This window comes from Gymnoscopelus braueri (genome assembly GCF_963280865.1).
Source record: "Gymnoscopelus braueri genome assembly, chromosome: 8".
NCBI lineage: Eukaryota > Metazoa > Chordata > Actinopteri > Myctophiformes > Myctophidae > Gymnoscopelus > Gymnoscopelus braueri.
The window spans coordinates 20,962,421-21,034,509 of NC_137609.1; the positions used below are offsets into that span (position 1 = coordinate 20,962,421).

General features: G+C 39.7%; 3 protein-coding genes across 8 annotated transcripts in view; 2 read left to right on the top strand and 1 right to left on the bottom strand.

Annotated features, from left to right (window-relative positions):
- Positions 1-13,565: 13,565 nt before the first annotated feature.
- On the bottom strand, positions 13,566-40,336 carry gdpd5a (glycerophosphodiester phosphodiesterase domain containing 5a). Of its 5 annotated transcripts, none has more exons than XM_080435522.1 (16): positions 40,003-40,336; positions 32,135-32,312; positions 22,990-23,093; positions 22,086-22,179; positions 21,917-21,976; positions 21,723-21,821; positions 21,396-21,489; positions 20,461-20,606; positions 19,228-19,310; positions 18,572-18,722; positions 18,080-18,301; positions 17,365-17,510; positions 16,953-17,100; positions 16,460-16,542; positions 14,462-14,574; positions 13,566-14,360 (listed from the first exon to the last, which is right to left on the bottom strand). In XM_080435522.1, exons 2-16 carry the CDS (start codon positions 32,252-32,254, stop codon positions 14,269-14,271), a joined length of 1,755 nt encoding a protein of 584 aa, XP_080291648.1. In that variant the 5' UTR covers positions 32,255-32,312; positions 40,003-40,336; the 3' UTR covers positions 13,566-14,268. The 5 variants fall into 5 exon arrangements, with proteins under 5 accessions (XP_080291648.1, XP_080291647.1, XP_080291646.1 ...); XM_080435521.1 differs by having other exon boundaries at positions 18,071-18,301; XM_080435520.1 differs by lacking the exons at positions 13,566-14,360; positions 14,462-14,574 and adding an exon at positions 14,640-16,009.
- Positions 40,337-45,376: 5,040 nt separating this feature from the next.
- On the top strand, positions 45,377-50,005 carry serpinh1a (serpin peptidase inhibitor, clade H (heat shock protein 47), member 1a). The gene is made up of 5 exons (XM_080435637.1): positions 45,377-45,554; positions 46,822-47,444; positions 47,990-48,088; positions 48,296-48,528; positions 48,734-50,005. Exons 2-5 carry the CDS (start codon positions 46,832-46,834, stop codon positions 49,034-49,036), a joined length of 1,248 nt encoding a protein of 415 aa, XP_080291763.1. The 5' UTR covers positions 45,377-45,554; positions 46,822-46,831; the 3' UTR covers positions 49,037-50,005.
- Positions 50,006-56,740: 6,735 nt separating this feature from the next.
- Positions 56,741-72,089, top strand: part of acer3 (alkaline ceramidase 3) — a 90,390-nt gene continuing 75,041 nt past the window's right edge. The window contains exons 1-11 of one of the 2 annotated variants that reach the window (XR_013933572.1): positions 56,741-56,875; positions 61,608-61,718; positions 61,966-62,018; positions 62,357-62,409; positions 62,801-62,882; positions 62,982-63,017; positions 64,575-64,633; positions 65,364-65,465; positions 66,451-66,555; positions 66,765-66,810; positions 66,936-67,548. Coding sequence is in view for 1 of the 2 variants with exons in the window: in XM_080434855.1 (XP_080290981.1) it covers positions 56,767-56,875; positions 61,608-61,718; positions 61,966-62,018; positions 62,357-62,409; positions 62,801-62,882; positions 62,982-63,017; positions 64,575-64,633; positions 65,364-65,465; positions 66,451-66,555; positions 66,765-66,810; positions 66,936-66,989 (810 nt within the window). In the remaining variant the exon portion in view is untranslated. Of the gene's footprint in view, positions 56,876-61,607; positions 61,719-61,965; positions 62,019-62,356; positions 62,410-62,800; positions 62,883-62,981; positions 63,018-64,574; positions 64,634-65,363; positions 65,466-66,450; positions 66,556-66,764; positions 66,811-66,935; positions 68,683-72,089 lie in introns of those variants that run through there. The other variant, XM_080434855.1, reaches the window with a different exon arrangement.

The following is a 72,089-nucleotide window of genomic DNA, read 5'->3' on the forward strand; positions in this document are numbered from 1 at the left end:
CTGTAGTTTGTTTAAAGCAGATGACAGTGACATTTTTGCACTTCCCAGTTTCAGCTTTGTAGCCTTTTTGGCGCAAATCACTTTTGTAACAACACAAATGATAACATGTTTGTAATGTAGTGCAAATGGCAGAACATTGCCTTAGTAATCCCTTACCCACATGGCCGGTCAGTGTCTCGCAGGCTTGACCCCATAAGTACCTGGACCTTTGTGCACACGGTTTTGCACGTGAGGAAAACTGCAGTTTCCCTTCCATCCTGCATTCCTCCTGTAAAAGGGAAAGTGTGGCATTAAATACTTCTACTAATAGAATGCATTATTACTTAGTTCAGTTTCTCCAAGTAAGTAGATTTACAGTTAGTCAAATCAAATGTTTTTAGTAACAACAAATGTTGACAATCATTCTGTCCAATGAAGACAATCCATTACGTGAGAACAAAGTCATTAATCCAATGTTTGCATTTAATTTAACACGTTTTATTAAAGTTTGTGTATACAAACCCACATGGGCTTAAATGCGAGTCCCCTGTTCAATTCCTGGCCGGCTGGCCATGTGCATGCGCTGATTGATCCCCTGCTATGTCTTCATGTTTCCTATCTCTCTCCACTGGTACTATCAATAAATGCTCAGAAGAGCCCAAAACAATACTAAGACATTTTAATATAATATCCAGCATCCCTAAAATATCGATAACCCAATGTGTAAATGGGTTATAATTTTTTTGTCACCTTTGTACCTTCAAAGTATGCTCTTTTTATCTCCCTGGCAATTACCTAAGCATGGCTGTCACAGTGAGTGACACTTGCTTTGGCAGTGTAAACTTATGTTTTCTCATGCCAATAATGCTCCTTTGAATTGAAGTAATTCGTTTTGGAAACAAAACTTCTTCCATGCAGTATTCCTGTTCCTCCATCATTTCAACAGATGTAGGATCTGTAATCATTGTTTGGTCGAACAGAATGTGGTCAGTTACATGTCATCATTTGACTCAAGTGGAATGGCTTTAAGATAGACAATGGTAGACAAGAAGAAAAAAGTGTCGCACACCCTGGCTCTATATGAAGTTCTTAAAAGCAGAGACACTAGTGAATTTAATCTCCTTCATGCCTCATCTGTGCTGCCTAGGACAAAGGGACTTGGTGATAGCAATTAGCGAAGACACTACAGCACACACACACACACACACACACATGTGCATGCACGCACGCACGCACGCACGCACGCACGCACGCACGCACGCACGCACGCACAGGGGTTCTGGCTCTGTTGAGTGGCGGCAAGTGCTTCAGAGTGTTGGGTTAGAACAATATTTTGATGTTCAGGCGAGTTTAGTCAATGCAGTCAATAGATTCTTTCTAGGCTGTTGGCATTAGGTCAGTGTTTCCCAAACATAAGGTTGGTGACCAATTTTGGGTCACAGATCTGTTGTTATGTTTTATGTTTATATTAACTAAAACATTTTTACCTTTCCTACTAAATAAATGTTTCGTTGTTCTTTTTTGTAAAAGTAAAGATTTCAGAACTTTTCAGAATTAGGGACAATAGCAGATGTTCAAGGCCACAACGCGTCACATTGAATTGTATTTTTTTATAAGGCTCAATTTATCATATATTTTTGTAATTTGGGGTCCTGGGGAAGACACCAAAATGTCTCTTTTGGGTTTCGAGCTGAAAAAGTTTGGGAACCCCTGGTATATAAACTAGTATGGCCTGGTATATAAACTAGTCTGGTCAGGTCGATTTCTGCGTACAAATGGGGTCAACAAAAAGGATTCACACCAGCAGTGTCGATGCTATGTTCACAGTGTGAACATTGCGTAAAATGCAATAAATTGTGCGTGTCCAAGGTTATGAGTGACACCCTCGTAAATAAGCGAGTTGTGCTCCAGTGAGAGCTCCGGTGGAGCGAGGGGATCAAAGCCAGCAGGAGCGCCAGGCTGGGGAGCTGACATGCAGGCAGGAGAAGTGCAGACACTCGACGCACGTCTCTGGCAGATTATTTGGATTTAAATATTTTAGGTACGAAATAGGCCATATAATGGCTCAATCTTGATTTGTTTCACACCCACAACTACAAGTTTAAAACCTCTTCATCAATTTCCGCTACTCCCGTACAAGTAGTCTTTTTCTGTGGTGTCTAGTCTATATGCCTACTCCATGCAGTACTTCAGAGCACAGCGCGCTTCTGAATGGCTTGACGCTCTGTCTCAAAGCATCAAAGTTGAGCTTTTCTCAACTTATTCACTTTTTGCTGGCTCGACCCTGCAATGCAGTGGGGAAAGCGGCAGTCGCCCCTCTACAGACTTTGCATTGAACCTGGCCACATTCCCAGAATGTGACGGCAAACAGTTGAATTCAGCATTAGGCAAAACTGGATGAAATTACTTGTGGGCTATATGAAATATCATTCATTACTAGGTGACTGTGTTTGACTCTGCCCAGGTTTGCTCTTAAATAGGTTATATCTTCAAGAATATGGGGTGCAGGAAAACGAATAGGTAACCAAAAACACGGGGGGAAATGGATTGTCTCCTTATGTACACACACACACACACACACACGCACACACACACACGCAGGGAATATTAGCTAACAGGTCCCAATCAACATACTTTGGTGTTAGTTTTCTGTTCAAGCACAACTCTTGGATCTCTCACTCTTTCTCTACAGACAGACAGACATACAGTATACTTATAAGATGTGTAATATAAACTGTATTAAAAAGATGAGATGTTATGACTCAACAACTGCTGATTCATAGAAGAGTGAATGACAGAAAGTGAGAATGAAAAAAAACTTGCACACCTCACTTTGACTTTTAATAAATAGTGTCTCAGAGCCTGGCAGACAGTTTAATGTGCGCAGAGCACTCCAGTGCATGTAACATAGTGGCTCTGTTCCAGAGAGCTGAGACAACGCCCCAAGGGACGCTGAAGAGGCTTCAGAGGCTGGTGCATGTCAAGAAGAGAGGGAATGCCAACAGCGTATGGGAGAATAATGGTGAGTTACTGAGCATGATGTTTCTCAACGGCCTGTTATAAAGGTGTATACTGTGTACCGTGTACTTTAAGGCAGTAGCTCTCAAACTTTTTTGACCCTCAAATTGATTATGTATTTTGCCGCGGACCCACATCTGAAAACAATTTGTGCCAGGGACCCCCAAAAGAGAAGATTTATGTTTAAAAAAGTAAACATTTTGATATTTTAAGCAAAAAAATAGCAATGTACAAGCTTGCAGCGTGGCACGAAGTGACAGTCTGTGAGCTTTTATTTTTTGGCTATTACTTTTTAATAGCCAACATATAAATGGATAAAGTGGTTGTGATGCTACATTAACAGCTTTTGCTGGGGGCCCCCTGGAACCCCTCCAGGACCCCACTTAGAGAACCACTGTACCGTGTGCTTTAAGGAGCATACATACCACTGATCTGGCATGTTTTTAGACCATATGAGTATGAGTACATCTGATCATTTTCCAAAGCATGTTGTGGTTCGTCTGATGTTCAAGGAAGCCACTGGATTCTGTTAATTTCAGTAAGGTATGAAATTTTACTACAGATTTACATTACACGTACCTGCTATATGATATTATTATTCTATACAGGACTGCATATAAAATTGTACAGTTATCTTTTGTCATAGCTTATTTATCGCTGTGCTTTTATCGATTTTAAAGAATGGGTCAATTTGAAAAGTCCAACCAAGAAAAAAAAGAGACAATTTTAATGTGAGATGATTCATTAAAGGTATCATGACATTCATTTTCACTTTTTTTATTTTCAATGTTTTATTTGGGGTTTTATGACCTCAATTACACCCAAAAAAACTGAACTTAGAACATTCAGTGGATTTTCTGTGGTCTGGGGTTTTCTGAATAATTAGGCTGAAAAGTAATCTGAGCTTGGCCCTTCGACAGTGAGGTCACAGTCGATTAATCCCGCCCACTCTCCTCCTCGCCCCTCCCCTCCCCTATCCTTTCCTTTGGGGGGGGGGCGGAGCAGAGGCGATGATTGACAGGCAAAATCCCTCACCAGCGACACCCGCAGGCAAAGATTTCTTTTTTCATTGCAGTTGAAAAGGCTTTAGAAATGTGAGAGAAAAACACCTGCCATGGATCACTGGAATGGAATTTTCACTTTTTTCATCTTAACTTTTTGTACACTTTTGAAGGACCAGGACAAAGACTTTGAGTGTGGTGTAAAAGTGAATGTCATTAAACCTTTAAGAGCACAAATATTTTACATTGTTTATGGATGATAATATCATATGGTATCGTATATGGCTGAAGCTGTATTGACACAGTCACTGCATGGTATGGCCCTTTAACCACTTCAGTCTCTATTTTGGTCATGTCATTTTCCCTTTTTTTCTCCTTCACAACAGGCAAAGATTTTCAAAGATTTCAGATGAGCTGTTCTCGCTATACAACAAAGTATATACTGTAGTGCTTAACCACTTAAACCCCATATGGTTGAGCGCAGTCCCTCAGGGCTCTATACTAGTGTCTTTACTGTTTTCTGTTATTGTGGGGAAAGCTTTTGCTGAAAATAGCTGATTGACAAGCTCACAACGCAACGCCGATCGGATATTTTCAGCGAAAGCTTTCCCCACAATACGGATGCTCGGGTTTAAGTGGTTAAATGGTTAATAATATAGCCATTATTCATGCTCATTTTCATGTCACTTGGCTGGCAGACGCTGTGTTCAGTGAAGACAACAAGCCATCATTAACTTGCATGGGGCTGCGTAGATCTGCAGAGAAGCCATCCAACAGTCCCCTGGCACACAAGCAACAGCAGGATAAAGAACTCAGTCAACTCACTGACATAGAAAAGCTAGGATGGAATCCTGAACATGTGCAGTATCATTGGAGCCCTTCAGAAAGCCCCCAGAATTCACCATACCACACGTGTCATCTGCCCCCAAATGAGCCGTGGGCCTGTGACTATGACTTCACCCTTCTTCCAAGGACCACAAAATGGGATAAATTTGAAAGCTTGGAACAAGAACTGGATGCCAAACAGCGTGACCACCCCTCACCACCAATTCGCTCCATCACAGATCTAGACTTCTCAACATCTACAGTAAGCTATGCTATATGCTAATCACCATTCCGTATTGCAAAAGACAAAAAAACGTACAGGAAAAACCTCCCCTGGTGGACTAATCCGTGGAAAGAATACGTCTTATATTTGACACCAAAATGTCAGTCCCTGTTCATTAGAGTAAAGCCTGAATGTAAGAACAATTTAGTTGCTATGCTGTGTTCCAACATTTCTTTCCATAGATTTGCCCACCACTGGAATTTTTTTGTCTTTCACATTTTGCCTACGAGCAACCCCCACATGCAGGCGTGCACATGCACACGTGCACGCGCACACACACACATTATAGTAGTATATGTTTGTCAATATCAATAACTCTCCCCAAAATGAAAATGAAATTTTACAAGGTTTAGCTTGAGCTTTCAAAATTTAAAACCACTTTCCTCAGTTTCCTGTCAAATGGATACTGAGAAAGTGTCCACAAAATTCAACCATTTAAATCTCACAGTATTAGGCTTATTATAGTATCAATGCTTAGAGTATTAAAAGGGGTTCCCAACAATGAAGTGGGTAACAGGCGGATAGTTGGGCCAAGGTTCACTAACGGTCGGTCAGATGGTCAACGCTGGCAAATGAGCCAAGAGTTAATGTAGCACATGTTCTGTAAGAACCCCTGAATGACCGCTAAAATGAATCTAATGGCCCACCAGTAAAGAATGGTTCATTGGTTTTATGCAGCTTTGCCTTTAATGATGCTTACACAGTTTATTATCTTATGCAATGATAATTGTTCTGAACTTCTGATCAGTAAAGACAAGTTAAATCGATAATATAGAGGGTGGGATGATATATCCGTAATAAAAGTCCATACTAAATCTACAGTACATTATTAAGCAATGATAAAATAAGAGGCAAACATTATACATCCTATGATGTCTCTCTCAGGGTTATGAAGATGCACGTCTTGATTATTAATTTATACCATAAAGAAAGCTAGTTAACCAACTTTCATAGCACACATCAGATAACAGAACACAGACGAGACATGTTTGTGTTTTGTTGCTATGCGATGAATATAAACATGGTTGTAAACAGATAATGTACCCATCTGTCACGGTACAACACACATTTTAATCTCTCAATGTCCCCAGTGGTCACCCAGATTAGGGAGATTTGATGCACTGAAACACCACCACTCTCTCATGGAACCACAGGATAACGGAAGGCCTCTGGTAAGAAAAACATCCCTTGCACTCTGTTGATGTAACCAACTAGGAACATAGTCCTCTCGAACATATGACAGCATGCTGGATGTGCATTCACAAGGCCTGTATTTTGAGCTAATATAACATACTGTATAATATAATAACATATCGTATGCTTGTGTGTCAGTGGTTTGCTGCTGCCAAGAGGGCAGCCTACTTATAATGTGCTTCGTTTCACAGGGATTTCAAATGGAGAGAGGTCACCCCATCAAATCAAGTGTATTTTTAGGGAAGGAGATGATCTCCACACAGATGACGTGCACCAGAGCAGGCATGAACCATGTCGAGGTGCTGCCAAAAGAACTGGTGAGAATCGGACTCCTCTGGTGTCATACAGGCACAGACATCATGTAATGCAGCTATTCTCAACTAAAGGAATTTAAAGTATACGGATCCAAGCTAGAACAAAATCAATTGATTGGTCATAAAAATAAACATGCGTGCGGCCCACCCATCTGACCACTTAACACGTTAAGTGGTCAGATGGATGGGCCGCGATTTTCAAGTGGGCCCTCAGGGTTGAGCTGAAGGGGGTGCTACGGGGGGTCGTCGACCCCTTAGTTCCCAGGCTGGGGGCTCGCGCGTGCTCCACATGCACGAGCTCCACATGCACGCGCGAGCACTCACTGTCAGCCGCCCGCGAGCCGTCAATCATTAACACAACAACGCACCGTCAGGGGCGAGCTATATTATACCTCTATGGGGGCGAGCCGTCTTTAACACCTTTAACAATGGCCTCAACCTGGCTGCTTTGCATAACATTAAAGCCATGGAGTGTGAAAGGGTTAATCGCTTAGCAGAGGACAAGAGCTAGTAGCCTGCCAGACACTCACAAACTTATCCCTGTCTAGCTCTGGTCCATAGCGTTAGAAGGAGTTCTCCTTAACGTTATGGTACTTTCGATTCTTCCCCTCGCACCGCGGTAGCACAGCCTCTCGTCTGTAGTAAAAATAAAAAATACACTTTTGGTACTCACCAAAACAAAGACGGTTTAATGGAGTTGAAAGCCTATTCTACTAAGTGGGAACACTGTGAGCCCCCACCTCACGTCTAAAATACACTTTTTGGCCAGAAAAGAAAATATTTCACCGGAAGGAAGAATCTGGTCTAATAGGAAAATTCCATTGACCAGATCTGTAGAGGGCACTGTGGAGTAACGAAAAACAGGTTTTAATTCCGGTGAAATATTTTATTTTCTGGCCAAAAAGTGTATTTTAGACGTGAGGTGGGGGCTCACAGTGTTCCCATTTAGTAAAGTAGGCTTTCAACTCCATAAAACCGTCTTTGTTTTGGTGAGTAGCAAAAGGGTATTTTTTTTATTTTTTACTTGTTTTAAAAAACACTGTTTTAAAAGCAATGTAAGTCTTTAAAAAAAAGTTATTCAAGTAAAGACAAGTTGATTGATTATTTTAAGTACTTATGTGTGGGTGAATATATGTAAAGGGCTTTTATATAAAAAAAGGAAAATAATGTTGCTATGTTGGATATGCAGGCATGTTGCTATGTGCACATGCCTGCGTGCACGTGCGCGCGCGACGTCATAAAATATAGCCCCCTTAGTTAAAAAATCCACAGCTCACCACTGTGGGCCCTGATCTAGAAAAGGTTGAGAAGCACTGATGTTTTAAGAGTTCTTGTCACTCATCATTTCCTGTGGTTCACACCAGATAAAACATTTACTATTGCCCACAGGAAGTAGCTACAAGTCCCAAACCTGTCCCAATAACCCCAAGCCTATGAAGCATGTTCTATTGCTACTGTGGACATAGAAAAACTCACTGCACTAAAGGGATAATCCAGGATGACAGACCTGTACTCAAGGGATATTTCGGTAGCAACAGTAAATGACATCAAGTGTCAGTGTGTCACGACTTCATAACATTGCTATGACACTTCATTGTGATAGATAGTGACACTGAGAGCATAAATAGGAATTCTGTTTCTTTAACTTTTTTAAAACTCTTTTTCTTTTCATATTTGTGTATGTGCAATACCCATTTAGATGGATCCAGCACATGCCCCATCTGCATCACATTTCATCAGAGTACTCATCTATGCCCAGTTATTTCATCCTAAAAGTAAAAGATAGTTGCAGGTTTATATACAGACGTACAGGTGCATTCCAGAAAGTGAAAATCCCTTTACAGAAACAACAACTCCAAAGCTGAGAGCAGGTATAGGGGGATTATGTAGACCACACTCTATACTGTAGGTCTTGGCTATAAAAAGCAAGGCAACTCTTCCTGGATTAAGTTCTTTGCTTGACAGAGGAGCTCTGTGTCCTTGCATCAACTAGGATACTGAGTCGTTTCATCACACAAGACCTCAGCATAAGCCTAGGGGCCCAGCTGACACAGGTTTCTGGTTGGCTTGCTTTTTCCTTTTGTTCCTCCTCCATGCCTGTGGTAGATGATGGAGATAGGTTGTGACAGAGGAAGAAGATGGTGACTAGCATATAGGCTAATCCTCAGCGTTGTAAGTGTAATTTAAGTGTAAAATAATTGACCCAAATGAACCTCATTTGGGTCCATTTTTACACTTTTGCTGTGATTTTGCTGCATGGCAGATTATTATTTTGTTCCACTCCACAGAGTGAAGAGACAGAGAAAGATGAAGCCAACAACAGTTGTGGATGTTCATTTACTGAAGGACATAGAAGGAGCAGTAACTCCCTGGAAAGCCTTTACAGTCTCAGCAGTGGACAAAGCTCCTCAAGTAAGCACGGTTTGGCACGGAGCCAACAACAAGTGCCTTCCACATCCTTGCACTCTGAGTTATGCAATCCTTAGTTATCCATATGGAGTACTTTGGGGATCACCTTCAGTCTTTATTATTTAAGATGTGTCTTCACCATTTAACGTGTTTACTGATTTCTTTTTTTATGTTACTCTCAGGGCTCATTTTACTGTTTACTTAAGACTAGTTATATTCTTATTGACCTGAACAATCCACGCAGAATGTGGCAGAAGTCAACAAACTCAGTCATTCACCCTTCACTGAACCGTATTGTTTATGCGCTACTCCCCAGGTGGAGTCACCAGTGGGTCAGGCTGCTCCAGTAACAGAGGCAGCCTAAGGCTGATGGAGAACATCACGTTTACAACACAGCAGTTTTGTGGCAGAGCAAGGGTTCACACAGACCTTGTACCTAGTCCGTATGATACAGAATCCCTTACGCTCAAGGTAAACAAGTTTGAATACCGAATGGGATTGAGCTATCAATCTATAGTGTGTTAGTGTTATGCTTAATATCTGTAGGTTATATGAACAAAATATTTAACAAAAATCCTATTATTCATTCAGGTGGGAGACATTATTGACATTATAGCCAAGCCCCCGATGGGAATATGGACAGGCATGCTGAACAACAAAATAGGAATCTTCAAATTCATCTATGTTGATGTTTTGCGAGACAAAGGAGCTGAGCCATGTGAGAAAAAGCAAAAACATAGAATGAGCGAGAGATCTACCTCAAAATCTCATCAGGAACCATTAGAGCACCCAGGTTTACAGGTATTATTAATGTTATAACATCCAATGACAAAACCACACTCAATTTATCAAGTAAAATCTTAGTTATGGGTTGACTGTGTGTATCCTTATCAAGTGTTGCTTCTCTTGGTTTGGCAGAGGTGTGCCTCCGCTGTACAGCTGAGTCGTTACCAAACAGTAGATGACCTGATGAGGCTGCTGAGAGAGATGAATGTGACGCATCTAGAGCACATGCAATGCATGCCATCGGCTGTCGAGTCCCTCCGCGTACTGCGATGTGAGTAAAGATGATCCTAGGACACCGACATGCACGCTGCGAAATCTTGAGCGTTAGCTTAACTCTGAGAGGGTAAAAAAATAGCTATTTTTGCACTTTCAGTTCAACTAAAACTCAGGATTTTGCAGTGTGATGGACATTCTGCAGTGCGTGTTGTAAGCTAGAATTCATATTTGAGTAAGATGCATGAGTATCCGAGACCACTGGTTTTACATCTCAAGCAGATAAGGTTGTGAAGGGATGAAGGAAGTTTTGTGGTATCGGGGGCCACAGATAAAAAGGTTAGGGATAACAGGATAATGCCAGAGAGTGCCTCTGAGAATAGTGCAGGATGAGGGGACACACAAGGACATCTGCAACAGATACAGCCAGGTCATTCTTAACACCAAGGAGTAATAGCTCAACATGATTCATCTATGTCACTGCAATATGGTATGCATGACTGACTGACTCAACTTTACTTTTGTGCATTACAGCTGGATGTCCATGGGAGAATGTGACTAAACTGAACCCCGACAGCCCCACTGAGCCCATCAAGGCCAACACGAACAACCGCTCCAGAGACTCTGGCTGCCACGTACCATCTGACTGCTCTGATAATGGCAAAGAAGACCCAGAGTTCCACTTTCCTTCTAGCCAATTTGCCCTGGCTGAGACAGGAGCAACTTGATAACAATCAATTCTCTCTAGACTTTGCATTGCATTGCTCTCGTTGAACAGCAGCTGTTTTACATGCAACTTGTACACTGGAGGTAGACAGCTTATTTCCTGCACCAGTGAGATCTCTAACGATGTAGGGTAAAGACCCTACTCTAAGCCTTTAATCCCATTGTTCCTTGTACCTTCACTGATTTGGATTTCAGCAGATACTGCAGCAGAATACAAGTGAATGTGTATGTGTATGTGTCTTCAGAACAGAAACTCAGAAAAGTTAACTAATTTACTTAAGGAAATGATATTGTGTCTGTTTAATACATTTACATTTTCCCTACAATTACCTTATGATCATTGCCAGTAAAAGGCAATTAAAAAGTCATAGCAATGTTGTCACAGGTCTACTCTACATAACTACAGCAGCAACAAGTCAACAAAAAACGAAGTACTGGTAGGCCTATTTGAATGCTTTGACTGACCAGACCAGACAGAGATCTTACCTCATTCATAAACTCTAATACTAATGTATTGTGCTGTCCTGATTGTGTTCCTCTAAAGCCCAATGTGGAATTGTTTTGAACAGAATATAAATTAGGGGATATATTCACATTCTACAGTTGAAGGCTACATTCTTAAAGAGCTTGATTTGTAGATGGAATTTTTGCTATTTAGAACTTTCTTGCCCCATCATATAATCAAAATATAGGTCTGTTTTACTCCAACATACAGCAAATACAGTTTAAAATAATTTGTTGTCTTGTGTTGTTAGTCACATAGAGAACAGATGGGGGAGCTACACATGTGTTACATTTGCATCACTGATTGATCCTTTAATGAAAATGTGCAATATTGCAGACCAATTAAACCATAGCCTACTTGGATCTAGCCCTGATACGTGGCTAACTTGAATCGTAACACACCAATATCAAATTGTCTTGGCTCAGGCTGCTAATATTAGCATTAGCTTTGCAAGGAAAATTCGATGAACATTTATATGAGCTGTAGCTTTTAAATGTCAGGCTTTCAGGCCCAACATAAGGTTCCTTCAAGCCTGTTTCAAATCAAATTGAATGCTTCAAAGAACAAATTACCTTTCCCAATATACAACTATGTATAACCAATTGTAGGCATACACTGAAGCATTGAAATTGAACATTTTGTTCTAATCTTACCTTTAGGCTGGACGCATTCATCACGTTTTCATCATGGCAGCTGTGGTCGCTTCGTTCGGGCGTACCATCTTTAAAAACAATCTATTTGCACTGATGGAAGCGGTCATCTTTAATTGTAAAGCTGATTGGCTGTCCACTACACTATACCTAATTTCATTTCGTAGAGTTGAGTCAACAAGTGGATTCTAGCATTTAATTACATATGCTTACAACCAATGCAACAGATTTATTGGAGAGAACAAAAAAGTTCAAACCCATTATTAAATTAAATAATTGCTTACTAGATTAGTTTTTTTTAGTATGGTGCTATTTTTTGTCATAAATAGTTTTGCACCCTAAAAAACTAAATAGCACCTTTCTCCGAAACACATTGCCTATTAATTCTTGGCCGAGCAGCATGCTACAAAGAACTCGAAGAGACTTGATACAGTAAATTGAAATCAGAAAGAAAAAACACCTGAAGAACCATTCATTCAAAAGTTTTACCACATACTGTATATACTATGACAAATTAGGGAATACAAAGTATGTAAATGTAATTTATACTGTAGGCTATACTAAATTATTTTGAATTTGATTGAGGATTTATTTTATATTGACCAAATATCAAACAAGCCCACACATTTTTCAAAGGATATACCAGTTTTATTTCAAACTTTCTCAGTACTAAAATAGGACTTCTAAATTGTACTTTATTATTTAACTAAATGACACACCTTTTAATATCCTCAGAATCCTTGTGCTGTACTAAAAAGGCAGCCACGTGAAAGTTGTAGTATATCTAACCAATGGTGGACAAAGTACTCAACCCCAGTACTCCTGGTCAAATATTACTCAGCTACAATTGAAAGTTGTTATGTAAAATTTGTACTCGAGTTTCAAAAGTATAAATTACAAAGTGCATTTTCTCTTTAATATCAATCACTGCTGTATTGAAATTTAGACATGTAAAAAATATATATATACGTCCAGAAAGTTTAAAAACATATCAAGGGAAAATAGCAGATATACTGTGTCACATCATAACATGTTGTGTGCTTGTAGATCGTCTATTTTCACTATATTTGAAATTGGACTTCAAATGTACTTTTTCCCTTCCTAGAAATGTAGTGGAGTCAAAAATACAATATTTGTCTTTGAAATGTAGTGGAGTGAATGTATCCATAAGTATCCAAACATCCAAATACTCAAGTAAAGTACAGATACAGAATTCTGTTTTACTTAAGTACAGTACTCAAGTAAATGTGCTTTGTTACAGTCCACCACTGTAGCTAACATTGACTAAAAAGGTACACATCATGGCATAACAGAGAAGAGGCAGAAATACACAAGACTGGAATGCGGACCACAATGTCATCATGACTATCAAATATGAAACCATATGAAAACCATGAAACCATAATTCAAGACAATAGGAAACTACTTCCCCCTGTGTTCAAATCTGGCTTCACACAGTTGATGGCATTTCTCAAGAGAATAAATGCAACCATAAAATATCAAACAAGTCCATACCATGAAATTCCTCTCAGAGGGAACAATATATGTAAAACAACTTATATAAACATAATTATATATATATATATATATATATATATATATATATATATATATATATATATATATATATATATATATATATATATATATATACATATATATATACACACACACACACACACACACACACACACACACACACACACACACACACACACACACACACACACACACACACACACACACACACACACACACACACACACACACACAGAGAGTAGGGCACCACACTTGTCCTCATTTATAAAACAATAGCAAAGTATCAAAGGAAAAATGTCAAATCTAGAAAAGGACACAGCAGGCTAAAGGGTTAGTGTAATCTTGCAATATTTAGAAGGATATTTAGCCTGGTCTGACTTCTTGTCAAACACTGCATCATCAAAATATATCGACATAATGCCTTATGAATAAGTATCATAGGGCTAACCATGGCAAGTTTCAAAAGTCTTTTCAAATTTATTTAATATGAAACATCTTGGTCCTTGAGATATGACGCGCATACAGAGATCTGTAGAAGTAGACAGATTTGATGGATGATGTTGTGGATGCGCACAACTACTCCTGTTCCATTTAGCATTAGCTACAATTTGCCGGTGGCAAATACAGTACCAGAAAAGCAAACATTGCACAGTAAAATCCTGAGTGTTAATCCAGAGTGTACAAATGTAACCAAATGGACCAGATTTGTACACTTTCCGAGTTATTTTAACATTCAGGATTTCACCTGGTCAAGACTTTACTTGATTTGATGTAGCTTTATTTATATTATTTATACATATTTTCCAAACTCGTGCTACTGTAGAATTCAGTGGCTGAGGCTGCAGTGGTAAGTAGCATAACCATTCTCTGGATAGAGAGACAGCTCTTCTGAACTGCAGCACTGCCCGTTGTCAATTTCTGTGACGAAGGCAAATAGAAAGGGACATTTCATTAACACTCAAAAACTTTTATTTGATAAAGACCCAATTATTCAAAAAAAAAAGTCTCTTCTGTCACACCTGAGAATATGAGCTTTTCCTTCATGATGTTGATGTCCCGGCTGGGCCTGCGCACCACCGTGCTCAGCATGATCTGCTCCGGGTTGTAGCTCTGTATGTCGCTCATTTTCCACCTGTCAAGAGCGTGCACATGAACAAGGACAAACACACACCATCAAAAGCACATACTGTACATGCCAACGATTACGTCAAGCTGCACAGTAAAATTCTCAGTTTTCATGTCATTCTATTTGAACGCTCTTAAAACCAGGGGGGAAAAAACACAAAGGATTTGACTGTGTGTCATTTAACTATGCCATTCAATTGTTAGCAACAACACAAAGATTCCAATATGGTAGAAAGCCAGATACTGAAAACTAACATGGAATACACAACACAGTGTGACCCAGTGCCAAAAAGAATGGCACCACAAGAAAACATATGAGGGAACTGTGCACGTTGACACTGGGGCGTTCGGGCAGAATGAGCACAAGGAGGACGAACAAGGAGGCAGCAAACCAAGGCCAAGGCCAGTCCCACCAGTTACCTGATCATATGATAGCTGACAGATGCCAGGGGCAGCAGAAAGAGGTTGCATGCAGATCAGGCAGAGCAGAGGACAAAGTAGGATGAAAGGAGAGAAGGGCGTGTGAGAAAGAGAGAGAGAGAGAGAGACAGCGAGAGAGAGGAAGAGAGTGAGAGCGTATACAGCATGGAGCAAAAAAAAGAAAAGAGGGGAAAAAATAGAAAGAATGAGAGGACAAAAGGCAGTAAGGTCAAGAAAGAGAAATGTGGGGTAGTGACTAGTGAGAGAGAAACCGCAAAGAAAGCATGACAGTCAGTATAGAGAGACAGCAGACTGCACAAGGCTTTACTAATATTATGTCATACGGCCAAAAATACAGAAAAAAAACACAATGTAATTGACGCGGCCATACGATGAGGTAAAATGTGTCTTAACCGTCTGATCGTCTTCATAAAGCATGACAGAGCAGACAAACAGTATGTCCTTGCTGCAAGGTCAGACTGGCTTTCAGCAAATTCAACTTATGGCATTGCAAATTTGGAGAATATCTATGAAAAATAGCATTTTGTCAGACTTTCACTTCTGCTACGATGGAGTAGACACAATGTGTGAAAAGCTCCATCTAACTTGAATTACTTAATCACATTCATCTAGACCAAATCAATTATTTTAAGGACCATCCTAAATGTTATACAACTTGAGTCAGCCAATGCGCAGAGGTAAATCACAGCCTCTTGAACAAGCCTGTGACTGAATATCCTAACATGGTGGGCAACAAAGAACAAGCTATCTCTTTTTCTATACTGAGACCAGAGCTGCAGTTGTCGCGTGAGGCGGTGCTTAGTGACATTAAAACTGAAATAGCCACCATGCGCCAAGAAATGTTTAAAGATATCTCAACTTTCAATGAAGAAGCCAAGGCAGCCATCTGCTCGGAGCTAGCAAAGGAACTATCCTCACTCCATGCCAAACACACAGAATTATCTGATGAAGATCTGGAGATGGTCACATCTCTGAGTGACCCCATAGATTGAGCTGCAGCCCTGGAACAATTATAGAACTCAATGGCAAAGGAGAACAAAAAAGGTTGTCTCTTTTGAAGAACTAACATAACATATCTTAAATTCTGAATGTTAATATTCGTTACTGTATGTGGCTTGTGTGCATTATAGCCTACCTAAAATGAAATCACTAAATTGAGGGAACATGAGTTTGAATATGAGGTTCACTAGTTTAACAGGTTTTAGTTTGTGCCTCAGGGTGAGTTCCGTTCCTGTTTTTACAGGTGAAAATGGCACTGTATAAAGTGATTACTCATTTAATTGTGAATGTAGTCTCACACAAACACAGTTACACAGCTTGTAGACAACAACTAGCTATCCTACCTTTTCTCCTTTTAAAAAACTGTGCTAATAATTGCACATGTACCATAGATGCACATCTTTATGTCTGCAAACATCAACACTCACTGTCCCAACAAAACTACGACTTACTTTTGAAAAGTGAATATTGCAAGGACTATGGCGATGGAGACGAGGTCTGATGCAATCCAGATAAAGCTGTATGCTTGCTGGCTCTGCAACATAGAGAGGGAGAGAGGGAGAGAGAAAGGTTGAGTACCACCATACACACCACTAGAGGACACTATCACCACGTCCTGTACGTTGTGAGCCCAGCACAAGGCACTACAGACTATGAATGAGGATGTGGGACAGCTGCTTTCTAGCCTGAGTTGTGTGTCCTTGTCCCATGCTGTGAATTGTGTGTGACTGTGTCCCAGTGTCCCGTTGCACTCCTTCAGCACCACGCTGCGCTCCAGCCTGCCGCTGGGCTGCCTCACATCTTTCTGTGCCCTCGCCCTCGAGTCTCGCTGTGCCCTCGTCACTCTCTGTCCTCTCTCCTGCTGTACTGTACGCTGTCTTTCTGCGTGCCCTTGTCTTTATTACGGCGGTGTCAGAGGAAAAGAAAGAGAGAGGCAGTGTTTACCATGAGCCAGCTGGGGTAAGGCACCTTTCGGAGGACTTGAGGGGCATCGGAGGAGACGGAAGGCACCCCACTGCACCACAGAATGGAGTAGAGCCAGGGTTCATTCACTGGGTACACTGTCACGCTCACGTTATTGGCCAGATACGCCCTGAGGGAAGAAAAATAAACGCAGTGTAACATCATGTCTGTCCCATCAGCATTTATAATAATAGCTTTGTAGTTTAAAATGTGCACCTAACCAAATCTGTACAGTATCTCTGTTGTGTAGCTTCAAACCGTGATCAACCCATGCATTCTTACTATGATAAAGCTACAACACACATCATACAGCCTTTTAATCCTTTTTTTCTTCTTAAATTTTTTTTCACATTGAAGCAGAAGAAGACAATGACACTTAACAGCTGGTGCTTACTGTATGTCTTTGTGGCTGATTTTGCTGTAGTGAAGGGTGAGGCTAGTGATGCCCCTCTGTTTTATCTCCTCCATTGAGAGCTTTTCATTGCTGGTCTGCTGCAGCCCACGCACTCTCCCCCTAGCCGTGTCAGGGGTCCAAGTTGCCTAGGAGATCAAATATGCTGTTACTCTTTACAATGGCATGTTCTTTTTTAGCAATTGAACCATAAAACTGAACAAATTATGAAACAATGGAAATGTTTTTCGTTTTTTTATAAGTTATTGACCATATTCATATGGTGGGACATTTTACGCTTACTTTGTACTCAGGAGGCTGGGGGGGACGCTCATCCCACCAACCGAGATTCAAGTAAAAGCAAAATGCCCATCGTGTGAATATGGTCAATTAAAGCAGTGGTTCTCAAACATTTTCCTCTCAAGGACCCCCAAATTGACCCCCATCTGAAAACATGTTTTACCAGGGACCCCATAAGAGACAATTTGTGTTCCTTTTTTTTATTATTCCAATTCTTTTTGAAATGCAGAGCTTGTAGATCGGCTATTTTCAAATAACCGATGTATATAGGATTACAATTCTTTTAATAGGATTTTGATGCTAAATAAACTAAACAAAAGCTGGGGAGACTCCCTGGAACCCCATCAAGGACCCCATTTTGAGAACCACAGAATCAAAAGGATGTGAATGCATCATCGGAGAGACCTACAGTTCTCACCCTCTTCGGGGAGATGCCTGCCCTCTGGACGGCCCACAGTGTGTCCATGAACCAGTTGCGATGGCGCGGGTGCTCAACGGGGGGGCTGCGGATGGTGAGAAGAGCAGAGCGGTTGGCCCTGGATGCCACACGCAGCATCTCCACCAGACTGCACACAGATTGGTTCCCTATTCTGTTTCGATCCCTCTCTGTCAGGGAACGGACTGTCCAGTAGGGGTCACTCTGAACGCAGGAAGGGATACAGACTGTGAGACAGAGGAGTGTGTGTGTGTGTGTGTGTGTGTGTGTGTGTGTGTGTGTGTGTGTGTGTGTGTGTGTGTGTGTGTGTGTGTGTGTGTATGAGGGCAAAGACAGACTCACAGACATGAGCCATGGAAAATTAGACGCAGACATGAAAGGGCCCCTTCAGCAACTACAGCTAATGATGAAGTGCTGCCATTCATTATGATAATACTATTTGTAATCGGGGAAAGGTGAGCTAAGTTGAAATACCTCCAAAAACCACTGGCCCGCATTTAGAGACCGTATCTCAGTCCAGTTGAAGAGCGAAGCGTCGTCATACTGCCTGTCTGGAAACACCTTTCTGACATCAGTGGTTCTCCTCAAGGTACGGTCCCGCATCAGGAAGGGAATCCCGTCCACACTGGGAGAAGGAAACAAACTTATTACAACATTTAGACAAATTGATAGTAATTACTGTAGGTATCTCAATTGTTGTTTAATAGGGTCTCCTTTTATTGAGTAATATAATGTAAGAAGCAATGAATTGACTTATAATGTGTTTACTTATTTGAATATTTGGATCACCATTAGTAGCTACTAAAAGTGGTAGCAAAAAAAGGGGGGGGGGGGGGTCTATTCTTACTGGGGTCCATTTAAAAACTAAAAAATGCAGAAACACTAACAACATGAAACAATTGAAAATGTTTGCGTACTTATATCAAAGCAAAGAGAATCAAACCTTTGTATGGTGGTTTGGATAGTCAACTTTTACATGTTAAGAACATTATGACTTTCCTTGAGACCCTCTATCAAAACAGCCAGACAAACTCAACTAAGTGTTAAATATTACAAGATTGTTATATTATTTATGTATAGTTAATAACCTGATATGTATAGTTAATAACTTGATATGTATAGTTAATAACCTGATAGCGACATCTGCCTCGAGGGAGCTTGCCCCCTGCTGTAGAGCTCTGTTGAAAGACAAGATAGTATTCTCTGGAGCCAGCTGCAGCAGACATACAGAGACAAGAGTGGAAGTCACAGGTGAGACATATTGGCTATTTGGCATAATTTTTGTTTTTGTTATGTTAAAACAAAAGCTTTTCTGTTAAAAGGTTTAAGCTCTATGCTCTGATGCTCAGTGCTATGGAGTGTTTATCCAGTAAGAGGGGTATCCCCATCTCTCCAGCTCTTTAATAAACAGAAAATAAATGTTTCCAATTTCATCCAATCAGTACAGAGAATGCATTTATCTCATTATCTTAATTTCAGTTCTAATTTGGTCTGCTCAATACTTTGTTTCATTAATTCCAATTTCACATGTTTATGCTGTATTCTGGATGAGTGCTCTCTCCAAATTGTATGAAATTGGTATCCTGACCTGAAAATGTACTTTCTGTTTAATAATGTGCTGGAAAGACTAATGTACTGAACAAACACTCTATAGCAATGATGATCAGAATATAGAGCTGTTTTAATACTTATTTTACACCACCGTCAAATACACTGGCCAGAACTACCCAACAGACATGTTAATCCTAAAAATGCCATTGTGGATGTACTGAAAAGCATTTTCTATTGAACCTGTCAGCTTTTAAAACCACAAAATTAGTCATTGTTTTGGTCTACGTATAATCATATAAAAAGAAAAGAAAATCATATTTCTCATCATGATGAAAAGCCGGTTGTGTCTGTGTGTATGTGTGTGTGTGAGAGAGAGAGAGAGAGAGAGAGAGAGAGAGAGAGAGAGAGAGAGAGAGAGAGAGAGAGAGAGAGAGAGAGAGAGAGAGAGAGAGTCAGACGGAGAGGAAGAGAGAGCGAGAGAGACAGAGAGAGTGTTTGTTTGTCTACAGTACATGTAGTGATCTGGAACAGTAATTGCTTGTCTGGCTGGATGGCTGTGAAGCAGCAGTTCAGTGTGTTTACTTTCTAATCTTTACAAATCCTAACACAGTAGTGTTATGCGGCCGGTCTGATGGCATAATTATACATGTATACATACTGTACAGCAAGTGATACAGCATACACCATTTTAACTCCTCGACAAACACTTCCTACAAGGCCATCTACAGAATAATATTGTTTTGATACATTTTGATTGACCTTTTCCCCATTTATTTCAACATTTTAAAACTAAACAGGGAGTCAGAGCTCACCATGGGTGCTCCCCGTCTTCCAATGACCTCAGGCTGAGGTTTAAGGTTGTCACGATCCATGATGCAGGGGCAGTTGAAAGTGAGCGGTGCTAAACAGACCACCAGGAGGATGGCTACGTACACCAGCAACACCGCCACTTGAAAATCTAACAGGGAGGAGGACCTCACAGTTAGATCCACACCAAAACTTGGTTATATTATGCAACCCAGTTTTGGGGCAATATTTTTGGGGTCGTTTTAATCTGACAGAAGAGTATTAGACAGGTTTGGTTTGCCAATGCATTCTCCCTCCCAACTCATCATATTTCAATGCTTCGTCAGGGACCTTTCGTGTCCGATGCTGCCATATCCCTATCGGTATGCAACTTGGACTGCGTTGAGTCAGCAGTAGCGGCTTCACCCTTGTGATGTACAAAAACGAATTTCACCCACTTTTTTACCTTGTAAACCTGTGATGTGACAATAAAACTGATTCTGATTCTGATTCTGATTCTGAACGCCTACTTTTCAATGTTTTAACTTGTTTTCTGTGTTTTTAATGGCAACATTGCCCTGTTCTGAAATCAGGTCTGCATCAGACTACCCTGAAAGCTGAATAATGACCCAGTACCCAGTGCATTAAAATGTGCGGCCAATGGGTCCTGACCAAGCATTGTTATGTGATGAGTTGGGAGTGAGCAGATGAAACCATTGAAAGCCGGCTATTTTGTTCTGTGATAAACAATTTATCAAAAAATAAATTTCAATTGTTTTGACGTAGTAAAAACCAGCCATCTGGTACTCCCGGAAAACACATCAGTCTTAAGAATTGGTTTCAAGCATTATTTCAACCTGAACTGGGGGACCCTGTTCAACGAAGTATACAGGGATTAAGCTGTTAACTTCTCAGTGATGATGCCAGCTTTTGGTTTGAGATAGACTTGAAATACACTTACTGGAGCTCCTCTTATGGACCACATATCCAGCCAACAACCAGCCCATAGCTGTGACAGCTACTAGGGCTCCTATGTGCAGGAAAGGTGCGGTGAACTGCACATAAAAAAACAAACACATGAAATGAAGGAGGAAAATTGTAATTAAGAAATGTAGTAAGAGCTTGATGAAGTTTGAGAAATTCTAATTTAACAAGCATGGGTCTTCCCATGCTGGCACCTACAACAATGGAAAAACAGTTTTCTCGCAAGTATATATACAAGTTATACAGTCACATTTTTACAGGTAAATGTTTACACTCCCTCGGATTTGACTATTTTAAGACGAACCTGTAGAGATATAAGGATGATGTCCCACTCATCATCCCAAATATAATCGATGGACACCACACCAGAGATAGTGGTTAGCAGAGTGGCCAGCACTCCAATCTGCAGTGGCAAAACACAAATGCTTTGTTACCTGATGTCCGAATTGTTTTGCGGAGCAAAATCATAGCAAGGAAGGGAGATATAATTGAATGTACCTTGTGAACCCAATAGAGGTTTAGCTGCTGCCCCAGTGAAATATGAAAAAGTGCTAAAATCTGCAATGTTAAGAACAAACAGAATAGTTTATTTCATCGATAAAAAAAAGCACACACTCACACACAAAACATTTGCAAAACATATTTAGGAGAATGAAAACCCAGCTACCATTAAGAATGTAATGTAACTGAATCCAACAGCGGTGGATACGACGAGGGGGACAGTCTCATCCCTCCATTCTCCAGACCGGTTGTACAATGACCTGCAATATCAGACAGGTGATGATTTGATGAATGGTAAAGCAAGCCAATATGTCATGAGATGCTAGTTTTACCTCAACAATGAGGCCTGATTTAAAGGGACACACCATGCTGTTGATGTGCATTTCAGTTAATTGTTGATGTGTTCCACCGTTCCAACAAGTCCCCATACCCATATAGTCTATGGACGTCTATGGACAGCATCAACCTCATCATGTCATCATCAACATCATATAAAGTAGAACGCTGTCGGGTGGAAACCTTGTATGTCCAAAACTGCTACTTTTCAGGAATTGGAAAAAATAACCTGGGTTCCAGGGGTCCTATGTAGTTATTATTTAATCACAAGCTTTTATTAACAACTTTCATTGGTTCCATATTTATACCAACCCCACAGACACACTTAACCACCTGAGTTTGTAGATTTTTTTCGCTAGTGTTGCGCGATGTATAAGAAGTAGGCAAAACGTAAAAAGTTGAAATATGAAGATACAAGGTTTCTGCCCGACAGCGGCTAAAACCCAGAAAGTAAGGTTTGTAGTTTTCCCAACTACAGTGAACTTTTCAACTTAACCTCCATGGCATTTCAGAGACACATGGAACACTGCTCAGTGTTATGGCTATGCTAATCAAACATTAGCCCTACAACAGCAAATACATAGGAAATTGCGATTGCGTCCCTTTTAAACAATGATGAATTCAGACTCAATGTTTTCTAAAAAAGATACATCTATTTAAATGAACTGGTCAATTTAATTTGCAATAAATCCCCTTCTCCTTTTGTAAAATATGTAGTTAGATGACTGACTTACCAGGTGAACTCATTGTAATCGTTTTGAGCCGCCAACCAGAAGTAGACCCAGAACAGCAGCAGGAGGAAAGAGCTGCACAGGATAGAGAACCATGCACACTCCCACTGTGGAGCAAAACAAACACAACACAACACACCATTTGTACATGCTAGGCTAGGCAATGGGCATTTAGCTTTTGAATGCACTCACAATGAGTGAGCAGTTTCTTCTGGACAACTACAAAGCCAAAGTGCAGTAACTATATTTTGGGACATATTGACTTTATTTGTCTCAAAGGTCATATCAGCCTTCATGATTTTGGCGGATAAATCCATTTGGCTGGCCAATAAGAATTAAAAGCCTGTTTTTAATCAGTTTGATTCGTAGTTACTGCTCTTTGGCTTTGAAGGGCATTACTGTACAGTAGAAGTATTTGATTGATCCAAAAAGCGGAAATTAATTACTCCGTCACTAACACAGCCACACGCAACGGAAACCACACATTGAATGAGGACCAATGTCCAACATCTATGCGAACACAATTGGCCCGTGTTTGGGGGAGGGAAGCTGGGCGGGGAGGATGATATTGGTCATTGCATGTACTCCTACGAGCTGGGGCGGCACCTATCAGCGGGGAGTTTTGGGCGGGAGGAGTAAGACAATAGGCTCTACGTCCTCCCGGACAACATATGTGACCACACAGAAATGTGTGTGGGGAGGAATCAATTTTGGCATAACAACTAAATTGGGGAGAAAAATGGGCTAAAAATATTTTAAAGAAAGCGCTGAAATTCGCTCAAAATGAGAAATGACTTCCACAAAAATGAACCCTGCTCAAATATACATAAACTCTCTTGCACTAATGTACACAGTAAAATCCAGAGTGTTAACTTACGCTACGAGTGTTGACGCTATTGGTATCTCAAATAGATGACTTAAGAGTTTCTCTTCGCTTTGCTCATTAACTAAGCCTTTTAACCCCTCATCTGTCCTCTGACATGACATGTGGGGCAAAGGTTTTGAGGAGAGAGTGTGCACTGTACAGGGATACTTTGCCTTCAGTAATTAACAGGATTAGAGGTTAACGCCACATGGTGAGGTGGGGACCAGTGAGAGCCAGGCTGGCTAAAAGCTCCGTTGAGCTCTGATCAGCTTTGCGCCACGCCACACCTCAGGCTAATATTAGAGGCAGGACGATAATGACCGAAGGACCCAACAGGACTGCTCGTAGCGGAAAGGTTTCGTAAAAGGGAGGTATTGTAAAGTATTCAGAAAAGAAACTGTGTGAGGCTGTGGACATCATCTAAAACAGTGACTCAATCTTTTTAATTTCAAAGACCCCCTTTTTGTCTGGAGCGGCAGTGGCTCAGGAGGTAGAGCGGCTGCTTAGCAATATGAAGGTTCCTGGTTCAATCCCTGGCTTTGTGTCAAAGAGTCCTTGAGCAAGACAATTAACTCCTCGTCCTAACTGCTCCCGATGAGCAGGTTGGTGCCTACGTGTGAATGGGTGAATGAAATGCACATTGTAAATCACAATCACAAAAAGGTGCTATATTAATTAACTTACATACATTTATCTCTGGGACCCCAATCTACACTGTAATAAATGTGTTATTTTAACTCTGAGAGTGTACAAATGGAACCAAATGGACCAGAGGCCGGACACCCATAAGGGCCTATTTGCTTCCTAACTATCAATCATTTAGTTGAGGGCGTTCCATAATATCCCCCAAAAAAGTGGTTCCCTGGAATCACGTTGAGAACCAGTGATCTGTAATTAATGCAGCTACTGAAAATAGTACATACTGTGCTAACAGATACTATAATCTCTATGACAACAAATCAGGGGGGTGGGGGGTAAATGGTTTAGATAAGGTCAGGTGAATCTATGAGGCAACTGGCTAGAGTCACATTGTGAATCTCATCTCACTAAACTGAAATCACTGGGCCTGCTGAGAAACCTATGTATCTAACTATTTATCTAAGTTCATGTTACTAATTATCACATTGCGGATTAGGAACCTTGAGGTGGGGGTCGCAAATGTTTACTGAAGAGTTTATAGTACAAGGTGGAGGGATGGTCACCGAGGAAAAATAAAAGACTGTGGGTTTTCTATGCTCATTATAAAATTAAGACTTGATAGTTATTGTATGTAAAACCAATGTTAAAACTTTTTCCCCAACTGCTCCCCTACTCAGAGCAAAACAAACAATACACTGTAAAATTCTGTGTTCATTTAACTATGAGTGTAAAAATATACAATGTTTACATTCTCAGAGTTACGTACACAAACAGATTTGCTCTGCTTTCTGTGCTCCATGTGACCAGTGAAAATGATGACATTACATAAAAATCTCAAATGAACAAAGTGGTTATCAATGTAATATTTATTACTGGTGTGTAGTAGCTCTATGTACTATGTATGTGTGTACGCCAACATTCCTAAATCTGCACTACCAACTACAAACATTTGAATGTTAATGTGTACAGGAGAAGTTGGAACTTCTTCTACACAATTCTGCAACATGGTCTCTACTTCTAAATCAGACGTGTGCTTGGAGTCAATCGTCAGAGTGGTGATAAATCTAGACCTATCAGCTGCCTCTGACCCTCTCCTGATGAAGGCTGTACATTTTCTGTAAAGAACAAGGTCTGTGACAATTCAGCCTTATCACACTGATAGAAAATGAGTAGTGGTACAGTACATTCAAGATTCACACCTGTCTGTCTAGTTTCACATTTTACCAATACAATGAGAATCATGCTTTTGTGCCTTTGCTGCCGTCTCAGAGCCATGACATTCCCCCAAAAAGTTTCCCCCAAGAGTTTAGTTCAGCGATATGCAGATACTGTACACACGCAATACAGTAGTGTTCCAGTTCCAGGTTTTTCCGCTAATATCTTTGTGTCCTCACTTCCAATTTCACTTGTTTAATCTGTATCCTGACTGAGTTCTCTATCACGATTGGATAAAATTGGTATCCTGACCTTAAAATGCATTTTCTGTTTAATAAAGAGCTGGAGAGACATGGAGACCACAGTTACTGAACAAACACTCAGAATATAGATACACTTATTTTAACCAAAGAAAATCACTTACCCTACCTTTAAAGGGATATTAGTTCAGATTTTTTGAGTATTTTCTGTAGGAAATACTTACCATTAATGTAGTGGTTGCAAAGGTATTAATTGATTGCCCGGTCCCGAGTTATGGTCAGGTTCTGATGAATATGAAGTAGTAGCCCCCACCAGATTTGGTGGGGCTCATTAAAAATAAATTAATTTAAAAAACTAGCGTCGTTTGTATTGTTGACCTATTTCTACCATATAGTGCAGGTTTCGTTCAACTTCGACCCCTCTGTCACATAGACACACACGACCGGAAGCGGAAGGCCTACAAATTCACCCCCACTTTTGACACAGCGCCGCTACTCTGGGTCCGTTAGAACGATGAACTGCAGCTGCCAATGCAATCCCTATGAGAGGATATGAGAATTAGCCTACTTTTAAAATATTCCTACATTAACTGGAGACGATATTGATTTAAATAAAAATATGTTTCCAAATGTATGGAGTGTCTTTGTCAACATATCTTCTTGTTTTCTTAATAGTTGATGTGTTTCACATTTAATTTGCCACTTTAACGAGTTACCCATAATGTTAACACAGCAGAGGCGAGACGGCAGACAGACAAGTTGTCGCATTTCAGTGACATCGCTGTCTTTACGAGCGCCGAGCGGCGACCAGTGGCGTACCCACTGTAAAGGCAGGACAAGCGGTCGCCTGCCCAACTAAGATCTCGCCTCCCCTAAAAAAAAACAAATAACCCGAAAAGGTGTCAATGCGTGCTAATGTCCTCAAAGTCACGCATCCAACAAGCTTTGAACTGAGCAGATTGGACCTTATGTTCCAGAGATAACATCTTGATAACGGCCACTTTCGCCAGTTTTCTGGGTATTGAAAACCTCAAGGGATGCGTCCGTGACGTATATACCATGCAACCACTTAAACTCTAGATCTCCGATGCTAGCGGTTTTGACACACTGATGGAGTATATTATAGTATATTGTGGGTAGTATATCGAGATGACATATATGGGACATTAAAAAGGACAAATTAAACAAATGGGACAGTTTATTAGAACACAAAAAAAATCGCTACAGCCTCAGTAGTTAACCAGTGAAATTACGGTATTTTACAATGCCTCTCATAGAGATTGGATTGAGAGCTGCAGTTCATCGTTCTAACGGACCCCGAGTAGCGGCGCTGTGTCAAAAGTGGGCGTGAATTTGTAGGCCTTCCGCTTCCGGTCGTGTGTCTATGGTACTAATGTTTGTGTCCAGAATCACTGTGCCGCGGCAGCCTACTCACGCACAAAATATATGACACAAAAAATAGTACCATGTGACAGAGGGGTCGAAATTGAACGAAACCTGCGCTATATGGTAGAAATAGGTCAACAATACAAATGACGCAGGTTTTTTTTAATGAATTTACTTTTAATAAGCGGCCCCCACCAACTCTACTAATCTACCGGAACTACTTCATATTCATCAGAACCGGGCTAGAACCGGACCAGAACTCTGACCACAGGACTCGGGCAATCAATTAATACCTTTGCAACCACTACATTAATGGTAAGTATTTCCTACAGAAAATACTCAAAAAATCTGAACTAACCCTTTAATGCCTAAATTGAAAATTTGTATCACATTTCTGAAATTTGATCCCCAAATTGGATAGCTTTCTATGGCACCCAGCACCATCACAGTTGCCCATCCTTACAAAAACCCATGAGCTACACAGAGGCCTGACTACTGTTCTGATAGTCTGCTCCTGAGAAGACATTAAGCCCTTGTCAACAAGAACAGGGAAGCACTGAGTGTAAACATGACCGGTTCGGAAAGAAAGGATTGTTGTCCTCAATAACGAGATGAGTCAATAGGCTGCTTAAGTTATGACAAATAGAACTTCGGTTCCACAAACAACATTTCAGTACATGATTACTAGCTTCTATGTCAAGTGGCCAACTACATAATGCTTTGTAAATAGGGAAAGAAGGGGAGAGACGCAGCTTTGTGCTTGTATTTTTTCCCTTGGTAAGAACATCATTCGCAGTTCACACATTCCGTAAATGGACTAATTTATGGTTGGCCCACTCTTTGTACTAACAGGACTGATCTGGCTGGCTCTGGGCTCACAGTTTGTGTCAAACACAGCTGGGTGTCTGGCTGAACTGGCTCTGAGCAAAGGATCTCAACACCACACTGACTCTATCACTAGCTTTTTACGGTGTAGCTCTGTAGGAGATGGTCAGTGTCCATTTTTAGACCCCAGATTTACCATAGTATAGGGTCAAGTCAAAATAATTCTTTGGGGTTCAGGTTACAACTTTAAGGATAACATTTAAATCTGTCATGTTTCACTTTGGAACCAGTTATTTGGTTTTCTATTTGGTAGTATTACAGAACAGCTCAGTCTTTTTTTTAATACTTTGTTTTTATTATTTTTGTTTTAGAAGAAGCAGAAGCATGTCATCTTGGGCAGTACAGTACAATGTTTATGCTGCGGGCTATACAGTCCAAACGAGAGGGATCCCAAATAGAGCAACATCAGTCATTTACAAAGTTCTCAGTCCGTTTCTCCACTGTGAAGTCTATGGCAGTTTGCCAACAGATATCCCACAGATTCACTCATAATCCTAACAGTACGATGAACGGGCCTAAAAAGAACAACCCAGTCTTAACTCTGAGAGTATAGGACAGGGGTCAGATAAGTAAGTTTGGCCTCTAGAATTTTTTTCTGTCATTAGATGGCAGACCGGTACATAATTAATTTCTAATTCAATGAATTGATTGATAAAGAAATGTTGCTCATGTGATTGGTGGAGCCATCCTGGAGTGTGTGGTAGAATAGTGATAGTCAGACGATGTGCAGTAAGGAATAAAGGATCCATCTGGAACTTGCAAGAGACATCCTTATAAAACACTCATGTGATTGCACTATGAGGGGGTCAGTGCACCCCACTGCCTGTCATTGACTCAATACAATTATTCAAGTGGGGCTCAATTTAGACATTAACTCATTAACCGCCAGAGTAAAACGTCGTCTACAGCCGAGCCGACCTTGGCAGCGATTCAGAGCGTTTTCACTAACGCTTGAAAAATCATATATATTATTATAGAATATTATTCTTCACAACGATCCATCCACCGATCGCTTTAAAAGACGTCGCCGAGTCTCGTCGAATCGGGGGGGAAAGCGTTTCGTCGCGATAATCCGTTCCATAGTTATTGGCAGTTAATTGTGTTAAAGCATATGGCAGGGGTATTCAACAAGATTAGGCAGAGGCCCACAATTGTAAAATTACTTGAAGTCGGGGGCCACAAGACAAACAAAAAAGTTCATGGTTTAACCGGAAACCGTTAAGAAATGTGTAACTGGTTGGTTATTATGTTATTATTTTATTTATTTTGTGGTGCAAAGGTACTTCCCTCCTAAAGTGACGCCTGGAGGTAGCCGTCCAGCAGCCATGTAACAAAGCTGCAACTGCTCCATGACTGCTGCCAAATTCTGCCTTGCAAGTTATACATAGATAAATAAACTGTGGTTTATATACAGTGGTAAAACTGTGGTAAATATATTTTTACTTTAGTAAAAGGTAAATTCACCCTTAAGAAAATCACTTGGGTCAAAGTGTCTTAAGAAAAGTATCTGGTGTTAAAGGGATATTTCACTTTCAAAAAAACGTTGGGTCATTTTATCGTCTACTCAGGCTTTTGTGAGCCCCCCAGACCGTTTTTAAGTTGCTTGATTTAGTATTTAGATATTTGATAATCATTTTATCAGACACGCCCCCTTCCTATACAAACCCATTATAACTTCAAACTCCATTTTTAACCTGTTAGATTCATCAAAAACACCTGTCCTTGGTTCTGGTGACTCACCCTGCCCTCCTAATACGTGAGGGGGCCGTGTTTTTTTGATTATTTTTTGTATTGTATTTTATTTTTTACATTTTCCCAAAAAAATATTAAAAATAAATGAAAAAAGTAGGCCTAATTGAAAAAACACGGCCCCCTCGCGTATTAGGGGGGTGGTATGAGTCAACAGAACCAAGGACGGGTGTTTTTGATGAATCTAACATGGTTAAAATGGAGTTTGAAGTTACAATGGGTTTGTATAGGAAGGGGGCATGTCTGATAAAATGAATATCAAATATCTAAATACTGAATAAAGCAACTTAAAAACTGTCTGGGGGGCTCACAAAGGCCTGAGTAGACGATAAAATTACCAAAAGTTTTTTTGAAAGTGAAACATCCCTTTAACTTTTAGAAAATGTTAAAGCAATAAAGAGACTGGATAATTTGTCCCAGTACCATTCTTTCAGGTGAATGATCTCACACGTCAGTGTGTCTAGCTTACATTTCCAAGAAGCTTGTGACTAGATTCAATACTTTCAGAATGATTAACCTTTTTCACCATGTAGCTGGGAAGCTTGACAAAAGCTAAATCCCTACATTTTCAGTGGCACGTCAGAAGGGAAGAGCACAACATGAGTTTTGAGTGCAGTTCGTCTATTACATGCCATCTCCCTAAATTTGTATAGCTACCTATTTTTGAGTTGAGTGGACTCCAAACACTCAATAGCGTCCAAGGCTGAATGTCATGATGCTCTAATGCTCAACAAATGGTTCATGAAACGCATCATGAGAGCTTGTGTTCTCTCTCTCTCTCTGCAAATAGACAGAAATGGTCCAATCTTATAATGAGCGTATTGAGGACCAAAATGAAGATGGGCTGAAAATCGGTGAAGTGGTCCTTTAACACGCCATCTCCATCAATTTGTAACTATTTCTGAGTTGTGGGTGGATTTTGACCATCACATCAAAGAAAGAATTCTCTATGTACATCCATTAGCTTTTACAGTCGTATGTTTCATTCAATCCAGATTGCTCATGAAACACATCATACTGTAAGAGCCTGTGCCCTGTGCCTGAGCCATGTACTCAAATATAAACAAAAACCAAAAACCAAGAAGCAGTATGTCACCAAAATGGACATAATATGTCATAATAAGACATCATGTTGTACTATAGCACACAATGGCCCCTTAGGGACTACACCATGAATTTTTACTTTTTCTTATTTTTTGTGTATTTTTGGTCTCCCCTACCTCTCTTCTATCCCAAAAAATACCCCAGTTTGAACACTCAGGCTTTCACAGCATATCTGGGGTTTTATGTAAATTGGTCTCAAAACAGGCCAAACTGATTTGCCCCCGAAAGTGACGTCACTAGCGGTACAATCCCTCCCGTTTTTCAGATCCAACATTAAAATATAAAAAAATATATATTTTTTTTAACTTTTCCCACACAGAACCAGGAGATACAATGCATACCAACTGGCTCAATAGCGCCACGTGCCAAATCAGGACAATGTGGTATTGCAGGTAAAAGTGCTTTATAAGCCAGAGAGAAGTTAGTTGGAATGAGTATATCTGAGGCTTGATTTAGGCTCAAACCTTTTGAAAAACGGGGACATAAACAATATGATATTAAATATTAGATATATTTTTTTAAATTCATGGTGTAGATCCTTTAATTATTAACCATTAATGAGTTTTGGTTAACGGAATATGTTCAAAATGGTCATCTGTACAAACAACCATCCAAGATTATAATCATTTTTAGGGAGTATGGAATGTGTTCCAGGGCCACAATAAAACTCCCCACGGGCTGAATTTGGCCCGCGGGCCGCCAGTTGAATATCACTGACATATGGGACTGTCAGTGTGATGTTGTAAAACGAAAAAAGAAAATAAAAAGATTTTTCAGATCATCAAAATCTATGAACCAAACAAACTAATCGATTTAATAGATTATCGATAATAGTTCATTTAACAAAATAATAAATTAGTATTCGCCTCACAGCTCCTCACGATGCGACGCGTTGTGAGATTGTAAACCTATTTTCTAAACTTTTGCACGACACCATTGTGCGACAAAGGAAAATAAAGTTGCCGCTAATTGACTACTAGAATAAATGGCAGATTGATCTCCAAAAAAGCATTTTGCTGCCTCAATCCCCCAGTACAAACACTCATTCTTATCATACATACACGTGCATGCATTTGGTTGCAAGTTGCAACAATTACTTTCTTACCATACAGCTGTCATCATGGGAACGTTGGTAGCGTTTCCAGCGGCAACCATAGATCCCAGTGACAAAGGACACAAACACCTGCTTCTCATAGACCTGCTGCAAGGGTTGGTGTTTCACCATGCTCCTACAGCCTCAACGCGCCACCAGTCTGTTAACATCCCACACACAACAGGGAACCCTAGGCAAGGCAAGGCAAGACAAGTTTATTTGTACAGCACATTTCATACATACAGGCAATTCAAACTCTCTACGTATAAGGCATTTAATTAATAGGAATTTAAAGAATAAAGTTAAATATTATATAATAAAAAGTATAAAACATGTGAAAGAAATGAGCAGAGGTAGATCAGTCCATCAGACGGCTTGACTCCTGCAGAGCCATGTGATAAAAACATATTATTAATAATAATACCAAATAATTAGTCATGGTTATTCCTCAGGAGCATCATATTGTGTAAGAGAGCATTACATTCGGAGCATGGTGCTTTAACCCACCCACCTATGGGGACTCTAACCCTCTTGATCAAGCACTAAGACAATGGCCCTGACAGGTATGAACCTCTGTTGTTCAGTACACACACACACACACACACACACACACACACACACACACACACACACACACACACACACACACACACACACACACACACACACACACACACACACACACACACACACACACACACACACACACACACACACACACACACACACACACACACACACACACACACACACACACAGTACGTCTGTCATTCACACACAATATAGCAAACCCCAAACATCAGAAAACCTATTCAAATCAAACAAGGGCCAAAACTATCAATGTGCATGTACTTCACACACATGATTACGTTCTTGTCTATAAACCTGGTGGTATAACCTGCCATGCTGCCAGGTCAGGAAAACTGCTTGCTTTTTGGGTGTCCTTTCTGCCACACCTTAGAATTCACCATTATGCACTATAATAGTCCTGGATGACATAAGGTCATAATGTAAAAGCTAGTCAGTTAATGATGATTACCAATATTCTAGTTAGAACTCTAGCGGCTGTATTCAAAATGAGCTGTACCTGTAACTTTGTCTAACCTGCTAGAGATAAAGCCAGAGATGTTTTTCTAAGTCTTGTTTTGTACAACATGAAACCTATAATTCTGAATACATGTTTAAGATGATAATACTTGTTATTGACTTATGTGGCTATTACAATTTAGATCTAAATTACACCAAGCTTTATGAACACAAAAAAAGAGTAAGAGAAAGCCAGATTAACTTCAACCACTGTGCTTACAAAGTAGAGTTGACATGGCTTGTCAAGCTGCCATGTTGTTATTGTACGTTTTTCACAAAACACAGTGAAGATGTTGACCGACTTCAGCGTTGTTTTGAGTAACAACAGTGGTCATAAAAGAGCTGCCAACATCCTATTCAGTAGGTTAGTCATGTCTGGGATATGCAGTCTAATGATACGGTATGATTTACTGTCATTGAAAAGTTGACCATTAGATTTGTGCTCTTGGAAACATTTGAGCCTTTCGGAGCTGACCGGCACAGCATGCTGCCCTCACACTTGCTTTTGACTTCGAGAAAAATTTTCGTTGCCTTGGTGGCTTTAGAAAATGTCTTGGCACAAATAATTGTTTTTCATTCCTCTCTGGTAGAGATGGCAACAAGAGTCAATTCTCTTTCTCATTCTCAAATAATTAGATAATGTTTCATTGGCTTATTTTTTGTTTTGTTTTACCAGTTTAATATAATTTCTGTTCTTATAACCGATTTGACATGTTTGATATAATATCTCAAATGAAAGTTGCTGAATAAAACTTTCAGTGTGACTTTCCTTCATTTAAAAAACAAAACAAAAAACACCTGCTTAATTTTATTTTTATTTTAAGTATGGTTCAAGCCAATTTGGTCTGGCTGGGTGTAGGAGCAGCACAGCCTCTAGGGACCACTAGTGGGACTTTTTACATGATGTTAATAGTAAACAACCTGTAAGTCAACCTGTAACTTCATGCATTTGAAGTTTAGTTTTTAGAATTTATGAACAGCAACAGCAAGGGGAAGATGGTTTAGAGAAACAAAATCTCCTTTTTGATGAAAGTTTTAAGGTATTAAAAAAGACCAAAATGAAGGCATAGAGCACTGAGCATACGGTATTCAATAAATTGTCCCCTTGGCCTTCAATCACTCTCCACAATCGAAATGGAAGTAAAGACATCAAATTCACTTAACAAACTGAAGCTATAATCAATAAACAGATTTCAATTGATTTATTTGTCTTTCAATTCTATAAGCATACACGGTTGTTGTTTTTTACTGTATCCTTTGCAAACTGCTCCTTGTGGATCAGCATGGGTTAATTTCATAATGCTTCTCAGCCAAAACAGCAATTATCCTTGTGCCAGAGCAGAAGTATTAACCTTTAACCGGTGAGTCAGTGATAACTGCAATACACAAACAAATTTAATATAAAATATTTATCAGCCATAATGAGCAAGAAGAAAGACAACTTCCATGACAGCAGGTAGCTAGGACAAGTAAACAGATTATTGTGTCCTGTCTGTCTGTCTGTCTGTCTGTCTGTCTGTCTGTCTGTCTGTCTGTCTGTCTGTCTGTCTGTCTGTCTGTCTGTCTGTCTGTCTGTCTGTCTGTCTGTCTGTCTGTCTGTCTGTCTGTCTGTCTGTCTGTCTGTAGAGCAGTGTCATTGCCAATTACCCCCATGTTTACTGCCATCCCTGTAGCTGCCAACCCCCACTGTTGGCCACTGGTATCATGTAGACAACAACCACATGTCTCCTGCGATACACATGGAGTCACGTCCAGCCATTTTGCAGCCTGCAGCACCTGACAGCTTGTTGTTTCACCTGGAAAAGTGTAACACATGTAAAGGTTCATGCCATCTCCCCCATTTCCTTAACGGACGACTATCTTAAATATGAACTTAAATATGGCACATATAATAACAGAAATACCACTTAAAATGTGTGCTGTGAAATCTATTATATCTGAACTGAGAAAAATCGAAGACGGTAAATATCTTATATATAAGATTATATATTCTATATAACTATATAGTTATATAGAATATAGTTATATAGAATATAGTTGTTTTGTTATTTTAGATGCCTAAAAACAAATGCCTGTATGTTTTCACTAACAAGTATTAGATTTATAAAAGGGGTTTATGTTTTGGATATTCAGCATTTTTGCGAGATCGGGCGACTAGTGTCTGGTAAAAATGATAGCCATTATACAGGACCTCACCACATAGGGTTTCCAACTGGGGGCTAGGTGAAGATATAGTACTGTAGAGAATGGAACAGGGTCATGATGGAAATCTTTAATAACTGTTGTATTCCTCTGACAAGTATTGCATGTATGTAAGCTCAAATTAAATGAGATGCTTATCTTTCCAAATTATACATAAAATGCATGTAGGCTTGGTTCCAAATCTAGTTATCTGGAGGCCAAATTGCAAAGCATGCATTCAATTCAAGGTTTCCATTTAATTCATCATTAAGTGCAAGCTGAGTGGAATAAAATTGGATGATAATATATTTGAAATCTGTACTAAGCCTTGCACAAAAAAAAACAGTATTCTGCTGAGTCAGAGATGCCTGAATCTATTAATTTGTCTTTTTGATGGCAGAGGGAAATGAATGAGCATTTCCCCCTTGTGAATGCTGTCAGTTAAGGACAAAAGAGAGAGGCATGGATCCATTTCCTGGCAACCTTCCTCAACAAGACTGGTCCCTTGTCCTTATCACTGAACAAATAGATTATAGCAACACAAAAGGCCAGTATAAACGTCAGTGTCTGGCTGTTGCATGTTCCATGCCAGTGGTTCTGGTTCTCAAACGTTTTCATGCATGTATTGGCCATATGTATTTGGTCACGGACCCCCATCTAAAAAGATTTTGTGCCAGGGAGAAAATAATAACTACACACAGATCTGCATACAGGCTTTAACTGGTTATTTATTATTACATGAGAACTCTACAGCCCAACAGAGACTTTCCCAGAATCAGACACGCAGTTCCTCCAGCAGGGGTCCTGGCAGATACCCAACATTCACATTTTAACCCAGTAGGCCAGTATCCAAAATAAAAGTAAATCAGGACTAAGCCTGAGCCCTATGATAACCCCATTTCAAACTCTGCTGTCCCTCTCTGGCCTTGTTGTTTCCAATGTAAAATAATCATCGGTGCATAAGTTAATTAGACGAACAAATGCTGTCATCCACCTTTCAAACATTCTGTATGATGACATGAATGAGCAATGCTCCCTTTTACGGTCAATGATTAGTATGTTTGTTAAATGTAGTTTACAGCTCTTCAAGACAGCTGTATTTCAACAAGATCCACATGTATTTATGCACCGAGTGACCTTGTGGTTCCTTGCATCTATTTGTCTTTGTACTTATACCAGACATGTGTTGTTGTTCATGTGTTCTTGCCACAGTGTCATCAGATCAAATTCCGGTGCTTTTGTTGTACATGTACCTTGACGAAATAAGTGTTTCCGATTCTGATTCAGCCGAAAGGGCAGCTCCTCCTATTTGGTGTTTCAATTAGCATTAAGTTTGTCATTCAGTTGGCATGTGGTTGGTTCCTCCTCATTAACCAACTGTTACCTTAGCACAGGGTTTCTCAAAGTGGGTGTCGTGGCACCCTATGGTGCCAGTCCAGGGGTGGAATACTTTGGTAATATTTGGATTTACAATTATCATTATTTGATCACTATTTTATATTAGATTAAATGTCAAGTACTAAGTACATTTTTCATCAATTCTAACCAAAATGGATATTCTCTTGTTTTCCTCAAGACGTATCTCAGGGGAAATATTTATGTATACACACATTGTGACCCCCTACATAGACAGGCAAATGGAATCTTCCTAACATTACATGTCAGTAGATACCAAAGGCTAGATGAAAGGGGAATATGGATAGGTTAATCAAGAGAACAAATAACACAACATTGGAGGCCGTTTATGATTAATCAGGGGCAGCAAAACAGTAGAAAGTGAGGCTTTATAAGTATAACGATTCACCCCGGTATGTCTATGATCTGCAGGGAAACGTTGTCAAAGAATTTGGGCCGTTGATGAAACAATTATGTTTAGGGTTGCCCTGAGCCCAAAAGGTTTGAGAACCACTGCCTTCAATATTCAATATCAATATTAAGATCAATATTAAGGCCAGTCCACACCTATGATTCGCGATGCAACTCCTTGCAACATGCAACTCCTTGCAACTACTTGCATCCCAAATGGCAGTTGCAAGGAGTTGCATTGGTATGGACTGGCCTTTATATCGATATAATGATATGAGACTAGATATCGTCTGGGATTTTACATATCGTAATATCGTGAAAAAATGCAGATTTACAATCTCGCAAATGCAAATGCATCGCAAATAATGCAACACGTTGTGAGCTATTTTTGCCATTTGTCTTGATTTATTTTTTAAGGAAATTGCTATTATTGTGACAATACTATATTAGCATCACAATGACGATATCGAGGTATTTGGTTAAAAATATATGATATTAGATTTTTTTCCCATATCGTCCCCAGCCCTAACTTCAGTACAAGTCCTGTTTCTTGCCAGCTTCTCCAATTCTATCCTGTTTAATATCTATCTGTCCCTCTCTGTGGTACTCGGTGTACTGTACTGTAGCTGTCTGTATGCTTGGAATTACAAACCAATAGAATAATCATACTGTAATCCACTGAGCTGCAGCCATTCAATTCGTATAATAATCCATTGAAGCCCAAATTACTTTGTCGTACGACTGTGTCACTCACCAATAATAACTGATTTTGACATAATGTTTTTGAAAATGGGTTATTTTTGTCAAGCGACTAGGCTATATCACAAAGTATAAACTGGGCCTAAATCGCTGCTATGTCTGTCTATACTACAGTTAGACCTTTATCTGCCTCTTTCTAGACTCCCTCCAGCATTCGTTCGAACATGAAATATATGTGCATGAATTAATAACACCCCTGATTCTCAAGAGGAATTGAGCATATAGCCAAAAATAGAGTTTTCATTAACACTATGTGCCTATTATTAATCACCAAAAGTCAGGGTCTGGGATCTGAGGACATACACAGTAAAATCAGGTAACTTAGAGATTTTTTACACTTCAGTGTAAAATACTGTAGGTCTGGCCTACTCTGATGTTTATCCCCCAACCCCCCGTTTCTAAGATGAATCCAACAGGTGGTAAGAAGACTACATGAATAAAGCTTCATTGATGATAACATCCTTTCCTTTAACTGCTGAACCTTCTCTTCCTGCACATTATCAGTCAAGCAGCATCTGACAGTCCTATGGCTACCATTTAGTCATTAATTATTAGAGATTAAAAGTTGCTGGTCATTAAAGTCTTTAACTAATCATCAGATTTCAAAGGACAAGGGGAGGGACAAATACTTAATATATAAGTGTCTTTCATTTTCATGCTTCATGTTGTCAACCAATCAATCAATCAATCAATCAATCAATCAATCAATCAATCAATCAATCAATCAATCAATCAATCAATCAATCAGTATGTGTAGACAGGTCTAGACCTATATGCCATTACAGCATTTAGTACATGTTTACTATCCTGACAAGCTTGTTCTTTACTCCAAAGCCAAATTATGAATAGAGATATTAATAGAGATAAATACAGCCAAATGACCTAATCCTAGTTCCATGTCAGTGTATACACACCACCAGTTATTATTTCTTATGTAAATCTAATGACAATGATTTTTCTACACCCATTTTGCTGATACAGTAGACTATACGTTTCATTGATTAACAGAGATCCAGAAACAGGCATTGAGACCTCTCTTTTATACAGTCTATGATTGAGACACATCAGACGTAGGTAGGCTACACTGTGCCATACAGGCAGGCCTACTGTGTCATTAAGACCCTGATTACCTGAATGAGCAGTTGCAAATGCAGTAAAATAGGCTACAGACTTTAAGTCCAGTAACAGCTAAGCTAAATTGACATGATGAGAAACTAAAGTGTACAAAATCATGATGGCAAAAGTATCCCACAACAACCCAGTGAATAAGTAAGTTCACTCACTCCTGTTACATAGATTGTTTTATTTTGTCCAGTATTTATGTCAAATTGTTTGTAATAGATTATGATGATGATGCAGTTGTGGGAAAAGTACTCAAATGTTTTACTTAAGTAAAAGTATCAATACTGCAATGTTGAAATACTCTGTTACAGGTAAAAGTCTGAAATTTACTTGAGTTAAAGTACAAAAGTGTTGGTATCTAAATGTACTTAAAGTACCAAAAGTAGAACGTAGCCTACTCATTATGCAGAATGTCCCATTTCACAAGTTTTCAAATGTATAAAATGCATTAAAATCTTTTGAAAATAGCAGATCTACAAGCTTACAATGCGCAAGGCATTGTGAGCTTGTAGATCGGCTATTTCCAAATGGCTGAAATGTAGGGCTGAAGTGGTTAATGTTAGTATGTTAGCCCCATTTGGAACCTCTCCCTCCGCGCATCGCAGCTAGGTTAGTGCTAGGTTAGTGTATGTTTTGTAATAATAATCAAAATCTACAAAGTAACTATTAACTTAAGTTTTCAAATAATTGTTTAAAGTAAAAAATAAAATAAAAATGTGTACTTAAGTAAATGTACTTAGTTACTTTACACCACTGTGAGTGAGTACTTCTTCCATCACTGGTATGTTAGATCACAACTTCTCTCCAAACGACAGCTTTGCCTTAAACCAAACAGTGACGGCTGACAGACAGCCTCTGGGATTACATGAGGAGGATAATCCGATAAACTACGCACAAACATCACACTTAAAAACACAAACACTTACCACCAAGACTGTGTATCTTCTGGATGATGTTAAAAACGCAAAGAAGGCTCGCAAATAATCGATTACATCCCCATATACGTTGGAATAATATAGCCTTTTTTTCAGCTTCAGTTTCAGTCCTGAGCTCCAAATAAAAATCTTCAAAGTTAGTTTGAGGAGCGGCGGTATCCAGTCCAGTGGAACACATTAGCCTAAAGCACTAAACTGTCCTTAAATGATCGACCGGCGACTCATAACGTTAATAAAAAAGAAGAATTGAAGTTGTTATCGACAAATTGTGGTGCAATTTAGACGCACCTATGTTTCATACTTAATAGACGAGGAGAAACTGTAATCCCTCTGACACGTTTGTGGGTGGAGCTGTGGAGTACCTTTGCCTCCCGTAGATAGAGGGCGATGTGCATACATACTGTAAAGTAACTGAAGTACATTTACTCAAGTACTGTAGGTTACTTATAAGTACACTTTTGAGGATTTGTTTTTCTTTGCTGGAGTATTTCCAATTGTCAGTGCTTTTACTTCTACTCTACTGCATCTCAGAGTCAGAGGCAAATATTGTACTTTTTACTCCACTTCCATTATTTGACAACTTCAGTATAGTTACTTTATAGATTTTGATTATTAGGCCTATTACAAAACATACATTAACCACTTCAGCTCTTGTAGATCTGCTATTTTCAAAATATTTGTATACATTTTATACGCTTGAAACCTGTGAAATGGGAGATTCTGCATAATGAGTACTTTTACTTTTGGTACTTTAAGTATATTTTGATGGAAATACTTTTGTACTTTTACTCAAGTACATTTTTAATACCAGACTTTTATTTGTAATAAGAGTATTTTTACATTGTGGTATACAAAAAGTGAGTACTTCTTCCACCACTGCATAGGCCTACATGCTGTGAGCACCTTGTAGCCTACTGTGTTTATTTGCTAGTGATTTACAGCAGTGATTTACAGCAATGTCCTGTCATGGAACACCAAATTAATGTGTATTTGGCTGCGGACCCCCTTCTGAAAATAGTTTGTGTGAGGACGGCAGGGTCCCCCACTACAAGATTTATGTTGTTAAAATGTTTGGAAAATATTCCAAATGTTTTTTCTTTTTTGTTGTGTTATTGAAAACAACAACTACTACATCCCACAGTCACAGCAACACGTCACACAAGGTGTTGTGAGCTTGTATTTGGTAGGCTATGATGGCTATCTATCGGCTATTTTCAAATACTGATTTTGATGCTATAAACTAATTTAGCTGAGGACCCGCCCCTGGAACCCCCTCAAGGTTCCCGGATGGGTCCTTGCACCCCACTTTGAGAACCACAGATTTACAGTGAGCTGAGCACTGCAATAAAGTAACAAGACTAGACAGTCTTAAAGCCCGCTAGTGGCCCCTAGAGGTTGTGCTGCTGCTTACACCGAGACAGACCAAAGAGTTTGAACCGGTTTGACCTATATGCTTTTACACTGCTGATTTGTGTGTGTGTGTGTGTGTGTGTGTGTGTGTGTGTGTGTGTGTGTGTGTGTGTGTGTGTGTGTGTGTGTGTGTGTGTGTGTGTGTGTGTGTGTGTGTGTGTGTGTGTGTGTGTGTGTGTGTGTGTGTGTGTGTGTGTGTGTGTGTGTGTAGTGACATTAATAATACTAGAAAAGGCCAGTCCTCTGAGTACATATCTCCGCCAGGCTGAGATGCCTATAGCCAGCAGGGGCGGATCCAGGGGGGACCACAGACGCATTGGCCCCAGCTGAAATCTGACTGGTCCCTGAAGTGCCACGCTCTGATCGGTCATCGGGGCCTGAGCACATCCGGGATACTCTCTGGTGTTTCAGAAATTCAGAGTGCTCAGAGCACACTGGCTGCTCTGACTGAAAACTGACTGCTGAACATTCGCAAGAACAATGCAATGGTTGCGCCTTGTTTGGTACTCTCTAGACAGAATTATTCAACATGCATCTACATTAGTTAATGAGCAATCTGGGAACCCATCGGCAAGTTGCAGAGCTCGGAATCTGTTCTTGAGAGATTAGTGAGAGGCCTGACTGTTACCTGATATCAAAGTATGCATTGATGTTGATATAAGAGCGTTGTGAAATCAGAGCAGATTTTCAGAGTGAATTTGCAAATACACTACCACAAACAATATACCACAAGCTCTGTGTTGTATCATTAGTCTCTCTAGACTTTATGGATTGATAATTCAGGCTTTCCAACGATCTGCTGCTGTGCCATCCTATCCGATGGTGAATGTGTTTTAAAATCAGCCTATTTTTCCATTTCCATTTGCTTGCCCATCTCATGAAGTCAGTTCAGATTCTGACAAAATGTGCTGTGACTGGTCACAATATCAAGGTTGTGGGTTCAACTCAGATTGAACAGAACTCAAATAATGCATAGTACTGTAGGCTATGTCATTTTGGATTGAGTGTCTGCTATAAACATGAACTGAGCACATCAAGTTTTTTGTGTGCCATCAAACAATTTCAGCCAAGAAGAATGATGAATCAGATAATTATGCTCATGGAAAGAACACTTATAGCACTTTAGTATCAAATGTGATCGTACACACATTTTGTGAATGAGGCCCAATTTGTGAAAAACAAGACACGGTCATGTGTTTCAGTCCTGCCCTGCACTTCTTGGTTCGTCGGTCTGACTGTCTCTTGCCTCTCTCCGCCACCATTGGCCGATTAAATAATGAATGAGTTCATCTCATAAATTCTTTATGTTGCATTCTGGTTCTAAGTTCTTTTAAGGATTCCATGTTTTCCACAGCATTGCTCATGGTCATCCTCAAGGGTCACAGATTACTCCTTCTATTGCTTACCTAAGATTCTATATTTCACCCACTGGGTGGTGCCATTGCTTTTTCTAGCTCACTTTTACCACTCTACAATATGAGCCATCATTATGTCAGAAAACTTTGAAATGGATTAGATCTCTTATGGACACCCAACCTTGAATGTCAAGCTTTTTTTTAATGTATTGAGAATCTGCTTTATTAGCTAAATTAACAGCAAGCAAACTATCATTCAATTTGTTTAGGACCAGTTAAAGACATAAATCAAATAAAATACAAAGGTCATATAAAGACAATACAACATTGACTATCCTTTTCTGTAATACCCATAGACTTAATCTTTAATTTAATACTATCTACTATACTGTCTTTATATAATGTTTTTATGCTTATATAATTTAATATAATTTATTATGTATGTATGTTGTCTTTATGTAGTGTGTGTGTGTGTGTGTGTGTGTGTGTGTGTGTGTGCGTGTGCGTGTGCGTGTGCGTGTGTGTGTGTGTGTGTGTGTGTGTGTGTGTGTGTGTGTGTGTGTGTGTGTGTGTGTGTGTGTGTGTGTGTAACTAACTAATGAAGTACACATAATCTAATTTGCAGCTGCACAACAACGACAGCTGCACAATAAAGAGCTGTAGAAATAATGGTAACAGTGTTGACAGGACATGCATCCGCTAACTTCCTGCTGCTCCACTGCCTGTTCGCTTCTAATTCAGAATGTAGAGCAGTGATGTAAGCGGGGGTGGATGGATACACATGACCTTGCAGAAAAGGCAAGGAGGAACCATGGGAAAACGTATCTTGAACTTCCAGTTTCATATGCAGTGGTTTTATACTTAAGACAATGCCCAGTGAAGGACCTATATGACTTCTATGGCATCAAATATATGATGAATTTAGGTATTTGGACAGATATTATTGTGCTATGTAATTTTATTTAAACAACCACTTTCTGGATTAAAATAGAAATACATATTGGTGTGAACTGACAATACTGTAGTGCTGATGTCAGGGACGGATTAAGACTCACAGCTAGGGGGCCCTGGACCTATTATCTTTTAAATCAACCCCCCCCCCCCATGTTATTTAGATAGCATGTTTAGACAGATGGTTTGATGTTTACCTGCAATAGTTACTTTGTAGCACGTAATTGTTTTCTATTTACCCTGCCATTTGCCACTCTGCGTAAGAGCATTTGCTAAATTCCTAAACATAGAGTTTGTGTCATGGAAAAAACATTCTGTCCATGCAGGAAGGTGATGAATAGTTTAAAATGTATCAGAATATTATGAAGCAAGTCAAGCAGGTAGCATCTTAGCCTAGCAAGGCTTCTGCCTCCCAGCTGTGTCCTCTTTCTGCTCTCCTCCTCCATCCCATCACATGACCTGTCTTTTAAGCAGTATTTAACCTTTTCAAACCCTACCCTCAAGGACATATGCTTTGGGACCAATTATCTCCTTGCAAAAGGAGAACACCTTCTTTACCCTCAGGCTACTCAAAGACAGGCTTGTTCCATGGTTCAAGGAGGCGTGATTCAATCAAATGTAAAACAGTCTCACATGGAATGTAGACAATACTTACTGTTTAGAAGAGAGGGTCGCTAAACCCAATCAATCAGAATGCTAATTTTATCCCTGGTAACAGTCCAATATTTTGATGATGAGAATTCAATATACACTAGAAAGAAAAACACTGTCAAGTCCATTGCAAAAAGAAAGACAGGCTTTTAGGCAATGCGTATATGGGCTTGAAGTGGATGAGGAAATAACATATTAATAATGCATATTAGTCATTTCATATTTGCTATTACAGTTCGTGTCTTTCAATGGAGCATGTTGCTGTCTCCTTGAGTTTACATTCTAACGACTTCAGGGTTACATCTAGCATAATATGTGACCTAATTTAGTAACTGAGGTCATACATTAACTCTGGATGCTGTGTATGCTTGCTTGCCATGCTTAGTGAGCATTGCTTACATGCTATATTTGTTGCCACTAACAGCCTACCCCTTCAGAAAACTTCTATTAGAGTAGTTTGTTTTAAATGTTGGGCCAGTAACCTTAACGCTAGTGTACTTTAGTTTTAACCAAATCACTATGGATAATGTGAAGTCACATAATAAACGTCACAGTGCTGCTGGGCCCCTGAATAGGATCACCAACAGACACATACCAGCTCAGACAGGCAGAGCTGCAGACGTGGCAGGGTGGGGGAGGGGAGGAAATGGACAATAAAAGCTGTAAAACAACAAACACCATTATTTAACACATCTTATGGAAACATTTGGAAGTTTAGTTTTGGAAAATACATGTAAAATGATCTCTGCCAATACCCAGGATGATAGTGGTATAGTCTCTGGGTACATTTACTATGGTAGTCATAATTAACTTCTACCTTAAAATGTGGTGTCATTTGAGAATGCACCCGTAAGAGCCTTTAGTCTAGTCAGTGTCTCTATGGTCAAATACCAGTGTCTCCTAAAGTCTCCCAGGCTTTAGGACCTGGAGGAGGGAATTCTTCTTTCATAGCTCCGGTAACAGGATACCATGGGTGGGCCTAGGGGCTAAGGGTGGGCCCAGTCAGCCCAATGTGCATAGAAATCTCTGCAGCTCACACAAACACTCTCCTACTGCTACAAAAATCGACTTTATTTATGCTGTAGACTAGAGTGTATAGACTTGTTGAAGGATCTATTCATCTATCAGCTAGCGGGTGAGGACAGTGTGGATAAATGACTGGAAAAGCCTAATAAGGTAAGTTAAAAAAGGAGTGGGGCACGGTGCTGTGTTAATGGTGGAAAGTTTCTGGTCCATGGAATCTGCATCTGCATACAGTACAGCAGTGAGGTTGCATTAGAGTTTTTGAGCAGTGTGGTTTTTTAAGTACTTCGTGAAAACTTTTGCATTTGCAAACATCCATTGTACATAATTGGAAATACAGGACATGAGAATTGAGACATTAAGAGCAGCATGGTTTCCCCATAGATGGGTAAAATGACATGTGAAACCATTGCTAAGACTGCCATTTTGTACAGTAGTTATTATATCTATAAAGGACCCTCCCATTAATCGCTCGCTTTTGCATCATTTTACTTGATTTAGTTTTATTATGATGGGATACACTCCTTGACAATGAAGCTAAAACAAGTTGAAATGCATTCACAATGCACTATAAAAGATGTTTTCCTGCCATGCTTATCCATGGAATGAATGTTACACAAAACTTTGACAAAGAATGATTGTTAACCATTTGCACGGTGTCAATTCTGGTTGGCCAGTCCTATGTCCAATGAGATGAATGAACTTCACTTCATACATGACAGTTAGTCATACAGTTTTACCTTACAAGGACATGGAATTTACTAGAATTGTTTGAAATAATAAAGATGCTGTACATTGAGTATGAACATCATTGTTCACAGTAATACTTAACTGTATTTAGCTATAACTATACTATAATATGCTATCTATATAAAATCATGTGAAATTGCTCGTCAGCAGTAAGGTTAAAATGTTTCTGGAAAGCGATATATCCTTCAAAAGACACTGATTTGAAGCATGTTGAGGTCAGATACCATCTTTTGCTTAGACAGTGACCTTTTAGTGGGCCTGTTGCTACACGCTCTGAGTAGGACAAAGAATGCACCTAGTAATTTCTTTACAGCAAGGTCCCAGGTTTAGGTTGTATTATGCACTAAGCAAGTGTTCATTCTTCATTTTCATTAGTTATAACTCCAGTATTGCCAAAAGAATGACACACACGCTCAGTTGGACAATGTTTTTGGCTCCAATGTTGCATCCTGCAGCTGCCTACGTGGCAGGAGTCCTTGATTGTCATTGCTAACCCTGCTCTCAGTCTATCATCTAAACTGCAGGGTAAAAATCATGGCCATCCTCATCTGGGATAAGTCATGGTGGCTGAGGTGCTTGAATTGATTTGGGAACTTACACCATCATAAAGTAGAATCAGAAAGTATTAATAATGTTTGTAAGTGATGATTATCTCTGTATCCCTTCATAGGTTTTCATCCATGTCTGTGCTAATTATGTGGGTCACAAATCTAGTGGCACTGGTGCTACTGGCCACAGGAGCCTCTGCTGCCACCGCTGCCTCAAAAGACAAAGTTCTCAGTAACCACGCCACCATCCTGGCTGACAACAGTGCAAACCTGGCTTTTAGTCTGTACAAGAACATGGCTAAGGACAAGGGCCTGGGGAACATCCTCATTTCTCCTGTAGTGGTCGCCTCCTCCCTGGGTCTGGTGGCTCTTGGGGGCAAGGCCTCCACTGCCTCCCAGGTAAAAACCCTGCTGAACGCTGATAAAGTTAAAGATGAGCAGCTGCACTCTGGCTTGGCCGAACTTCTGGCTGAGGTGAGCGATCCCAAGACCCGCAATGTCACCTGGAAGATAAACAACCGCCTGTACGGGCCCAGCTCTATCACCTTTCAAAATGATTTTATCAAGAGCAGCAAGAAGCACTACAAATGTGACCAATTCAAGATTAACTTCAAAGACAAGAAAAGTGCTGTAAAGTCCATCAACCTGTGGGCAGCCAAGTCCACAGGTGGCAAACTGCCTGAAATAACAAAGGATGTGGAAAAAACGGATGGAGCCATGATCATTAATGCAATGTTCTTCAAACGTGAGTCCATAGGGAATTTTTGTTTTAACCAATAACCATTGATCCATGACCTTTTCATTATCTCCTTAGGGTTAGTGATATTAGTTGGTTAAAACTAAAAGTAAAAAAAAAAAAGCTATATTCTGATAGTAGTTAATCATTGCTATGAGGGTTCAAAAACAGGTTCTCCCAGTCTCTCCAGCTTTTGAACAAACATAAAATACATTTTCAGGTGGGTTGCCAAATTCAGCAATTAGAAGAGATGCCCATTTATCAGTTTCAATTGCTTCAAATGTTCCATTTCATGTCATCACTTCCAACTTCACTTGTTTATCCTGGCTGTATCCATGCAGTAAAATGTCCTTATCCTGATTGGATCAAATCTGTATCTCGACCTGAAAGTCTATTTTCTGTTTACTAAAATGCTGCAGAGATGGGGAGACCCCCGTTAGTGAACAAACACTCTATGGCAATGATTACTATCAGTATAGAGCTATTTAACGCTTATTTTAACTAAAGAAAATAACTTACTGCACCTTTAATCTATGTCATCTCTATGTATGCAGCCCACTGGGATGAGCAGTTCCATCATCAGATGGTTGACAACCGTGGCTTCTTGGTATCCCGTGGCTACACTGTGTCGGTACAAATGATGCACCGTACAGGTAAAGGCCTTTCTGATTCAATCTCTGTGCCAGACTTGAGGCTTTATTAGGTACCAAAGTGATGTGAAATTGTAGTGAAAGCCTTGAAAAGGGTGAGAATTACAAGAAGTTTTTTGTTTGAAATTACACTTCTATAGGAGTGCTTACACTAGTCTCAATATTCATATCATTCTTAGTTTTGAACAACATTCACTCTGTTCATCACAGGACTCTATGGCTTCTATGAGGATAAAGCCAATAAGCTGACAGTGTTGAGTATGCCTCTGGCCCATAAGAAGTCCAGTGCAGTGTTGATCATGTCCACCGGTGTGGAGCCTCTAGAGAGGCTGGAGAAGTTGCTAAACAAGGAGCAACTGGACACCTGGATGGGCAAGCTGGAACAGACCGCTGTAGCCGTGTCCCTGCCCAAAGTCAGCATGGAAGTGAGCCACAATCTGCAGGTAAGCGACCAAGGGACCATGGTTAAAAACAATTTACAGACTATTAACAACTTTTATTTCTATGTCAACAACATTAAGCCGTGAGTCCCTATTTTTGGCATGTCATTCATTAGTTTTTGATGTTTTTGCAATGCAATGCCTTGTGAGCTTATAGTTAACCTCCTGACCCTCATAACTGGACCTTCTCTTGTCTCCCTCTGTGTAGAAACATTTTGGGGAGTTGGGTTTGACGGAGGCAGTGGACAAAACCAAGGCTGACTTCTCCAACATCTCTGGGAAGAAAGACCTGTACCTGTCTAATGTGTTCCACGCCTCTGCCATGGAATGGGGCACTGAGGGAAACCCCATTGACATCAGTGTCTTTGGCACAGATAAGCTGAAAGACGCCAAGCTCTTCTATGCTGACCACCCATTCATATTTCTAGTGAAGGACCAGAAGACTAACACAATCCTCTTCCTTGGCAGGATGGTCAGGCCTAAGGGAGATAAGATGAGAGACGAATTATAACCATGCTTTTATATTACTAAGTTAAATGTTTGCGCTTCTCTCTCTCGCTCGTATGTGTATGTGTATGTGTATGTGTATGTGTATGTGTATGTGTATGTGTATGTGTATGTGTATGTGTATGTGTATGTGTATGTGTATGTGTGTGTGTGTGTGTGTGTGTGTGTGTGTGTGTGTGTTTGTGTTTGTGTGCACGCCTGTGTGTTTGTGTTTGTGAGCACGCCTGTGTGTTTGTGTGTGTGTGCGTGCGCGCGACGTGTGCGTGCGTGCGTGTGTGTGCATTTCCCGATAAATGTAAGGAGAGAGAAGTAAAATGATTTGTATATTTAATATCCAATTACTACATTCCCTTAAATTACTGCTGTAAAAAAGAAAACTTCACAATGCACAACTCAAGATAATGTTCTTGTATATTTTGTCCATTGTTTGATTGAGCAAAGTCTGCAAATCCACCAACTTTCCCTTGGAGAAGTTTTTGCTCTCACTGTGTGACATATTGCACTAGTAATTGTGTTTCACATCGTAGAAGAATACTTACATTAAGTATAAACTCCCAGAATACTGATTTCATTTGACCTGACATTCGTCGTTACTTGAAACTACAGAGGAGAAATCATGTGACACTATCATTTACTGTACATAGCATATAGCATCTGTGGAGCCATGATATACAAATACTGTAGTTTCCACCACATTGGGACAAATTGTTGTTACATTTTACCACCATCAAATTGTATACTGTATCTTTTTTTTTTTTTTTTTTTTACCTTAGTGTGTAAAATCTGTATTTTCACACACAAAGAAAATCTTTCCCAGCTTTATATGGTCTGCATTGCTTGAGTTAGTGATATCACTGTGCTGCACTAGAAACTAACAAGGTGATTTATGAGCTCTTTCATCAAAGATTTTCCCACAAACAATTATTTTTTAGAGGACTGTTACAAATGACCACTTTTTACAATAAAAGTAAGGAAGAAATTGATCTGTCATTCATTTTTATCTGGTGCTACTGTCATGTCTTACATTGGTATCTTAAATATAACACACTCACTCATCTCATTTTGCTTGAATGATATACCAAGACTGGTTAGCCTTGTGCAGCGTTGGTCATGTCAAGACTATCCTTTGGAATTTGGAATGACATGAGACAATTTCAGTAATGAAGATATTTTCACCTTCAGACAGCTCTAGATTTGATCAATTATAAAATGGCATAAATGTGGAAAATGATATACATGATGTATGCACCTCCAGCACAATAAGTTACTCCAAATACCAGCATATTTCTGAGGTGACAACAATATGATGAAACTAGTTCTGAACACAAGCATAAATTATGCTTGTATCTTTTCACAGAACATTATAATCAATCAATCTTTTTTAAGTATCTACCGCCACCTAGTGGACACATTTAACACTTCATCATTTTAAGAATTCAGAGTTCTGCTGTTTTCTCTAGGAGTGCAGGTAGATCGCTGCTTATCTTGAACACTCAGCCAGCCACCTGTGTGATTAACTTCCTTCTGGGTAACACTGGCACACATCTGCAAATACATTACTGTCCCCTTAGGGCAAGGGTCCTCAAGGGTTTTCTTTTTTGGCATTTTTGTAAATATTATGCCATTAGAGGCCAACCATATGAAGGCCTCTAATGAATACTAATGAATACTCCATATGAACCATATGGAGTATTAGCCTATTGACCTGTGCCAAATCTGGTATATAAAAAAAACATGTCTCTTCAACGGTAACATTTGTGGCATGGGTGGAAGTGAAATCTCTTTTGTCCCTGTGTTTAGCCCTGAATGTATGACAATTTGACACAAATTCAAATTTTTTATCAAGTGGGCCTTTGGGAGCCGTAGCATATCAACATTGAATATGGAAAATCTGTTCATCACATGGATACTACAGAGATAATGTGCACGGATTTGTTTGAGTTTTGAATGCAATCTGTAAGAGTAGTAAGTTAACAAAACGTGTTAACAAAACATGTTAACAAAAAGTGTGTTTTGAAGTAAAATGGCTGAAACTCTAGTAAGGTGGAAATGGTCTATATGGGGAGTTGCGTCATGAGCCTTTTATACATTATCTATGGTCATGATCCAAGGAATCCAGGGAAATTTTTTTCTTTTTCTTTTTTGGTACGACCTGTGTGGTTCAAGAGTTGTAGGTCAAAATGTAAAGTAGTATGTTATAGTGCCACCAGGGGGCTGATTTGAAAAATGAGGGGGGGTGGGGGTTCTTCCTTGGTTTACTGGGTGTATGTAATATGCAAAGTTTGACACTGATCGATCAGTGAGTGTGGGGGGTACAGGTGTTTTTGATGAATCTAACATGGACAATCTAAAAATGGAGTTTGAAGTTATAATGGGTTTGTATAAGAAGGGGGTGTGTCTGATAAAATTAATATCAAATATCTAAATACTGAATCAAGCAATTTAAAAACTATCTGGGGGGCTCACAAAAGCCTGAGTAGACGATAAAATCAATTTTTGGGGGAGAGTGAAATATCCCTTTAAGTTGCAACAAAATATGCAAATTTGATTTAGCATTATTATTTATTTATTATTTCAACAAAATAGTTTGAGGCTAATTGATCTATTGGCATAGTTTGTCCAGCAAGACAGCAATAGCGGTTTGGTAGAAACTGACCCAAAATTGGAATTTATTGCCACACAAGTTCTATGCAGTGACAATGAAATGCAAATTTTCAAAAATCCTGAAAGACATCATACATTTGTTTACAGATCGAAACTTGAACAATTTCATTTGTTTCCATCTCAGTCAGTGCCACACTGACTAGCCTGTAGGCAATCAATTTTCACTGAAAGTCAGTAATGTAAAAGAAATGAAAGTGTAATTTATTTCATAAAAAAATGTTTCACCAATTTCTTAGTTAAAAAAGTTCGGATCGAAATGGGGTTCTTTTTTTATATCTTTATTACCATCACTGCATAACTAAACAGGATATTGTATCATTAATGCAAATATAAAGATGGAACTTGTACTGTACCTAGGGTGTATGTGGGGGTGGGTGGGTGTTTTTTTTATTTATTTTTGTTGTTGTTGTCTTGTCTTTTGTTTTTTTGTCATTGTGAAGAAGAAAAAAAACTTGTATGACATGTTTGTCTAAATAAAAATATATTTAAAAAAAAAAGGTTCGGATCGTTCAAGAGTGCATCATCATTAAATTGTTATATAGCCTAATTGCAAATCTACTTTTCCCCCGTTTGTTGATAATCACACCAAAGATAACCAAAGTAGTGGAAATAATCAGTTGTTTACACTTTACAGTAAATGCAATTGTAAACGTATTACGTTTACCAATTCATGCATGACTGTAATTGCGTTATTACAAACCTAGTGGTGAAAAAAGTATAGCCTACTCACATGTTTTACTTAAAGGTAGGGTAAGTGATATTTTTTGGTTAAAACAAAAAGTATTTTGTTAAAAGGTTAAAGCACTATATTCTGATAGTAATCATTGCTATAGAGTGTTTGTTCAGTAACAGGAGTCTCCCTGTCTCTCCAGCTCTTTAATAAACAGAAAATAAATTTTCCGGTAGGTGTCAAAATCTCAGCCAATCAGGAGAAAGTACAAATTTTTAAGCTTCATTTTTATAGTGTTCCAGTTCCAATTGTGTCTGCTCATTTCTTAGTGTCATCAATTCCAATTTCACTTGTTTAATCTATATCCTGATTGAGTGCTCTATCCTGATTGGATAAAATTGGAAATGAAACTGAAACGAAAATGCATTTTCTGTTTTATAAAGAGCTGGAGAGACAAGGAGACTCCTTTTACTGAACAAACACTCTATAGCGATGAGTACTATCAGAATATAGAGATATTTAACGCTTATTTTAACCAAAGAAAATCACTTACCCTACCTTTAAGTAAAAGTTGTCAATACTGCAATATAGAAATACTCTGTTATAGAGCGTCGCAGTTCCCGCCCACTTCCTGTTTTTTTTTGTGCCGGAAGAAAAAACTCAATGCATTTTTCCATTGACATTTCCAAAAATCTATAATCTATAATCTATTAATTTAAGCCTCGAATCAAGCCATCATGACATGACATGAATCATGACCATAAACGTTTGATTCTGTGATTATTTTTTTTTTAAAACGGCAAAACAAAGGGTATTTATTAAATATAGTATATCATATAATTAAATATAAAATAAAAAAAAATCACAGAAAAAAACGTTTTATGGTCATGATTCATGTCATCTCGTGATGGCTTGATTCGAGGCTTAAATTAATAGATATAAATATTTTTGGAAATGTCAACGGAAAAATGCATTGAGTTTTTTCTTCCGGCACCAAAAAAAACAGGAAGTGGGCGGGAACTGCGACGCTCTATAGATGGGTTTCCGCGCGACGTCATCACAGAGCAGAGTGCGCAATCTGCGCATGCGCGGGGGAGAACGAACCGGAAGCGCCATTCACTCTCTTGTTATTTTCGGGATTTAGATAGGCATAATGCTGCTATTATAGGCATAATAGGCATAATGCTGCTATTATATACAAACAGATCCAACTTTCGACAAATCATTTTTATTGAGTAAAGAAGATATTACAAACTGCATCATTTAATCTACTTTCATTAAACCTGGTGAAGACCATTTATTTTCTGAATGTACAATGGCCAGAGCTGCTGCGGGTAATAGCGCCCTCTACAGGCTCATCCCGCCACTGCGCGCGCATCATCCTCTCATGTTTACAAACAGGAAACCCATCTATAGTGCAGCAGGTTAATGGCAGATTTCAAAGGAATCGTTTACTTTGTGATGCAAGCATGACATTTGGCACAGATACTCAGAGGTGGACGAAGTACTCGACCCCAGTACTTGAGTAAGAGTACAGATACTCCTTGGTCAAATTCACCCCACTATAAGTAAAAGTAGCTCAGTCAAAATGTTACTCAAGTAAGAGTAAAAAAGTAATTGTTTTTAAATATACTTAAGTATTCCAAAGTACATGCTTTGAAAAATACTTAAAGTACAAGTAAAAGTAAAAGTAGAAGTACATTTCTTAATTTTGATATCAATGAATTGCTGTAATGTTTTCACAATGAATTTATAGGACCTTGTAACTCTTGTTTCAGAGAAGTACTGTAACTCTCTGAAACCACCTGCACTGCATGCACTGATGTGCTTGCTTGTAGATGTTATACAAAGCCTTCAGAAACACCTATAAAAACATAGAAATGACTGAGGAACCAGAACTAAATACTTTTACTCCTATACACCCATACAAGATGTAACAAAGAGGCGAGCGGAGGGGGAAGCCAGAAACACGCCTAGTGTGAGAGCAGAAGTGTGGCCAATTGCATTTTAGGGAAGAAAAAAAACAGCCAACCTAAAGGCCAAACCGCACCAATGCAACTAGTCGCAGCTCCTTGCAACAAAACTGTTTTAAGGTCAACCACACCGATGCAACTCCTTGCAACTGCCATTATGGTTGCAAGTAGTTGCAAGTAGTTGCAAGTAGTTGCAAGTAGTTGCATGTTGCAACATGCATGGCGAAACATTGTTGTGGATGTGGAGTGGGCTTAAAAGTACTCAGTACTTAATAGCCTTCCTAGAAATATACTCGAGTAAAAGTTAAATATTTGTCTTGGAAATGTACTCAAGTAAGAGTAATACGTATCAAAAAAATCTAATACTCAAGTAAAGTACAGATCCTCAGAATCTGTACTCAAGTACAGTACTCAAGTACATTTACTCCGTTACTGTCCACCACTGCAGATACTCTCTAAGGGCCACTCTTATGGAAAAGTGCGCTGGCCACTAAAAAATCCAAGATGGCGCCCATTTTTTTCAAGATGGCCGCCACCTTAGCAGAGCAGATAGTGATATAATCTTTCAGGATGTGATACAAGGATGACATTTGGCACACATACTCTCTAAGGGCCACTCTTATGGAAAAAAGCATTGGCCACTCAAAATTCCAAGATGGCGACCATTTTTTTCAAGATGGCCATCACCTTAGCGGAGCAAATAGTGATAGTCTTTCAGGTTGTGATACAAGGATGAAATTTGGCACACATACTCTCTAAGGGCCACTCTTATGGAAAAAGGCACTGGCCACTCAAAAATCCAAGATGGCGACCATTTTTTTCAAGATGGCCACCACCTTAGCGGAGCAGATAGTGATATAATCTTTCAGGTTGTGATACAAGGATGAAATTTGGCACACATACTCTCTAAGGGCCACTCTTATGAAAAGGGGAGCTAGCCACCCCAAAAAATCAACATGGCCGCCATTTTTCAAGATGACTTCCAGGGGTTGTATCATTATGTCTTATATAGCTTATCATAATAGAGTGAATGTCATTGCACAACCAGGGCACAATGGTGGCATCACTGCTGTGTAACTCAGCATGGGGTTCAGTGTCAGCTGAGTTTTAGTAATACTGTAGTAATAGTATAGCTTATCAGTGTCCCAAATGCTGTCTAACAGCCCCGGTCAATTAGCTAGTAATAGTTAGTAGATGTAGTTAGATAGCCGCGCCTGAATTGACAGGGTGTGCCAGCACGGGAGAGCCGAGCCAAGGGTAAGCGGGGCTATGCATGTATACTTACCCGCTGTGGGTTGCATTTGGGCATGGTCAGAGCCTAAGGTGGATTGGTGTACATGACCTGTACCGCTGTATTGGACCAGTAAAGACCAGAGGCATACTGTTCTTTCATGCCTTCATTGGTTGCGATAATGTATCCGCCTTTCGCAATAAAGGCAAAAAGACTGCCTGGAAAACATGGGACATTTGCTCAGAGGCTTCTCCCATCTTCACCAAACTAAGCCAATATCCTCCCAAACTGAATGATGATGACCTGAAGATCCTGGAGCAGTTTGTGGTCCTGATGTACGACCGATCGAGCACAGCTGTCAGTGTGGATGAAGCTAGACTTGACATGTTTGCCCGAAAGAAGAAGCCATATGAAGCCATTCCTCCAACAAGAGCAGCCAACGTGCACACCAAACGTGCAGCGTATCAGGCCGGCTGCATATGGGGTCAATCCACCCAGCGTCAGCCAGAATCAGAAAATCCAGCTGACTGGGGATGGAAGACGTTTGGTGAAGAATGGCAGGTCTTCTGGACAGCCAAGTCACCACTTGCAGAGAGTTGTCAAGAACTCACCAAATGTGGCTGCAAAAAAGGGTGCAGTGGAAGGTGCAAATGGCAAATGTTTCAAATTGGGGTTTGTCTGCACAGCACTGTGCAGTTGCCAATGTGAGTAAAACTATTTGGGCAAAAACAACATCTTGGAAAATGGTCACCATCTTCATATTTCATGTGTCTGTGATTGTTTTATTGTCAAGTGACCTTTTGGAGACTGCTCCTGCCAATTTTCATGTTTGTATCATGACCTGAAAGATTATATAAACGGCCAGCCTGGTCCTGGAATGGAGAGGCCTTTCTGGAATTGTCCCAAATGTCCCAGTGGCCAGCACGTCCCTGAAGCAATAGTAAAACTATTGGAAATTGGAAATACTCGAGCCTAAAGTACAAATACCTCAACATTGTAAGTACAGTAGGCCTACTTAAGTAAATCTACTTAGTTACTACTTAGTTACTTTCCACCACTGTACACACCCTCCCTGATAATGGTTAGGGGGAGGAGTGATAAGGCTGTGATGATGGCGCTATAAGATACGTTAGGCTGCTAGAATACAGTAGATCCATCCTCCCCCTCTGTCTCAACTAGTCCGCTGTTCTGCCATCATGGCTCCCTCCTCCTCGTTAGACAGACAGGGATACTGGGGGCGACCCACTTCTACACTGGACTGGTGTGAGGAGAATTATGTCGTCACTTTCTACATCGCAGAATTCTGTGAGTAAAATGCAAATATAGCTCGGGATTAATAAGGACTCATTATTAAAAGTATGAAAATGCGACCGGCGGTAAGGCTGAGGATCTGATAGCTGCATGCACGGAAGGAACTGGGAAGGCGGTGTTGCCATGTCGGCTTATTATAAGCGACTTTGGGCTTCTTTTTCTGTAAAGTCGCTTGTAAAAAATTGGTAGTTGCGGGTTGAGGTTTATTTATTATGGCTGAAGTGTAGTTGCTTATTCTGGGCTTGTTTAACCAGTGGTTCTCAAATATTTTCATGAAAATGTTATGTGCCCAGGGAGCATTTGTGTTGTTAGAATGTTTCAAAAGAATATTCCAAATATTCCACATTTTATTGCAAGAGTTTTTGAAAATAGCAGATCTACAAGATGCGACGCTTTGTGAGCTTGTAGATCGGCTGTTTTCAAATAGCCGACGCATGTCTGTTATAAAGTGCTCATGTGGCCGCTTCTTTTGGGCTTGTTTTCCTAGGCCTGGTTGCTTATTTTTCTCACCAAACCTGGCAACACTGAAGGAAGGTCGAAGTGAATAACGTAAACAGAGAGCTCAGCTGCGGCTCTATTTGTTTTGTTGTAATGGTATTTCATACACACGACAGTGTGTCTGTCAGTGAATGTCTTCACATTTTGCAAGCCTAGCCTACCCCTTTCATTTAGGCTGTTTTGCATGACATATTGATATTGAATGAACTGAAACCTGCATGCAATCACAGCGGATACAGTGTTGTCAGATTATGTGAGAGAATTAAGCAACCAGGCAGGGTCTAGGAAAACAAGCCCAAAAGAAGCGGCTAGGCCACATGAGCACTTTAAACCTATATATGCATTGGCTATTTGAAAATAGCACACCTAGAAGCTCACAACATAGATCTGCTATTTCTAAAACTCTTGCAATAAAATGTGGAATATTTTTTTGAAACATTCTAAAAACACAAATGCTCCCCTGGGCACAAAACGTTTTCCTGAAAATATTTGAGAACCACTGGTTTAAATAATAATAAAATGTTTTGGAAGCTAGCCTAAATAAGCAACTAGGCCTACTCTTTAGAAACAAGCCACAGAAAACGCAACCTGCAACTACCAATTCTTAACAAGCAACTTTGAAGAAGCCCAAAGTCGCTTATAATAAGCCGACATGGCAACACTGCTGCTGACTAGTGGCTTATACTATAAATACTTCATTTCACAGCACTCATCATGTCATGTCCCTGTCTAGTCCTGAAGTCTCTCATCACATCATGTCCCTGTCTAGTCCTAAAGTCTCGTCATGTCCCTGTCTAGTCCTGAAGTCTCTCATCACATCATGTCCCTGTCTAGTCCTAAAGTCTCGTCATGTCCCTGTCTAGTCCTGAAGTCTCTCATCACATCATGTCCCTGTCTAGTCCTAAAGTCTCGTCATGTCCCTGTCTAGTCCTAAAGTCTCGTCATGTCCCTGTCTAGACCTGATGTCTCGTCATGTCCCTGTCTAGACCTGAAGTCTCATCATGTCATGTCCCTGTCTAGTCCTAAAGTCCCATCATGTCCCTGTGTAGTCCTAAAGTCTCATCATGTCATGTCCCTGTCTAGTCCTAAAGTCTCATCATGTCATGTCCCTGTCTAGTCCTAAAGTCCCATCATGTCCCTGTCTAGTCCTACAGTCTCATGTCATGTCCCTGTCTTGTCCTAAAGTCTCATCATGTCATGTCCTTGTCTAGTCCTAAAGTCCCATCATGTCCCTGTCTAGTCCTACAGTCTCATGTCATGTCCCTGTCTTGTCCTAAAGTCTCATCATGTCATGTCCTTGTCTAGTCCTAAAGTCCCATCATGTCCCTGTCTAGTCCTACAGTCTCATGTCATGTCCCTGTCTTGTCCTAAAGTCTCATCATGTCATGTCCTTGTCTAGTCCTAAAGTCCCATCATGTCCCTGTCTAGTCCTAAAGTCTCATCATGTCATGTCCCTGTCTAGTCCTAAAGTCTCATCATGTCATGACTCATGTCCCTGTCTAGTCCTAAAGTCCCATCATGTCATGACTCATGTCCCTGTCTAGTCCTAAAGTCCCATCATGTCATGTCCCTGTCTAGTCCTAAAGTCTCTGTTGAACGAGATGCATTCACTGTAACTGTAACTAGTCATTCACATTTCATTTAACAACATAGCAACATAGCCTAACCAAATTGTACCATTTTGTACGCCGGGTACATTTGGTTCCATTTCGTGCACTCTGAGTTACAAATAGAGAAATTAACAGTATTTTTACTTTGATATTAATAAAAATGTTGTCCATCATCATAATAATAATAATAATTATTATTATTTTTTAATTTTATCCCACGATTTTTGTAACCCAGTGCCAATTGCCTAAGCTGTAATCCTGGGCACTGCTCTCCCTCTGCCAGCTCATGCTTCCTTCAATGCATGAGGAGTGAGCAGGTCGCTTCTTATCACCTGACAGGGGGAGTTTCCCCGGTAGGACGTAGTGTGTGGAAGGAACGTGTTTTTCCAACCAGTTCCTTTCCCCTCCATCAGGAACTAATGGGGAACTAAAAACGTACAGTCACTGCACTTTTGAAGGGACTTCAAGTTAGGCTATGGTTATTACCATGTACCATCAAATTATTCCATTCAGTATTATTCCATTGGCAATATTTGTATCTCAAAAAAGAGATAAATCATTGAGTCGAATGTGTATGTTGAGATTAAAGTAACCTACGGTAATTAAATTACGATAAAACATTTTTCTTGTCATTGGTATAGTCTGGATACTTAAGTCTACTGTTTGAGTTCTGCAACTGATTCAACAGGCATTTTATTGAAATTATGATTGTATGACTAGTTGTCTCAACAACATTTAACCCACTTAGATGTTGTGCTTTATCATGCATGCAACAGTTTATCTAAGATGGACCCAAGCCAAGCTGGTCAAAGTGTGTGAGACTAGTGTTTACTCTTTCACCTCTCCTTGAGACATGTGACCTATATTACAACTAGTCTCTATGGTACTGTACTCAGTATTGTTGTCTTGTAATAAATAGGCTACTATACTTACAAAGCTCATAGAACTTAATCAAAAACATATACTTTACATTAAATTCTGATTCTGATGAAACACCAAAAGCCTTGGGCACAGCCCTAAGAATTTTGTAGTATTATTTAAGGACTACAGTAGATAAAGGAATTTTGTCTTGTCCATAATTTGAATTTCTTCTTAACATTTTCTTCCACAAACCTTTTCCTGTACCAGACACAAGCATAGCTCAATGGATACTGTCACGCGTGAACTGATGGCAGAGGAGGACTGTTTGTTATTTAAACTATGTGATTGTGTAAAGTAAACTTTAAGTTCAAAGAGTGTGCTTCTGTTCAGTAAACCTGGTGTGGAAGACACAAAGGCAGAGGCCACCATGATTTTTAACCCTCATGTGTTGCAGGCTTTTGAGTGTTTCTGTTATCTCAAAAGTTGGTGCCTCAGCAGATGAGAACAATAGAAGGCCAGCATGAGGTCAAAGAGATGGCGGTCAAAGAGAGACATGCACTTTTTTCATTTGGATAATAACACATTATTGTCACAGAGACATTAAATAGAAGACTAGTAATCATGGCATACAGTAAGTGTTATCAGAATCTAAAGTCCAAACATTCTAATAACTCCGTCTTTTGCAGCAAAACCTTGACACATGCAGATAAAGAAAGATAGAGTTTTATGTCAATTGTGCAAATTATATAAAAAAAAAAAAAAAAAAAAATTTTTTTAAATTTTAAAAATAAAATAAAAACTGATTGACTAATCGCACCCTGTCTGCAAAGGCCTTTACATGGACATTCACTCTGTATACTCAGTGTCATGCACTGTTGGCCACTTGGCCAGTGACTGGAGAGAAGTTGAAGGTTACAAACTTTGGTCAAGGCAAACCTGACAGTTGTGCTTGAAGTCTTACCTCATCTCTGCCTAGATTGTCCCAACAATTCCAGAGATTTGCATGTCTGACGTAGGCCTGTCACAATTATTACATAATCGCCTAATCGCAATTGTTTGAGATAATCGCAATTATTTTGCATAATCGTCATCGTTTCCATGTGGAAAAATGTTCATGTATTTGCACATTTGAACATTTTCAATCTCCATTTTCCCCAAAAAATGTGGAAATAGCAGATCTACAAGCTCAAACGCGTTGTGAGCTTCTAGGTCGTCTATTTCCACTATTTCAGTTTTTTTGAAAGTATGAAAGTTATTAAATTATGTCAGTCAATTCTTTGTATATTTAGGTTATTTGTTATGTCTGCCCTGTGCAACTTCAAAGCCTAAAGGCCAGTAATTTCTATTCATGTTTCAGTGTTCAACGGCAAAAACCCAATTAAATCGTTAATCACAAATTATTTGTGTGACAATTAATCGGCATGTTAAATGTCATAATCGTGACAGCCCTAGACTGACGTTGAGGTTACAAGTTCACTTCCTTCACCATACAGCTTGTTCTGCCCCACCTGAAATATCATAGCAAACAAACCTCTGGTGCAGTCATTACATTTCCGCAATAGGACACAAATAGCCTTCCTGTTATAATACCCACATAACACACACAAAAGAAACCCCTTCTATTATGACACCTGATCACAGATGCTCTTAAGGGGCCGATCTACTCCTCGGACACATGAAACGAGAGAGTTTAGCCATGGTACAGATCGTGTTATCCCTCTGTTTCTTGATGTAGCCTATCCCATTTTCTCAAACAGGGAACACCGTCAGTAACCTGATTATGATCCTTCCTCCAATCTATGGTGCCATCCGGACATTCCAAGATGGCCTTGAGTTCCGCTACATCTGCTCCTTTCTAGGACTTGCAGGTCAGTTTGTTGTCTTTGCTCATGGAGCCACAAAGTACGCTGCAACCAAATGAACCATCAGGGACTGTCATTTAGTATGATTCTCTTCTATGAATCTTTTCACCCCCCACAGTAACCTTGTTAACTATCCAGTGTTTCCTTACCAGATGTTATCATAATACATTATGATCATATCCTGGTTTGTGGAAATTTGAGAGGGGAGTTTGTCTTTACTTTCTCTTTGACTCTTGTCTGTGTTGTCACCCAGCCGTTGGCGTTGGTTCCTGGTGTTTTCACATGACCCTGCTCTATGAGATGCAGGTGAGCTGACGTACACTTTCTATAAATACAATCACCATTTGTCAGCTAGAAGTTGTATATACACACAATCATGAACACGGGTGACTGTTCAGTCAGTTCAGCAGTTTTGTTGTTGTTGTTGTTGTTGTTGTTGTTGTTGTTGTTGTTGTTGTTGCTGCTGCTGCTGCATGTGACTGTGACTAAATTGTCTTAGCATAGCATTGGAAATGATTTGTTTTGGAAACTGTAGTGAGGATTATCGTAAAGTAAAATGTGCCTACTGCATGTTGAATCAATCAGGGGTCCTAATGTGTATTATACTGTATGAATGTAATGATTATGTCTATTCTCACCTCCAGTTACTGGATGAGTTGCCAATGATTTACAGCACATGTGTCTTCGTCTATTGCCTGTAAGTGGTCTAGCTTTTTGGATTTATCATCAGTTTCTATTTGTACTTTGCTATGGTAGACTACTCAAAACAGGTTAGGGGGTAAAGTGATACAACTAATCCCTCAGATGAACAATTAAACGCAACTGTGGGTGTGATTTGTTTTCTTATAGGCTTAATTTATACCTCATGTTGTATGAAAAACAAACAAACAAAAATTAACTGAAAAAGTATTGACGTTTGACGTAAGGCATTTTCTTTTGTGTGACTAAGTATAAATTGGCCATTAGAGTGCTTACATTGGTACTACTAGACTAGTGTAACTATGGCTGAGCTTCAGTGTAGGATGCAGCTATACATTTGAACCTTTCCATTTAAAAAAGAGGTAACATTCAACTAATTTCTGTTTCAGATATGAATGCTTCACGCAGGAGAACACCATCAGTTTATTTACTATTGCATTATTGTTAATCTTCAGTGTTTCTGTCTCTGTGGTGAGTATGTGTATTTGTTGCCAATAATATAATAAGAGCTGTCATGCTCTATGGAAAAGTATTTCTCCACTTCTTGACAAGAATCAACCTTTTCTGTAGGTGTATTTACAATGGAAGGAGCCTGTCTTTCACCAGGTAAGGGAGTTAACAGCATGAATGACATTGGCCTTTGTTTGCTTATTAGGGTTCAGTGTGTCCTCCGTTAGTTCTGTCTTGTGTAAACACTGCGCTAGCTGATAAGACTACGACATGTAACTCCATTTTATGTGTAGGTTTTTAACATAGCCTTCCATATTAAAGAAGTACACAATATGTATAAGCTATTAATTTTCCATTTATGTTTCACCCAGATCTGCATGCACATGTTGTAATATGAACCACATTAACTCTGCCGTCCCTAAACTGGGCATTTTATTATAGGCGAAACCTTTCAAACATGTCCTAGGAGGGGGGCACGGTGGCGCAGTCGGTAGCGCCTCACGGCTAGAAGGTCCTGGGTTCGACGCTGTGGGCGCTGGGGGGGTGTCTTCTCCTCCGCGTCATCAGCGCCCATACCCTAGGTGGGGTTGGCGAAAGGGCCTACTCTGTGTGGAGTTTGCATGTTCTCCCCGTGTCTCCTAGGGTAGTTAATACCCTCACAAAAACATGCAGTAATCCTGGTCACTATACTGCCTCCCCCTGGTCAGCCGGGGCGCCTGATGGAGGGGAAGGGAACTGGTTGGAATAACGTGTTCCTTCCACGCGCTACGTCCAACCAGGGAAAACTCCCCCCTGTCAGGTGACAAGAAGGTCAGTTGGCTCTCATGCATTGAAGGAGGCATGAGCTCTGCCCTGGCCTCCCTAGGCGGGTTTGGGGGAGTGTAGTGCCCAGGATCACTTAGCAAATTGGCACCGGGTGAAAAAAGGGTTACAAAATCGAGGGATAAAAATTATGTAAAAAAAAAAGAAACATGTCCTAGGAGGGATACACAATATGTACTATGCTTAGTTTATAGTTATTGTACGCCGGTGTCGTGCGGCAAAAATAGCCTTTACTGTACAAGCTCACAATTGTGATGTAGATTGGTTATTTTCACCACACAGTTATACAACAATTATACAACAAAGTATAATTCAGGCATAAGTAGTTAAATTGTGAGATCAACCACAATAATCCATTGTAATCCATCCTGTGCTTGGGATGGGTGCTCGAAGAAAAATTCCATAGAGTTTTAATATGCAAGCCTGCTATTCCCTCTTATGGTGTTTATATGTAAATAGTGAAGAATCTGACTGCATGTCAGGACCAACTGACAAAGCAGCCATTGTTTAGTCTTTGAGGCTGGCTTTGCTTACTGACCATAATACTGCGTAGTGGCACACAGGTAGACACAGCTGTCAATGCCTGCTGTTTCACACTCTGACCACAGTGACCAAACCAGAGGAAAGACTTTTGGGGAAATCCTTGCTATATGATCCACCCAGGATCACTTCTATTCAAATCTCTGCGGAGTTGTTGATAACGCAAATGAGAGAAAACACCAAAATATAAATTTGTATGTACAGTCAGTAATCTTCTAGACTGTACTTTGTGCAAATTACTAGCTGAGTATTGAATTAGGTTTTGCATGCATGGATTTCTTGTGCAAGTGTGGAAGCCATTTCAAAATCAAATGCACTTTAATTTTGATTTCATTCCTAATTTGTTTACAGGTCATGTATGGTGCACTGGTAGCATGCCTAGTGATGCGATCTGTCTTCATAGTAACATGGTAAGTTGGAGCAGGAAATTATTGATATTGTAATACTAAATGAATTGCTGCGCCTTAAAGGACAACTTCACCCATTTTCAACCTATCTTCGTATAAATGGTCCTCACCAATGCTCATTATAATATCGTACCATTTTGTCTACCCGGTCTGTGTCTCAGAGGAGGGCTGTGGACAGTTCAGAAACCCGCCTACCAGTGACATCATCAACATGGGGAATCCAAGCTAATGGAAACTGCTTTCTATTTCTGGGAAGTTAGCATGCTATAATGGAAGCCATTGTTCTCGTGTTAATGAAAATAAAAATAAAAAGTGTGAAATCTTGTTTGAAAAAAGAAAATAGCCTAAAGATGATGTCACTGGTAGGCGGGTTTCTGGAGTGTCCACAGCCCTCCTATGAGACACAGACCGAGTAGAATTATTAATTTTTTTATCATTAGTGAAGACCATATGAAGATATATTGAAAATGGTTGAAGTCGTCCTTTGATCCTTTTACAGTTTACTTTGTCGTACAATTTTGTTGCCAGTGGAAAAGCTGCGCTTTTCAGCGAGCGACATGGTTGTACAATTAGCCGTTGATGTTCTGTTCCATACAGTTCTGTACTGTAGGTAAAAAGATATTAAAGTGTGTGTGTGTGTGTGTGTGTGTGTGTGTGTGTGTGTGTGTGTGTGTGTGTGTGTGTGTGTGTGTGTGTGTGCGTGTGTGCGTGTGTGTGTTTCTTTCACTTGTAGGGTGTACCCCTGGCTCAGGCCAATGTGTTACACCTCCTTATGTGTCTTCTTGTTAGGATTCCTTCTGTGGAATATTGACAACATCTTCTGTGACTCATTAAGGTAAGTACATAAAAAAAGGTGCAGCTGAGGTTACACACCTACTGAAGCCATTCTGCCTCTAAATGGCCTGTTTCCAAAGGGAGGTGCCCTGGAACAAAGTTGATTTTTATGATAATACAGTGAGCAGTACTGACGCAACATGTATTTGATGCTACAGCTTGTGAATAATATTAGTGAATCATATTTTTATAGTTAGCAGTACTTCAGGGGCACATGTTGAACCTATTTGTGATATGAAGTTATTATGTCCCAGTTAATTGGAGTTTTCAGTTATATAAAATTGAACGGGAATGTCACACTTGTTCTTATGAACTTTTTAAAGATGTGCTTAAACAACTTGTTCTTGTATGCTTATAAAGATCTGTTTAATCAGATAGCAGCAAATACACCCCTAACTTACCTGTACGAATAGAGACATGGGGTCACTTAATGCATGGGCACTGGTGCGTGTTCACATCAACATAATTATACAGTTCACAGAGGAGAGGGTTGATACGTCATTGGAGAGTCTTTGTCAACTTAGCATAAAATGGGGCACACCAGTAGCTGAACGATTAGTAGTGCATCAACAACATAATTGCAGCATCCCAATTTTGATTCCTGCTGGACACCTGCGTTGCATGTCCTTCTATACACGCATTTCTTTTTTTGTATTGTATTATTTTTGGGCTTTTTTATGCTTTTATTTGACAGGGCAGTAGGTTGACAGGAAATGGGGAGTGACATGCAGCAAAGGCCGTCAGGATCGGGAGTCGAACCCGCGACATGCCGTCAGGCTACATTGAGCCTAGGTGCCTGGACCGCTACGCCAGCGGTCCAGGCCTATCCACGCATTTCTTAATGAAAATATTAATTCATTAATTAAGAAACAAAAACTCCTTGATTAAATAGTAACTATTTTTCTTCGGCGATAGTATTACCTTGAAGACAGACTAATCTGATAGATGTAATAGAACTTGACTGTGGACAATTCCTTGTCTCTTAGAGCCAGCAGGCATGCACTGCCACCTGGTGGTGGACCAATGACACAACTCCATGCCTGGTGGCATATCTTCACAGGCCTTGGGTCTTACCTCCACATACTGCTGAGGTAAGTGTCATGGCTTGTGTTTTAACAAAAGGGGATGATGAGGTCAAGTCAAGGGAACACATGCATTGCAGACTTATACATAATATACACAATTATTGCACATTTCTCTAGATAAATGATATAACATTTCAAGGTAATGATCATTGTCCTTTTGCACAAAAACAACCTAACATAACATAAAACATATTTTTTTGTTCACCAACTTGTAGCCTCCAGATCAGATCAACCTACCTCAAACACAGACCAAATTTAAAGGTATGTTATTCTTTGCATATGCAGTAGTGTTTTTATATGTGGCATTTATAATACTACATACATGTGTTGCATGGTAAAGTATCAAATAAATGACTTACGCCATGTGTAAAATCTGTTCTGATCAGTTTTTCTGTGGAGTGTGGCCGACTTTGCACATTGAGTCTCAGAAAACAAGCTGAAGGGATTGGGAACATTCAGAGACGATGACTGCCATGGAGCACATCAGTCCTCTGCAGGGATCTCAACCCACAACCAGAGGCCACATATACCCTAAAGGTGTCACGCCAAGGACCCTTCGGTTCTGCACTGTGAGGATGTGCCAAGTACAGCATAGCAGTGAGAAGTAAATGGAAGATTTCTTTGTTTGTTTGTATTGTTTTTCAAATATCATAATGATAATGATGTAGTTTTTCTGTAATGCTATTGATGTTTTTATTTGGTCATTCATTTCCATTGCAAATATCGTCGCCTTTGGGGGCGGAAACCTTTTATGGCCAACCACGTTCATTTTCATGACATGACAAAAAAAAGAAAAACTTGTTCCAGTGGATGTAATGGAGTTATGAGATTTAGTCCCAACTCAGATTTTTTTTTATTGGTTAACCACTTTCAATCTGGCATCCATATTTTGGACATGTCATTACAGGCCAAATTCATTCGAAAATAGTCGATCTGGCATCACAAAGCTTTGTGAGCTTGTAGATCTACTATTTTTGCTATTTTTATTTTATTTTGAAAGTATAAGAACCCATTGAGACCTGTTGCTACCTATACGTTGTTATACCTTTCAATCCGGATGCCACCTCTGTGTCTCATTAGTTGTTGCTATACATATAGTAACATCATTTTTTATTTTGTATTTTTAGTAAGAATTTGGACGTTTTCAGAAAACTATGGTTAGGTTTTAGAAGGCGTTTTTAGAATCGGCCTCAGGTCTAAATGGGTTAAGTGGTTAGATATTTGTAAAAACACAGAGAGACGTAAAGTGAGACCAATAGCATTGATCTATTAAAATAAATAAATATGGAAATACAAGGTTTCCACCGGACAGTGACCATATGTTGATGTAGTAGTCCATCGCTGCTGCAGTGGTAGATGTTGACTGGTGGAGGAATACTGGAAAATAGCATTATTCTTGGATTAGATCAGATCATGCCCTAACTATGGTCCATGATGCAAGGCAACGTCGAGGACTATACTGTATAATGTGTAAAGTTGTAAGAGCAGCTGAAGGAACAGTGCATGAATCACAATATTTCCATATCCTTCTCAAGGACTTAAATGTGTTGATGTACAGTAAATGCTGGGACACATAGGATTTCAACTGCCAGCTACAAGGTAATACTGTGTTACTTACTGTAGTTCACTCACCGTTACTTGCAGTTACCCTCATTAGCAAGGTCACACTCTTAACATTAGTTGTCTGAAACTGGTTATATCAAAACATGTTGAGGCTGTAATTGTATTTGACCACCAGATGCAAAAGCATTGTTGATTTTTTATTTTTTAGTTAATGTTTTGTTGCAGGGTATAGGCGTACATTCAAGATTCAATCATTTCAATTTCAAACGATTTCAATGAAATATTTATTGGAATTTGTCTTGGCGTGTGCTTGGGGTAGAAAAATATACAATACAAATGCACAATAGCATAAACATACAGTATAAAAGTAATACTCCCAACAAAATAAATAAAACAAGTGACTTGTGCAATATAAAGAAAATACCACTAGGGTACACAACCCCTAGCCTGGTATCCAGCCTGCTTCGCTACGTTCGGCGGACTTTTTTTTCTCTCTTTGAGAAGCGAAGAGAGAAAAAAAAGTCCGCCGAACGTAGCGAAGCAGGCTGGATCCCAGGCTACACAACCCCATTATCCTTAGTGTTTCTATTCTGGCCATGTCATATACTGTAGGCGAAAATAGGCAAACAATTGGAGATTGGCTATTTTCGGTCAGGAGGTTGGGGGAAAAAGAGGGGACAATTATAGACCCCTGGTGGACACCTGTCAATGAAGTATGTAGGGTTTAAGTGGTAAAGGGCCCTCACTGCCTCGCTCAGGATAAGTGCTGTTATGGAAATGAGTAGTTCTGGTCTTAATACTTGGTAACGTTTTACCTGAAGGAAATGGGACATGGATGAGAGGGGTCCGTGAATATTTTCAGACCCATCCTCCCATTGAATAAGGGTGGTATAAATATCACAGACGCTTGGCAAAACCTGTCCATTTATTTTTTGTCGTTGCCTTTACTACTGTACCGTCCTTATTAAGCTCCTTCCTATCATTGGCTGAGCAGCTTCCATTTAAAACTGATGAGAATGTCAGAAGAACATTATCACAGCCCTGTAAATCAGCATTTCTCAAACATTTTGATATATTGTGAGTAAATATCCTTTCGTTCCTACAAATGTTATTTATTAAAGCTGCACAATGTAACTTTCCTCTTCTACCCCGGATTTGAACCCAGTTTCCTGTGCAAGTGCTGATATTTTTTACCATTGAGCTAATAGAGCCTGCCTGCTTGCTCAGGGGATAAAGTGAATCTTCATGTCAGATCCTGTGTCTAGGTGAGACATGACCTTTGACACGATCTAAATGTCTCAATAGAAGAGCAGGGAGACAAAATACAACCTCCCCAATTGTAGTTATATTGTACTCTACCGTACAGATTGGACAACATTACATTTTATTAATAAAAAAATTAAAAAGAAAATCAAAACATTTAAGATTTCTTCTTTTTTTCTTTTGTTTTTTACATCAATATGAAAATAGCTGATCTGCAATAATCACAAATCCTTGCGATGCGCTGCATTGGGATTGCAGATCGGCTATTTTCAGTATTTCAGTATTTTTTTAAACAGGGCAAAGTTATTAATTCATAATGTATTGTTGTACGTTTGGGTCCTGAGGAGACACCAAATGTATCTTTTGGGACTTGAGCTGAAACGTTTGGGAACCCCTGCTGTAAGTCACACATGGTATGGTGGTCCCAGGATTTAGGTTTAGGGTTAAGTTATTATGAACATAGGCTGCACTAGCCTTCCTGCTTTCGTGTATAGAGGGGCGGGGTTTAAAATCAGCGTGGAGAGAATGCGCCTGATCCCATTGGTTCACCGATCTGTCCGTCAGCCCCCGCCCCGTCAACACAACATTACGAGCGACGCCTACTGCACTCTGGTTGGTTGGGGAAATGAAGCACTTCCTATACCGGGTACGCCGACGCGCTGGTCCAGGCTATTATTTTTTAGCAAAACTAAACAATAAAAGCCTGGAGATCGAGGCTATTATGAACACAACAGCTCTTTATGCTGTTTCATCATTTCAGGAGGTCAGACCCATCGCAGTGGTGACATGACACCTGCAAATTTGAAGACCTTTACTAAATCAAAATGAGAAATACTGTCATTGGTTTACAAGGAATACGGGAGAAGCAAACAGAACACAAGCCAGTGCTGAGCATTGACTTAATCTATTGGTCAAAACTCCAAATATACAGTACATGAACCTGTTGTCTCTCAGCTTAAGTCAATAAACAAGATGTGCATAATGTAGCACTGGCCTCTAAGTATTGTTAGATGTGTGTCAGTGCAGAGGGATACAGCATCCCTTTCCCTGTAAGCAAATTGAAACTGGTCAAGCGTCACACTGAACAGTGTGATACATGGTAATACATAAGAGACAGTTTACATAGTTTGAGAGACCAGTTAAACATGTCAGTCAAAATCATAGGGTATGCTGCTGCTTTCCTAGTTCTGTAGTTTTAGCAGCTTTGTGACCTCATGACCACTTTAAACCCAACATCCATATTCTGGGGGGAACAAATAGCAGATCTACAAGCTCTGCAAATCGGCTGTTTTTGGCGAAGAGATTTTACAGAGAATAGAGGGTTTAAGTGGTTAAGATTGGTCGATCCAGGGGCGTTGCACCACCGAAGTACCACCATAGTCTATATCCTGCAACAAAAGATTCTACCAGAAAACTAAAATCCTTTGCATACATAGTTTCAGTAGGAGGGACAGTAGGATAAGTTAAGCCACTTTTAATATTATTACATTTCTCTGGTGAGAGATATATTCCAATTTCTTTGCCAAAGTGTTGTAGTGATAGTTTAAAATGATTTGCATATTTTCTGAGAATATTTCGTAAAAAGAAAAAAATAACTACGAAAAAAACAAAACAAGGAAACAACAACAAAAACTTGGTACTCCACAGGATGAATGGTTTGTTTTTAAGCATTAGAAAGACTACACAAATGATAGATAGATAGATAGATAGATAGATAGATAGATAGATAGATAATTAGATAATTAGTTCATTTGTTAGTTAGTTAGTTAGTTAGTTAGTTCAAGTAACTCACAGCGTTGGTGGTCTTGTATGAGCACACCCACAAAAATTGCATTGCACAAGTAAATCCAACTTACATTTCAGTTTGTATTCTACAGTTAATTTATATCATGGATATACCCAAACTTATATAAGACATTAAACTGAATTAAAAGGTTATGGTCTGCTTTTGCATGTAATTGCATGATGGTTTATAATTCACCTTCCAAGTTATCTGAATCTTGCAACATAGTAGGGTTGTCCCGTGGTTTACTCGGTTTGAAAGTTGTAGCTATGAAGCCAAATTTAATTTATAATCCATAGTATGACAGTGTCACTTACCAACAATTTACAATTTACAATTTACCTTATCCATTACGACTTCAAATGAAACCAAAGCATTCATTTATAATTAACCCAGAAAATAAATGCATAGCTAGCATGAATGGATCTGATACGCTTGCACATTGAGTACTGCTGTATTCTAAAACTCTGAAATGGCCAGTCAACAGCAGTACAGTATACGCCAGTGGTTCTCAAAGTGGGGTCTGGGGACCCCCAGGGGTCCTTGAGCGTGTTCCAGGGGGTCCCCAGCCAAATGTGTTAATACAGCATCTCAATAATTTTAACCACTTTATCCATTTATACGTTAGCTATTAAAAAATAGCAGATATACAAGCTCACAGCGTGTCACTTTGTGCCACGGTGTCACTGTGAGCTTGTGCATAATATGCTATTTTTTTTACATTTTGGAAAAATGTTGAAAGTGTTTGAAAACTTTTGAATAATTTTGAATTTTGTAACACAAATCTTCTCTTATGGGGGTGCCTGGCACAAAACATTTTCAGATGGGGGTCCGCGGCCAAATATATATCAATTTGGGGGTCCTTGGCACGAAAAGGTTTGAGAACTACTGGTATACACAATATAAATGTGATGAACAATTAGGACACTCA

Excerpts from the sequence above, each read along its gene's own strand:
- serpinh1a (XM_080435637.1), top strand. The coding sequence starts at position 46,832 with ATGTCTGTGCTAATTATGTGGGTCACAAATCTAGTGGCACTGGTGCTA. Across the intron at positions 48,089-48,295 it reads ACAAATGATGCACCGTACAG|GACTCTATGGCTTCTATGAG; the intron begins GTAAAGGCCTTT and ends TGTTCATCACAG. Across the intron at positions 48,529-48,733 it reads AAGTGAGCCACAATCTGCAG|AAACATTTTGGGGAGTTGGG; the intron begins GTAAGCGACCAA and ends CCCTCTGTGTAG.
- gdpd5a (XM_080435519.1), bottom strand. The coding sequence starts at position 32,254 with ATGGTGAAACACCAACCCTTGCAGCAGGTCTATGAGAAGCAGGTGTTT. Across the intron at positions 21,822-21,916 it reads ACCTCTATTGGGTTCACAAG|ATTGGAGTGCTGGCCACTCT; the intron begins GTACATTCAATT and ends TTGCCACTGCAG. Across the intron at positions 17,511-18,070 it reads CCCCGAAGAGGGTGAGAACT|GCAACTTGGACCCCTGACAC; the intron begins GTAGGTCTCTCC and ends TTGATCTCCTAG.